General features: G+C 36.0%; 3 protein-coding genes and 1 pseudogene across 6 annotated transcripts; 1 reads left to right on the forward strand and 3 right to left on the reverse strand.

Annotated features, from left to right (window-relative positions):
* Positions 1–38,416: 38,416 nt before the first annotated feature.
* Positions 38,417–49,186, reverse strand: LOC149265266 (fasciclin-like arabinogalactan protein 21). Of its 4 annotated transcripts, none has more exons than XR_016260050.1 (2): positions 48,148–49,186; positions 38,417–38,735 (listed from the first exon to the last, which is right to left on the reverse strand). XR_016260050.1 is itself a non-coding variant. In XM_089429238.1 (2 exons), the coding sequence occupies exon 1, from the start codon at positions 49,002–49,004 to the stop codon at positions 48,564–48,566; it is 441 nt and encodes a 146-aa protein (XP_089285364.1). In that variant the 5' UTR covers positions 49,005–49,186; the 3' UTR covers positions 45,467–45,648; positions 48,562–48,563. The 4 variants fall into 4 exon arrangements, 1 of the variants encoding a protein (XP_089285364.1); XR_016260049.1 differs by lacking the exon at positions 38,417–38,735 and adding an exon at positions 45,467–45,648; XR_016260048.1 differs by lacking the exon at positions 38,417–38,735 and adding an exon at positions 45,467–45,648 and having other exon boundaries at positions 48,127–49,186.
* On the forward strand, positions 40,667–41,191 carry LOC149265267 (UDP-glycosyltransferase 72B1 pseudogene; annotated as a pseudogene).
* On the reverse strand, positions 42,485–42,985 carry LOC149265268 (fasciclin-like arabinogalactan protein 21). The gene has a single exon (XM_089402533.1). It carries the CDS (start codon positions 42,983–42,985, stop codon positions 42,485–42,487), a length of 501 nt encoding a protein of 166 aa, XP_089258659.1.
* On the reverse strand, positions 44,647–48,319 carry LOC149265269 (putative inactive purple acid phosphatase 2). Its single transcript, XM_089402542.1, has 2 exons — positions 48,314–48,319; positions 44,647–45,648 (listed from the first exon to the last, which is right to left on the reverse strand). Exons 1-2 carry the CDS (start codon positions 48,317–48,319, stop codon positions 44,647–44,649), a joined length of 1,008 nt encoding a protein of 335 aa, XP_089258668.1.
* Positions 49,187–72,089: the final 22,903 nt, after the last annotated feature.

Here is a 72,089-nt window from a genome sequence, read left to right on the forward strand (position 1 = left end):
TCCTTCTAGTCCTGATTCTTATGCCTTCTTCTTCATAATTTTCCAGTGAATTCTTGTTCAAATTTTGTGTCTCCAAATGAGGCCAAGTTGGGCTATATATACCTTTCTTCACTACCCTTTAGGGTGACTTGACAATTGGAGTGTAGGCTGACTTCATCTTGTAGCTTCCTCATAGTTTATAGGCCGACTTCAAGGGGTTTGGTGACACGTTCTTAGAGGATACTTTACATAGACAATATTGACCTTTTTCCAAGTGTACATGACTTCATTTACATGAAAATGACTCTTCTATGACTAGATGAATAAACCCTAAAGACTCTCAATGGGAGTCTTGACTCAAAAACAAAATTCCTTGCTCACGAAACCCATGAAGCAAGTTAATATAATAATTTCATTTTTATTTACATCTCTTTACATAAAATCATAATTGCATGTCATTATCAAGACCAACCCTAGTTAGACTTTTTCAACACTCCCTCTTAAATAGGGAGGCATTCATAATGGTGCCTTGGACTTTCTCAATCTGAACAATCTCTTAAGAAGAATTTGGATTTGTAACTCATTTGTATATCATCATACCAACCAAAATTTATATAGCAAGGCCTTGAATAACAACTCTATCTCTCCATAGAGAAAAATGTTGGTGAGACAAATGATTTATAGACATCCTCATCATTGTCACTCTTAGAACATACCACACTCGAGTTCTCTCCGAATATTCTCCATGAGGACTATTCTTTTCTTGGACTCCCCAACCCCCAAAAGAATATTTTTCCCCCACGACTACTCCTCCATGGGATTCCCTAACTTATCACACTAGAGTATCGGATGCCAAATGATTACACAATCCTCCATTATGTCTTCTCTGGTGAAGCATAGAACAACATGTCTATCGCTCCTTCTTATACTAGGAGGTCTTATTCCATTAATGTACTCATTCCTAAGATAGTGGAATGTACCTAAGTTTATGGCTTGGATGTTGGTGGCCACCCACCAACCCATTTGGACCCCCACAACTGTCTCTTTCAGTCTTTTCAGTTTCCTAAATTGCAGCACAGTTTACTATTTTTAGCAGTTTTTCGGGTCCTGAACTTCCGGAGCCGTTTTGAGGCCCTAAACGACGTTTTATTGGGAATCTGGGGCAACATTGGTCCATGGACCGATGTTGCCTCCCAAAGTGGTAGTACTCGGATAGATATCTCTAACGAGCTATCGTACGCGTCAAACGGAGATCGTATGCCAAAGTTACGACCCCGGGGAATTGATGTACCAATTTACCCAAACGGGGCCCACAATTTGGAGTTTCATCTTCTAGGGCTAGGTTTCGGGATGTGAAGGGTTTTCCATTGTTTCTCAACAATAAATAGGCCTTCGAGCCTCATTGTAACACAGTTCGGAACAGTTCAGAGGCATGTAGCCACACATCTCTTCTCAGAGATAAGCTACCATCGCCCTAGCTGGTTTATTTCCATTTCTGGTTGTAAGCATATTTCAGTATTTTACAGTAATGAAATGAAGCATTATTTCCGCTGCATCTCTGTGTTTATGGTTATTGCATCTCTGTATTTATGGTTATCTATGTAATCTATTGCGTTCCTGTTTAAATCCGGATCAGTGGTATCAGAGCGGTCTGCTTTTTTCTCTGTTTTTCTTTGCATGTCCCCAACGAGGTCGGGATATAAGGAGTTAGGGCTTGAAGTGGTCGAACCTTTGCAAGACCAGCCTTGCAAATCCCGATGGCCTCCCATGGCGGATGAGAAGAAAGGCGAGGGAGCAGGAGATCCTATCAAAATCTTGCTCGAAGAAGCGCTCGAGCGGCAAAGGAACGCGATGATGGATAGATTTGCGCAGATCCTTCAGCGGCTACCCAGAGGCGACGCATCGGCTTCCAACAGCGACTCTGGAAATGCCACACCGTTTAAGGTACAAGTTAATTTTAAAATCCCCATCTTCGAGGGTCAAATAGACGCAGATGCCGTAGATAAATGGTTAAATCTGCTAGATGGGTATTTTTCTGTTCATGAATTTTCAAGTCGGGAAAAGATTGTTTTTGCTCTTCTCAAAGCAGCCCCCCACGTCAAGGACTGGTGGGAAACCTACTGGGAGCAGAAGGATGAAAGTACAGGCTCACTATTTTCAGCCGCACCCACTTGGAATGACTTTCGGGATGCCATCAAGGAGCAGTACTACCCTGTCGGAAGCTATGAGGATAAATACATCAAATGGACCACACTGCGGCAGGGACGAGACCAAGATGTGCCAGAGTTCACAAACATTTTTCATACCCTTCGCACACAGTTGGGTATCAAAGATTCTGAGCTGCATCTGGTACTCAAATATCGTGGCTGCCTACACAGATACATCCAGGAAGAGATGGGGTTCTTGAACATCCCCTCACTCGGCACAGCATACCGATACGCTGTCAAAATCGAGCAAAAGTTCAAACAGAAGAAGCGAGACTTTGGATCTGCAAATCCGAAGCCCAAAGGACAAAGCCAAGGCGGGGTGACCCAAGACAACCCGTCGAAGCCGCAAGAAAAGAACAATACCACGAAGCTGAAGAAGGACACAGGAAAGTGGTGTGAGTTCCACAAGAGTCCCACTCATAACACAAGCGAGTGTCGGACCAAGCAGTCGCTGGTGGCCGAGTTGAAGGCTTCCAAATTAGATGCATGTTCTGACCCTGAGCCAGAACCCGACAAGGGGAATGGCAAAGGGAAGCAAATCATTGATGCGGATCCCAACGCCACTGTTGCCACCGCCAAGATCCAGAAAGATGAGCCCGAAAATCCAGAGGAAGGGGAGCGCATTTTCCACTCACAGATGTGGGTGAAGGGTTCGCCGCTGCAATTCATTGTCGACAGTGGCAGCCAAAAGAACCTCGTTTCAGAAGAGGTTGTGAAGCGGTTGGGCCTACCGACTACACCACACCCATAGCCGTACAGTATCGGGTGGCTTCATGAAGGAAGAGATCTAAAAGTTGGCCAGCAGTGCCGCCTTCCCTACAGCATCAAACCCTTCACAGACGAGGTATTGTGTGATGTTACACCTCTAGATGTTTGCGATGTATTATTAGGCCAACCATACTTGTGGAGGCGACATGCTGTGTATGAGTCAAGGCCTCGTGCTGTCATTATTTCTTTGAATAATTCATTATACAGGATACCGGAGGTAGCCCCACCTACCGCCACATCTTTGATCACTACCAAGAAAGGCAGCAAGCTCATATCACACACCAGGAAATTCATCTGTCTGGTCCACTCCCAAAGTAAGGGGAAGATTGTTGCTACATCCATGACCCCTGCAAAGGGTTCCTCTACGCAGCAGCAGCAGCAAAGGAATACGGTCATGATAGAACACAAGAACAACTTCTCACGCACAGGGGTACCACACAAGCTTCAAGTGGGCGACAAAGTCTGGTTGCATATGCAGAGAGAACACCTTACCAGAACCCATCAGAAACTCAGACCACTCTGACATGGTCCTTACATTAGTACCAAGGCTACGGGAAACAATGCTTTGAAGCACAACATTCCTCCATTCCTTCGCTTGCACCGAGTGTTCAATGTGGACCGTCGTCGACCATGCTTCCCACCATTTCTGGACACATCAGAGATTGCAGAACAGCTCACCAGAGAACCAGCTCAGCAGAAGCTTCCTCATCTCAGGGAGGAACTCAACGCAATGGGGACCATTGCTTCCTAAGGGGGGAGGAATGATCCAGGTGGATGTTGGTGGCCACCCACCAACCCATTTGGACCCCCACAACTGTCTCTTTCAGTCTTTTCAGTTTCCTAAATTGCAGCACAGTTTACTATTTTTAGCAGTTTTTCAGGTCCTGAACTTCCGGAGCCGTTTTGAGGCCCTAAACGACGTTTTTTTGGGAATCTGGGGCAACATGGGTCCATGGACTGATGTTGCCACCCAAAGTGGTAGTACTCGGATAGATATTTCTAACGAGCTATCGTACGCGTCAAACGGAGATCGTATGCCAAAGTTACGACCCCGAGGAATTGATGTACCAATTTACCCAAACGGGGCCCACAATTTGGCGTTTCATCTTCTAGGGCTAGGTTTCGGGATGTGAAGGGTTTTCCATTGTTTCTAAACAATAAATAGGCCTTCGAGCCTCATTGTAACACAGTTCGGAACAGTTCAGAGGCATGTAGCCACACATCTCTTCTCAGAGATAAGCTACCATCGCCCTAGCTAGTTTATTTCCATTTCTAGTTGTAAGCATATTTCAGTATTTTACAGTAATGAAATGAAGCATTATTTCCGCTGCACCTCTGTGTTTATGGTTATTGCATCTCTGTATTTATGGTTATCTATGTAATCTATTGCGTTCCTGTTTAAATCCGGATCAATCTAGATCATATTGTAACCATATGAATTTCATAATAATCCATGTGAGAATACCTCATTTTTCTATCAGTCATCTCCACTTCCTATAGAAGCTTCATCTGAAGGGACTTTATCCTTCAAACCTTCTTTCCTTATTGTGTCATCATATTTTTCCTAGAATCCCACAAGTTGGAATTCCTAATGAATTTTTTTTCTTCCTTTCTCTATTGGTTATCCTTTGATGAGAATTCTATCAGAGAAACTTGAGGATATTTTATGTCCTCGTCCGATAGATGTTTTCTTATATGATGATCCCAATTGATGATGATCTTTTGCTTCTTATTAAATACTCATGAGGTTTCCTAAAAGCTTAAGATTTGGACCAGACATACTTTCTTCCCATGTCATGAGCTCTTACTTCTAATGTTTCCATCACGATGCTTCCTTCTAATGTATGTTATATTATTTACATTTCTTCCTACCTATAACTTACAAGTGAAAGAAACATTTTAATGAAGAAGATAACCTTAGTCATACTTTAGCTTCTTCCTTCTTCTGCTTCTTTATCTCAGGTTCTTTTAATTCCTTAGTAGAAAAGTCTTCTTCCCTATCCCTCTTGGGATTAGGACAGTCTTTTTTGTAGTGTCCAAAGTTATGACAACCATAGCATCTTACTTTAGCCATGTTCTTACTTTTATTCTTTGGAATACCAAACCTTTCAAATATTTCTTTTCATTTTGACACTAATTGTTTCCTTCTTTCTTATCTTTCTTCACTTTCATTCTTCATTTTGTCTCCTTTTGCCTTGACAAGAGACCTAACCTAATGTATGGAATAAATTCCTCTTCTCTAGAGGAAATGAGGTTACCTTGTTCATAGCTTAATGCATTTTGAAATGCTGAGAGCATTTCATTATTGGATACTCTGTCTCTGATATCTTTTGGTTGTTTATTTATTTGAGATGCCTTAGAGGGGCATGATGATATCCCTTCATCTATTTTCAACTCATGAAGTTTAGATCTAAGAGTTAAGATCTTTTCTAATGTGCTTCTAAAGGAAAGTTCTTCCAACTTATCATATATTTCTTTAGATGTTACTAGCTTTGCTACATGGGAAATAAGTGAATCTTTGATGGATTCCTTGAGTATCTTTTGATCCTTAAGATCCTTTTTCATGTATTCTGATAATGCTCATTCTTCGTATGGCTTGGATACTTTCCCATGAACATAGTCAATAACTTCATTTACTTCAAGGACATTTTCTATCCTATTTTTCCAAGCAAGGAAGTTTGATGCCCGAACTAGCTTTTGATCTTCCTTAAAACATGACGTCATTTTCCTAGATTGTATTATAATAAGAGGAACCTACTTGAGAAGATCAAATCTTCAACTTTGATGATGAACTTGTTGCTTTTTGCTTCAAGACTTTTAGAGAGGGAGGAATTCCTTCTATAAGACATTTTCTTCAAGAGAGAGAGGGATGAATTTTAATTCAATCTTCCGTAGTGCCTTCACTTCCTTTGATGATGTGATGATATCTGGAATGCTTCTAGGGTTTTTGCTTCCTTATTGAAGATGATTTCAAGATTCTTGCTTTCGATCTAGGGATTTGGTTTAATGAGAATCTAGATTATGTTCTTGATAACCTTCAACTTACTTTGATTCCTCCTTTTGAAGATTGATTCTTGTGTGTCGGCTTGCTTTGTGTGCCCCTTCTTGTCTTCAACACCTTCACTCTGATACCATGTTGAGAAATCTAGGGCATTTAATGTTAACAATTTATTTTCTTGATAATTTCTTGTGATATGCTTGTTCTTCTTTTATTATGATATTTTCACTTTGTTATCTTATTATTGTGTTCTTTTCATCAATACAATTATCAAGGTAAATAAATACAAGTGACACAAAATATAGGCTTCTCCAACTAGGGACAAAACCTCTCACCTCTAGAGAGGAAAACTAGATAAAATTATTCTTCTAGATCTTCAATTGATAAGCACCAAGACCATGCCACTAACCCCTTGACTATAGTATCCTTCCAAGACACTTCTCGCCCACCTTGATTTGCTTTTCCCTTCTTCATCCTTCCTCCCAGAGAAACTTGATCGCTATTTCGTTGTACTACCTCCACTGCTTCCTTAGAGAATCTCGATCGATAGTTCTTCTAGGGAGAACCTCTATCTCTTACTTTAATCACTTAGTAGAGTCTCTCTCTTGCTGCCCCAGAAGAATCTGTTGCCCAAACTTCACACTTCCTAGAAGAATCTATTGCTCAGACTTCACATTGCCCAGATTTTGCACTTCTAGTTCTTAGAAGAATCTTGTACCCATTAGACGATGACCCAGAAGAATCTTCATCCTTCACTTTTGCCTCTCCTTCGCCCTCCTTCTAGTCCTCTTTCTTTGCGTTCTTCTCCACACTTTTCCAGTGAATGCTTGTTTGAATTGTCTGTCTCCAAATGAGGCTGATTAGGGCTATATAAACCCTTCTTCACTGCCCTTTAGGCCAACTTGATAGCTGGAATTTAGGCTGACTACATCTTGCAACTTCCTCATAGTTTGTAGGTCGACTTCAAGGGGTTTAGTAACAAGTTCTTGGAGGATACTTTACATAGACAATATTAACCTTTTTCCAAGTGTAACATGACTTTGTTTACATGACAATGACTCTTTTATGACTAGATGAATAAACCCTAAAGACTCTCAATGAGAGTCTTGACTCAAAAATAAAATTCCTTGCTCATGAAACCCATGAAGAAAGCTAATATAATAATTTTATTTTTATTTACATCTCTTTACATAAAATCATAATTACATGTCATTATGAATACTGAACCTAGTTACTCCTTTTCAACATGATTGACCATGGTTGATTTCCATATCGAGACAATCTTTGTCACAGTGCGACATTCGACCATGGTTGACCATGATTGATATTATAAACCCAAGGGACTACTAAACCTAAGGGATTGATATTATAAACCCAAGGAAATAATAAACCCAAGAGGTTAATACTAAAACCCAAGTGATTATCAATCCAAGGGAATAATATTAAAGCAAAGGGACTAATTTTAGAAACCCAAGGTATATAAACCCTATGATAAATACTATGAATACTAAAATAAACATGGTTGACAATGGTTGATTTTCATATTGAGATAATCCTTATCATAAGGAGTTGTCTATAATGCAACTTTTTGGAGATTCCGGTGATGGAATCCAGCGGAAGAAATTGAGGTTAAATATTGATTTATTGCAGTTAAAATGGTTTTTTAACTGCATATTTGGATTCAGCACCCTGGAAAACCCCTGGGATGCTTTGATTGTGTAGAAACTAGCTATCAAACTTGGGATTCCAATAAATTGCTGCCGATTTTGACTGGAAAAACCCACCGGAAAAGCTTTCAAAAAGTCGCATTATAGACAACTGCCTTATCATAAGGCAACATTGGACCATGGTTTACCATGGTCAATTTTTATATGGAGACAATCTTTGTAACAAATTTGACGTTGGACCATAGTTGACCATGGTTGATTTTGATATCGAGACAATATTTGTTACAATGTGCCATTCAACCATGGTTGACCATGATTGACCATGGTTAACCATGTTTGATTCTATAAAACATGGCCGACCATGATCAACGATGGTTGACCATGGTTAACCATGATTGACCATGATTATCCATGATTTTCATATGGAGACAATATTTATCTTAAAATTTATATACCTTGGGTTTATAATATTAATTCCTTGGGTTTAATTTTATTCCCCTGGGTTTATACCTTTGGTTTTTAGTATTAATATGTTAGGTCTTTTATTCCCTAGAGTTTATAATATTGATCCCTTAGGTTTTTGAATCTAAGGGTTCATATTCCTAGGGTATAATATTATTCAATGGGTTTATTACTCAAAACGTTTATCCCTTGTGATTATTGCTAAAAAAATTCTCAATAATTCAAGTATGGATCACAAAAGCCTGAAAATTATAAATCTATATAAACAATCAAATATTTTTCATTTTATATAGTTAATTATAAATAATATTTTTCATTTTATATAATAATAATTAAATTATTTTAAATAATTTTTATTTTTTTAATTAAATATATTTTTAATTAAATAAATTTTTAATTAAATAATCATAAATAAATAAAATAATCTAATGATAATTAAAAAATAATTAAAATTAGTTCTAATTAAAAAATATCTGCACAGGATCTCAATAAGGAATATGGTTGAAGGAGCTTCACACAAAGGAACCACGCTATGGAAATTGTGTAGCCAAGGCTGGAAATTCTTCAAAGAACAGCTCTATGGAATTCTAGGAAATGGGAAAAGAATCAGACTATGGGTGGACAAGATCATGGGTCTCCAACCCCTCAGTCTTGCACCAGACATAGAAAACTTGCATAATTAGCTCATCCAAAAATGTATCCATAAACTTGCTAACATTTTCACATGGGATTTAGAAGGGAACTGGAGAACTAGGGCCTACATCACCCCCTGATTGGATGCTCCCTCAACACCATCAATTATTGGATAAACTCACTGGACTGGCTCTTGTGCACCTGCATTCGAGTGACAAGTGGGGCTAGGGGAAGTCCAGAACTTACTCAGCCAGGTTGGGTTTTGCAACCCTCCAAGAACAACAACATCAGATCCATACTACAAAATCTTTGGCACCATGTATGGGACCCATTTGGACTCCCAAAAATCAACTTCTTTTGCTGGAGACTCATGCACAGAAGGATCCTCACTAGGAAACACTTAGAGAAAATAGGAAACATTGGTCCACACAGATGCCCTCTTTGCTGCAAGGACCAGGAAATAATTGATCGCCTATTCATAGACTACCCCTTTTCTCAAGAGGTCTGGTTGCAAGAAATCATGGAGCTCAACGTCCAAATCCCTCAGCAGTCTTTAGTGGTTAGTCTTTTCGCAACTTGGAAAGATCACTATCCAAACTCTTTGAACAACAAATCAACTTGGACTAAAATCTGGAATGCAATCAACAAAATATATCTGCTGGGGAATCTGGTTGGCTAGGAATAAAGCCATCTTCAACAACAAACTTCATTCCACCAACACAGTCACTGCCAAGGCCAAATCCTTGCCACTGGAAACTTTTAAAAATAGACCTCATAAGTCAGACAACTCCCTACTCTCTGAAGAGCTCAACTGGCTAGGTGAGTCCCTGAGATGGGCAAGCATCAAGAAGAATATCTCCTTGACTAGCCATAATCCAAAGTGGTGTCTCTGGATCTTTGAGGCGGAATTCCAAAAATGGTGGAAAAATTAAGGAAAAGTCATGCTTTTCTTCGATGGAGCCTCCAAAGGAAAACTGGGGATATCTGGGCCGGGAGGAATAATTTACTCCATAGATGGACAAAAACAGGATAGCTACAGTTGGGGTCTAAGACAGAGCACTAACAACCAAGCTGAGATCCTAGGTCTGCTCAAAGCTTGTCAGCTAGCTCAAAGGAACATAAGGGAAAACCTTCAAATCTTCGGGGGCTCTCAAATCCTGATCAAAACCCTTAATAAGGGTGACCAACTCAATAGCCCTGCTCTAAATAAGACCCTATAAAGAATAAGAAAGTTGACTCATAGCTTCACATCCTGCTCACTCTATCATGTCTTGAGAGCTCAGAACAAGGAAGATGACATAATGGCTAACAAAGGATGTCTTCTAGCTCAAGGTATGCAGGTGAATAATGATGAAGATGTAGAAAGGCACCCAATCCCATAATAGGCAAGGAGAGTCGATCAAGGATAGAACCCCATAGAACAAAGGCTAGGTCACCTTGACCGGTTTTTGGCTTTCCACATAGGCCAACTATGATGGGACTAATAACAGGCACAGATTGGATTTCATTCAAAGGACGATTTTGATGGATGAGATGTGAAGGCACAAGGTGGGAGATGATCTGACGGTCATCGCGAGCTGGGAAAGATGGTGGGTTAAAGAAGCAGGGAGTCGTAAGTGATTTTCATTGCACCGCTTGTGGTTGCTTGGCAGTATTTCATGAATCAGACACAATATGCCTCGTGGCCTGATGCGTGGTAGGACAAAATCACCCATTTCACATGCTCCTGAGGTGATAAAGGCCGGACAGCAATTGGACGCGATAAGCATCGGATCTGGGTAGGGGAAGATCTGATGGATAGCACGCAAGGACTTATCCATGCAATGGGGCCAGGTACAGAGATGGGTTCTGGTTAATACTCAGATAGCAAGGGACGCGATAAGCATCAGATTTGGGTGGAGACGATCTAACAGCCATCGTGCATTGTAAAAGAAGGGGAGTTATTTTTCTAGGAGTGGTAAGCAAGTTTCATCGCGCCACTCTTGGCTTCTCAGTAGTATTTTATGAAATGGATGCAATTCCACTTAGGGGCCAATGTGTGGCAATAAAAAACCTCCCATATCGTGTGCTCTTGAGGAATTAAGGTTCGAAAAGCAATGGATGCGATATGTGTCGGATTTGGGCAAGAGAAGATCTGACGGCTGTCGCGTGTTGACAACGGTGGGGTTTAACCCTGTAGTGGGGCCAGGTGCAGTGGATAAGTCAGGTTTTAAATAAATTCACTTTAATTATGCGGGTTTGTATTTTGGCCCGTGAAAAATAGTTTATGTGGGTTTTAACTTAATCCAGGAAAGTACCAAAGTATCAAAGAAAAGAGGAAATGAAACAAAAGCCATAATAGGACTCTTTGGAGCCAGAATTCTTGTATTTGTCTATATCTGAGGTTTTTTGGCATGCCAAACCTCTTCTTGTTAATAAAACTCAATCGTTTCTGTTAAAAAAAAAGTAAAAAAAATTAAACTATTTTTTTATTATTATTAAACTAATTATTTATTATTATTATTATTATTATTATTATTATTATTTAAATTATTTTTACTCGTATTATTTTATATTAAAAATATAATTCAAAAATATAAATAATTATATTTTATAATTATGAAAAGATAATTATTATTATTATTATTTTAAGTATTATTATATTTATTTTTAATTATTTAATTAAAAATATATTTAATTATATACTTATTTATAAATTAGTTAATTATATTTTATTTATTTCATTTTACCTAGTTAATTTTAAATTATAACTCACATCAAAAAAATTTTGAAACTCAAATATGTGAAAATTACAAGAAAATCAATTCAACTTCTATAAGATATTATATCAAATTGTTGTTCATAATCATGATTATGATATTATGTTGTTATTATTTATTTTTAAAAATTGTGTATGACAAATTTGAATCAATATTTTATGTATAGTAAAATTTAATTCATTATATTTAAAATATATTTTTAAATATATAAACAAATCCCATATATTTCTAATCAAATTAAACCACAAAATATGCCAAAAAAAAATTCATGCAAAACAAATAGAGTAAAGTTATTAAAAAGAACCATTTAATTAGATCATTCACCTTCTTTCCATTATTGTAGCTGTCAATTCTTTCATCATCTAACGTGTACGTTATACAAATTTCTCTCTCGCCTCTATATATAGGATATTGGATTGCAATTCGCATGGATATCGCAGTATGGTTAACTTGAATTGCTTTTCTTTCGGGAAGTCAAGTTTTACAAAAATTGGTACAAAAGGGATTCCTCAATGGTACAACGGTTGGTAAACAATAAGATATAGATTTAAACAAGTACTGTGCCTAAGATTTGAATGACAGAAAATAAAACATTTTATTTTATTAAAAAATTCATCAAAATTGGAAGGAAATTGCACAACAAAAACCAAACGCTTTTATTCTTATAAAGGCACAAGTGGTTAATAATAATATTCATCTGCCATCTTTCTGTGCTAGTGTCATTTCCAACGTGATGTCTAGTTTGCTTCCTAAATTTCAGGTTGTTCATTTTCATTTTTGCGCCTTATCTGTGCCCTTCGTGGCCACCCAGACCATCATGCCCTCTGGGGCCTCCAAGGTCTCAATCCACATAGAGTCCCCGCTGCATTTGATAGTCTTTCAGGTTTCGACGTAGTTTAAGGTCAATCCACATAGAGTCCCAACTACATTTGAAACTGATGTAGCAATGTGAAACCCTTTGTCATGATGCGCCGAGTTTCCACTTTGCCTCCTCTATTGTTGGTGGTGGATCACTATGCCGAAGGATCCAATGTAAAAAATGGACAAAACATTTGAAATCTCTGGAGCTGAAATCCAAAATTAAGAAGAATTATTGAAATAAGGTCTTACCATTTCAAAAAAAATATTTTATAATAATAATTTCTTCTTTGTATTTTAGAAGATTCCATTCATGAGACTTGCACAAAATCAATGTGATGGGCTTCATAGTAGAGAAAATCAAACCCTAGAACTAATAATCCCCATTCTGAAAATCTCTATTTATTGAATCCAACTCGAAGTTCGAAAGCCCAATATTGTGAACATTAGGGGAATTTTGAGGTCTAAAATAGGCCTCCTAAGAAAAATGTACAACCAAAATAAACTTTATAAGAACCAAGTGGATTCAAGATGATGATGTCAACCATGGGGGATGGTTCACTATTTTTGAAAGAAAAAAAAAGTATTAAAAAATAATAAAATAATAAAACTATTTTTTCAGCTCATATTTTCAACTTATCTCCCTAAGTTTTTACTCAAATTTCGAGAGGGAATACTCATTGGATGCAAAATTTAATTCCTCATCCAAGTGGTATCCATGTTGCATACTTTCGATGGACCTTGGTACATGAAAAATAAGAAATATATGGAAAAATGTGATTGCAATCGTTGGAGTAACATTATAATCATTAAAAAAATTCTATAACTAATAGTGAGGGTGCAAGTTCATACTAATTTATCATTCATGCACCAACCTTAGGTTTGGCAATAGACAAAATGTCTCCTCGGAAGTTCTCAAGGCTTACAACTGGCTCCCACTACACTATTGGAATTAGTGTCTAAATCAATCGTTATGATATCAGGATTTCAATTCCATGGTGGTGAAGAGATCTAGGAGGTTTCGGTAACTACCTTCCCTATCATCACGTGAACAATCTCAATTTCACCTTTGATCGACAAGGGTTTGGCTCTACAGCTACAAAGTCACATGGCTCTACTCCACTCCTTTGCTAACCAATTGTAGGAAAATAAGTTTAAAAAGTCATCCTTGACTCTCCTAATAGTCATTTTGTTACTTTCCTTTCTATTAACCATCACTTATTTCTGTGTTGTAATGGTAAGAAATATATGGTTGTAGAGATGGGTGTGCTACCCAGGTTATGAGTGTCGACTACACTGCTATGGATGCATTATAGAGGTTGCTTCACCCTTCCATTCGGAAGGGGGGTAAGTCAGTTTTTCGTTGTAACTTGAAAATAATGGGGGTTCTCTTTTAAAACCCTATTGTTGTTTCATAGTGGCAACCTTCCTTAATTAATATCTCAGCCCCACCTTCTTCTATAGTTGTGGAATGATGACCATGTGACTATAATTCTGGGTAATTCTCTCAATATCTACTCTAAATTTCCTCTGGATTAGAATTGGGTCTTATCGCTATAAAATTTTTACTAACTACATGTTATCTGGGACATTTCTAGGTTTTCCCCTATCACATTCTTCCATGCTTGTTATTTTTTCAACTTCAAATAATTTCCTCGTGGTTCCCTGGTTCCATCCATGATATTTTTTTTTTCATTTCCCAGCTTCTAGAGTCTATAATCATGACAGGCCTAGCATTGCTTAATGAAAATATCAGTATCGAGTTTCAATGCTCTGTCAAAATGGTAACATGACTTCTTTTTGGACAAGTGGCATTGTGTGGATGGCTAGTGCCACTAAGTGTGTTGGCATTTATATCAACATTCATGCTGGGAGATGAGTTGGGAAATTTGAATTATCTAATAGGTGGCAAGAGAATTGGCATTGATGTCGACTATACTAATGGATGTTTGTGGAAGGAGATGTTGGCATAAGCTCAGGGGAAGTCTCATGGTTATTGCGATCTATTGTAGATAATCATCATAGTAGCAATCTTGTTGGAGAAGTCATAATATGATGAGTATGATGGTTGGGAGTCCCATATTTTGAAGGTATTTCTTACTCAATATATTAGCTCAGATACTCCTGGAAGTGGTAAAGTTGGATAGTGGATAGAAAAAACTTTTCAACAGTATGTGGAAGTCTATAAATGGCCTCCTGGATCAGATATTATTTCCAGTCAAAGTTAAGGTGCACAAAGTCAAAGTGGGAGAGATAAACGTGGTTGGAGGACCCCTTTGAGCACGTTATTTTGGTGTTTTTCCAAAAGCAGTAGTGGAAAGTTTAGCAAAGCTGCCAAAAATGAGGACCAGGTTGACTTGGTCTAATGGTGGAGCAACGGAGAGGCTTCCCATTAGCTATAGGAGAAGCCCACATTACAACCTAGCCTAACGAAGGTAGCTCAACAAAATAGCCCCAGAAAAGCCTTAAGGCTTACAAAGTGAAAGCACCGAGAGATAAGGTGTCAGGACATGGAGGCAAAGTTCAAAACAATGAGAATCAAGTGGGAGGTACCCACTTGACATCTCATCGCGGTGGAGTTACCCCAATGGGTTCATGCTGGAGGATTACAAAGGGGAAACAAATGGAAGTGTCAGGAGATAAGCGTCGAACCACGCGACATCATTCCAACATCACTTGATATCGAAATCTCATCAGGCTTGGTGGTCACAAGAAATGGTTTCCCAACCTTCCGATCATGCAGATCAATAATGGAGAACCATTTCGGGACCACTCCCCCTAATACTACAAACCAAAATGGAGTGGTGTCAAGGTTGGTTTCTTGATCCCTGTGGTTATTTTATTAACAAAGGAAATTGGTGCAAAACAAAGGCTTCGGGGACCCTTTCTCTCCCTCTCCGACAGGACACATGGTAGCATTTGATTGGCTCTCAAGGGTTGATGGTGGAAGAAGACGTGAGCATGACATGGTTGTATGGGGGACATGTGGTAGGCATATTTGACATTTTTTGGTGGCCCAATGGGTCAAATCCAAGTGACACGTCTCACCACTCAAAAGCCACCATGCGAGATTGATGACATAACCATGACATCATCTTGGAAGAGATACCCCGGAAAGTTTGAGTGGTGTGCGCTGATGAACTAGAAGGTTGACTGGTACTCAAGCATACATGGTTGTTTCAGAGCACAAGCCAATGGAAAGTTTGATGGGCGGATCCCACCAAGACAACTCATCTCATAGGGAAGACCACAGTGGTTTATGAAGGGGCACAGGTGGAATGTGTTGGGAAGTAAGTGTCGGGATACATTGGTTAGAAAACTCATCACAGCAGGGCCTTTGATTGACAAGTAAAAATGCAGGACAAACCCCACGTGACAACTAAGCCCACCAAGAGGAGTCCAAAGGTTTGTAAACAGGCACAAGTCTAGAAGCGTCGAGCTTGGGAGATCTAGCCTTAGTTCTATGACTTGGTCGTTTCACATAGAAATGAGACCAATCACGTGGAGCCGTTAACAAAGGGAATTCGTCCCATGAAGGGCGTAGAGAATATTATCACCTAAAGTATTAGCCGATGGTCATATAAAGTGGCCTTATGGTGGATAAGAGACTAAGTGCCGACATGAGAGGGCCTATAATAAAAAAATGTCATTGAATTATATTTTGCAGCGCCTTGATGCCTTAGGCCAATCTTAGCACTTGTGCCATATTTTGAGGACCTCTACAAGTTGGTTAGTAGGCATGGATGACTTAGTAGCTAGTGAAGAGCTTAATGCGTGTGAGTATGAAAATGAGTTGGTATCTAGAATCAAGAATTGAAGTAAAAAAGAATTACCAAGAAAGTATTGATGCAAGGATACAAGGGCCACGATGCATAGAATGATATAATGGAGCATGGCCTAAATAGAATTTTCCATCCCTGATATTGCTTACAGACCATGAATAATTAAATGGAAAATATGGTTATAGGCAGGAGCTTCGGTCATAGTCCAAGAGAGCCATGCCTGAAGTACAATTTTAACTCTGTAGGAAATAAATAACAAATGGATAGCGATGTTATGTCTACAATTTGACTCATATTTACTTCTGAGTATGGGAGATCACATTGGTTCCCATTCTTATGTTTAATGCAGTTGCAGTCACTATAAAATTTGATGCATCAAAAAAATGGAGAGCCATGCTAAGAGTACACTCTCGAGCAATGTGGATGGCAAGAGAGATAACATCGATCACTGTGTGACAATGGAGCAAAACTCAGGATTCTGATTGCGATTGAGAAATGGTGGAAATGAAACATTGTTGTGAGAGAGTTGTGTGAAAGATCTCTGTGTGAGCACTGATGAGAAGAGGCCAAGTGTGCCTTACTGTAGAGAAGAGGCTGAGAGTGCCTATGCAGAGGAAAGGGGTCGATAGTGCTTGAGCAAAAGAAGAAGGTTGAGAGCAAAAAGCCCTGTTTAGATGTATGTTGTTGTAGAGTGGGGATAATGCAAAGAGGGCTGTGTATGAGTGACCACTATTGAGAAGAACAGAAGGTCGAATGTTGAAGGCTTCCAAGGAGATCATAGTTGATACCAAGAAGAATGCCTACCATCTACAATGAACATTAGTTCCTTATTGAGTGTGGGTTGGAGCCTGCATACAAGAAGTTGATGCTTCCATATCTAGTGTGTGGCTGAGAAGGCTTGGGGGTTGGTGCCTCCTGCAAGTTGGTGCTTGTATAAATTGAAGGAGTTGCAAGTTTATGCTTGCAAAAAACCCGTGCAGTTGGTGCTTCACATGGTGTTTCTAGTAAGATGATCAGGTGTCTACAAAAGGAGGTAGTTGGTGCTTTCTACTAGTGGGTGCTAGCAAACAATCAAGGGGATTTGGTGCTTCATATGAGTGGTGGCTCACAAACACATTGATCTAACAAAGTAGGTGTTCTTATATCTACATCAATAACAAAACAATCTTTGGTGGTTTTTCTCCTGGAAGGGTTTCCACATTAAAGATTTTTGTCATATGTGTACTTATCATGATGTGTGTGCTTGTGTTGATTCATATGGTCATTATTATGGCTTGTTAATGGTTTTTCTCATATAGTGGATGCCAAGTTTTAATGAGTAGAGATAAATTCACATAAAAAGTTAAAATTAGCCTTAATACTGATTCACCCCCGCAGAATTAATGTTGTTTCAAAAATTGGTGTTAGAGCCAGGATCCTTTGAGAATAACTTAATCACTAGAAGGTATATTAAAGGGAAGAAATGGCTAATCAAACCTAGCTTACATCAGAAGGAGTTCCATTTTTAAATGGATAAAAGTATGTACTCTATAATGTTATAATGGAATCATAATTAATTTCTTTGGATGTTGATGTATGGTGCTCCTTATTGAATGGAGAAAGGAGTCAGCGAAATGAAGAAGCCAAGGAAATCATCATGAAAGGGATTTCTAAGCTAGATACTGAGAAATTAAGGCATTTGGTGTAGTATGATATGTATTATCTACATGCTAACTCATACCATCATCCATCACAATAACTTGGGCGTCTTAAACACTCTAGCTGTTAGAGCTCTCGGAATTTCTGACCCTGATCACCTAAATGAAGAAATTAAACACTTAACCTTTGTTTTCAAAAGCATAGGATACAAGGAGTTTAGTATTAAGAAATCTATAAAAAGAGCTCAGGATAAAGTCCTCTCTAGGGATGCTAGGGAAAACAGAAAAGAAAATTGTGGGAAAGTTTACCTCCCATTCATTCAGGGGATTAAAGATAAGATCATAAAATTTTTTTAAAAGAAGGACATAAACACTCAGTTTACAACATGTAGAACAATTAGGCAAATGATGAGATCAGTCAAAGATAACGTAGATCATCAAAACCTCAAGGGTGTGTACAAGATTTATTGCTCATGTCGCAGGAGTTATATTGGGGAAATAGGATGATCTCTGAAAACAAGACTTAAAGAGCATGGAGCTGATATTAAGAATGGGAGATCCCGTACATCAGCCCTTGCAGAACACTCATCCAAAACCAAACATCATGTATGTTTAGAAGACGCCAAAATCATTGCAAGAGAGGATCATTATCAAAAGAGGAAAATCAGAGAGGCCATTGAAATCATGAAATTTCCTCAAAACCTCAACAGGGACAATGGGAGCGAGATTAGTGGAAACTGGCTTCCCCTCATTAGACAAATAAATCCCTCCAAATCTTTTGTAGCTTAGTATCACTGGTTTCTCCCCAAAATAAAAATAAAATAAAATTAATTAATTAATTAATTAATAATAACCAATATAACAAAATAAATTTATTCTAATGACCATAGATTATAGTAACAATTAGTTTTATAAATTAACATTTGGAGAATTATAAAAATTATAAATCAATTAAATTTATTTATTTATTAATTAAATAGGTTTCTTGTTTATAAAATAGATACTTAGGGTTTAATTAATTAAAAATAAAATTAAGATAAAAATAAAAAGAAATATAAAATCATTAAAACTAATTAAAAACTAATTAAATTAATTAATTGATTGATTAACTAAACTAATTAATAATTAATTTAATTATAATAATTAAATTAAAATAAATTATAAGCTGATTAGATTAATTAATTAATTAAATTAAAAGAAATATAAAATCATCAAAACAAAAATTATAAAATAAATAAATTTAATTTAATTAATTAATTAATCAATTAAATGAATTAATTAACTAATTAACTAAACTAATTAATAATTAGTTTATTCAAAATAATTATAATAATTAAATTAAAAATAAATAATTAAAACAAAAATAAATTAAAATTGAAATAAATAAATAAAATAAGAATAAAAATTAAACTAATATACATAGGTTAGGTCGGCTTTCACTATTTAGGATTAATTAGGTTTATATACGTTGGTCGAAGGATTCTTCTCTCAAAGAATAATCATTCATAATCTACCATTTTTTGGTCTTGATGATGGACCACCTTTGGTGTTCAAAACATCGACATGATGAATATAATGCTGTGGATAATCTGGATCATACTACACCAAATAACAACCACAGAAGTTTAAAGTCTAAGTAAGGCATTGTGAGATAGAAAAGGAAATGCTAGACAGAATTCAATGTATGTATGGAGAAGATTGCAATGCTGCTAAAGAGAAGTATGAAGAACCTTGTTTTTCAAGTAGTTAACAAGAAAATGTAGTTTCTGGTGATAAGAAGAAAAAGGTTAAGGCATCAAAATGGAAATATGTTCAAAAGATTGAAGATATTTCTTCCTATCATAAAATTGTTGATTTTCACTCCAAATATGGTGAATAAGAAGACCTAGATGAGAGGCCATGCTGCTCAGAAGGTAAGTTATTTCTTTGTGGTAAATGTAAATAAATAGGTCATTCATTATCTAGATGTTCATGTGAATCACTTTAAGGTAGAGATAACCATGCATCTAGTAGTAGTAATTAAGATAGACCCACTTTAGTAGAAATAATAAATAAAGGATCCTATAACAGTGAAGAAAATGATCTCGGTGTAGTTCATCTAACGCCCCTGACAATGAAGAAAAGGATATAGATGAAAGATCTAATTTAGAAATAAGTTGATCTCTACTGTAAATGACATCAAGGATCTCTCAAAGGCTAATCTCAAGTAGAAGAAGCAATTGCATGAGTATGAGATTGAGAATGAGAAGTTAAGAAAAACAATACTTGATCTAAATTCTCAACAAGAAGAGGTTGGCATATTGAATGGGAGGTTAACCATTCAACTAGATGAAAATAAGCTCACTATGATAGAAGAAAAGCTAAATTAGTCTCATTTAGACATGATCTATAAAATAAAAATAAAGAATTGTCTCAACATATGAAGCTTGGGGTGATTAGGAAAGCCTTGGATGATATGCTTGCTAAGAAAATATCCCCTCTCATCAAGGTTGGTTTGAGTTTTGAAGAAGAATCAAGATCCAAGAAGGAAAAGGTTGAAGGGTCAACTATCGAAGTAAGGGTAGTTGGAGATTCCAATAACAAGAATGGAAAAGAGGTTGTTGGATAGTAGCAACATCAAGAGAATAAGAGGCAACAATGGAATGTTAAGCAACAATGAGAAGAGCGGTAAAAGAGAGATGGCTAGCTGCAAGGAAGAATGCAAGGTAGCAATCTAGACAACCATGGAAGGCACATGAAGAACCAATAGAGGTCCTTTCCCCCTCAAACATAAATCCTTCAAAGAAAAGGTATCTTTAGTTGTCAAAAGGATTTTCATGGGTATTGTTTTTCTTGCTGAAATTTTGGGCATAAAGCCATGGATTGAAGATGGCATGCAAGAAAATAGAGTGTGTGGAGTAGCAGTAGGAGAAAGCATGTGGACAATAATAGGGGCCTTGATAGGAATGCTACTAAGTATAGAAATAATTTCCCCCATTATTAAGTGATTTCAAATGCTACAATTGTGGAAATTTTGTGCATAATTCATAAAATTTTAGGTATAGCAGCGTGAAGCATGCCTCCTAGAATATGCATGAAAATATAGAAATTCAAGCTTTGAAGACAAAAAGGAACAATTGAACGAATCAATGCAAGCCTGTCTTTAGCATTATGTGTCAAAGGATAAAGTTGAAAAGAGGAGAAATAATTCAAAATAAAATCAAGAATATGTGGAGAAAGAAAATAGAAAGTAAAGAGGAGTGTCCTCTAGCCATGCCCAGCTAAGAAAAGGCCCAAATATGGGCAAAGGAAAATATGGGAAGAAATGATGCTGCTAGGATTTGGCTAATGAAGGTTTGGATAAAGAAAGAGGAAAATTTTCTCAAGGGGTGCAAAACCTCTATTTCTCTTCGGTAAAGGAAGAGAATGGCCTCAATGGAGGCTAAATAAGTTAGATGCAGACTTAACAAAGCTTATATAGAGAGATGCATCTAAACATTGAAGGTATGACCGACTCCCTTGCTAATTATAGTAATAAGTTGGTTTATTTAAAATGTATCAACATAGTAAGAGAAAGGAGAGAGCATCCAACATAATCTCAATGGGAGTACACAATAATATTCTATGCTCTGAGAAGAAGATGAGCTAGAACAAAATTGTGGAATGAAAAGAAGCTCACGGTCAAGTCAGGTCAACAGGATCTGTCCCCACGCAGATGAAACAGATCATAGAGCATTAGCTCAAGGGGAGTTACTACATTTAGCAGTAGAAGGCATTGAGGCAACATTTTTTAGCCTTGGGAAGAAATATTGCATAGGAAATGAAAGGCTTTCATCTTGGTTGAAATACCCTCATTTCATTTAAGTTGTGAATTTGATTTTTCCTAGCAATCTTGTGTTCATGAACACAATTGGTACAAACATTGAATGTCCCTTAGCTCTCAATTGGTATCGCTATGTCAATTGGTGGTCTGGGTTCATATGGTGTAGCCTTTTTTGCAAATGGGCATTTATTTTTTTGAGATGGAGCTACTAGAGTATGCTTGGTATTTTGTCCATTTTGTATAAACTTGTTGGTGCAGCCACTGTCATTTAAGAATAAGTCTCCTTTTGGAGAGGTATGATCTTAGGGGGAGTACTGTTGAATATCAATATGTTAAGGAGAAGTGAGCACAATTCTTGAAGCAGCAAGTAGCCATAGCAGTGAAGAGCAAGCCAAAATGCATCACTACTTGCCGGTATTTGCAACAACAATAATTTCATGAGAAATTTTAATTCATATCAAATCATTTTAATTGATACAAAACATGTGTTAGTGGAGAGAGTATAGATCCAACAACCATAAGTTGTCCAAAGCCGGAGGATTATTAAGGAGGAGGAAGAATATGTTCAGGGGGAGCATATCACGTATGTCCAATTTATAGAGAAGCAATAACTATCAGCCCTTGAAGAGAAGTCTACAGAGAAGAATGCACATCAACAACTAGATCTTATATCATTGACATTCAATGATTGCATGGGGGAGAAAAGATAGCTTGTATTCCTTCTCCATTGATGTCAAAGGGGGATAAAATCTTATTGGATAAGTTGTGATGGCCCATGAAGAGGAGAGAAAGACATTGGTGGCTCATGCTAGGAGAAGTGTGGAAGTAGAATGAGGATTGGTCATAAAAATGGAGATGTGATGAAGTGTTTCTATCAATGCCAAAGGGGGATATTTTTGGATAGTTGGCATTGTCTGGATGAATAGTGCCAACAAGTGCGTTGGAATTGATGTCAATAGTCATGCTGGGAGATATGTTGGGCAGTTGGAATTGTCTAACAATTGGAAAGAGCGTTGGAATTGATGTCAATCAGATTAGCATGGATGTTTGTGGTACCAGAGGTTGACATAAGCTCAGGGGGAGTCTCATGGTTGTTGTAGTCTCTTATAGAGAATCATCATAGTAAAAAGGTTGTTGGAGAAGCCATAATATGATGACTATGATGGTTTGGCGTCTCATTCTTTGAAGGACTTTATGCCTATGGAGATCAACTCAGATGCTCCTGGAAGTGGTACATTTGGATAATGATCTGAAAAATATTTCCAACAACATGTGGATGTCTGGAAATGGCCTCCTAGATCAAAATTTATTGCTAGTCAAAGTTGAGGTGCTCAAAGTAAAAGTGGCAAAGCTAAAAGTGGTTGGAGGACATGGGTGATTCACTCAATGAACCTATGACATATCATGTGCATTTGTGGCATATTAAACCATACCCTTAATTTGACCATGTATTGGAAAATATCTCTAAAAATCATATTATTTAACCCCCTACCAATACAAATCCAATACGACTTCCCAATTTAAAAAACCCCTACTTTCACTATATATTGTAGGTATCCATTTTTTTATTAGCATTTTTTGTACCCGGATTTATTTTTCATTAACTTTGAGCTCAATTTTGTATACCTACCAATATAAAAACCATTTATCCCCTATATATTTGTCAATACGTTATATCATTTTTTCCTCAATATAAATCCCCCAATATGAATGCATGTGGTATGGTATTGCTTCCCTAGTGAGGCCGCCATGTTGGAGGGCCCCTTGGAGCATGTTATTTTGGTGTTTTGCCAAGAGTGACAACGCCAAAGTTAGTGGAGCATCCAAAAAATGAGGATCGGGTTGACTTGGTCTAACAACAAAGCAGTGGAGAGGCTTCCCATTGGCCATAAGTAGAGCCCACATTATAGCTCAACCCAATGGATGTATCTTTGAATAATATATTATTAATAACATTTTATACTAAAAATTGAATGAGTTACACACATTTTCCTCTTATTAAGAAGTAACTAAATTATTTAAACTTATTTACTTTTTCCTTTTGAGCGTTAAAATATTTTACTAAAGTAAACACACACATATATCGATGTATGTCAATATGCATATTCAAACAATGTATTATATAAAATTCTATTATTTAACAAACACCAAAATATTTTATTCATTACTTGAAGAATGAAAGTCAAATATCAACAAATCTATTAAGCACGATGAGAATTTGATTATTAATGTTGTATAATGATTTTAGTTAAAAATAACCAAATATGTATAATCATTTTTGTTTTTACTATCGCTGACAATGTTTCTTCATTTTAAACTATTTTTTAAGGGACACATGTCACAGATTAAATTACACATATCCCTCATACTGAATTGTAGAATGAGCCTCTTGGCTCAATCGAAATTCTGAAAGTCCTATAGCAAAATAAACATGTCCGGATTAATGAATAAAAATAAATCCATTGTTAGGAATGTAATATGTAGTGGAGATGAGAAGAATTCAAAAAAAACAATTTATTTAAATTATATAGAGAACCACTAAGATATATTAATTTCTAAATATAATTGTGGAAATTGTCATCCTCCCCTCAATGACATTGATTGATAATAGAATGTGAAATAAGGGTAGAAACATCACAATAAGTCACTATGTAGAGGGTGATTTTTCAATTGTAAAATAAATACAAATATATTTAATTTAAGCTTTGATTTTTCACTTAAAAAAGATATCATTTGACGAAAAATTATTAAAAAAAGTCAAAAGGATTAAAATAAAAAACAAAAACAAAATTCAAAATTCTTATCATTAAATAGATTAGTAGTTAAGGTGATTCTATCTTGATTTATATATTTTATTTTGGAAGAATGCTTTTTTCTTGAATGCATCAATTAGAGGCACATAGGCTATTACTAATGCTTAGCAACTTGATGGAAATATATAAATCACCAACCATAGAGACTTTTCCTAACCACAAAGAACTAATGATAATGGATCGTTCAATAACTACAAAGGCCATTTCTAAACCTTAGGGATCATCTAAATGGATAAACTACCATACATAAAGACCACTTGTATTCCTAAAATACATGATGAGAATAGATCAACTACCAGCAATAGACTATTATCCCTTAAATATTTATGGGAATGGATCAACCATAAATCACACAAGCCACTCATAACACCCTGAGACTTAACGGAAATGGATCAATTGCCACTATAATGGTCATTCATAACTACAAAGGACTCTATGGGAATGGATGAGCTAGCAATAGTGGAGACCATTATTAACACCTAACAAATCAATGGGAATCGATTAACCTGTGGTCGTAGAGATAATCTGTAACTTGAATGGACTCAATGTAAGTGGATGAACTTTCAACCACAAAGGCCATCTAACCTATAAGGACTCAATGTGAATGGATTAGCGACCAATTGTAGAGGCTAGATATAACCCCAATGAGCTTAATGGGAATAGATCAATGCTAACCATTGCCAAGCTAGGAGTAACTCCATGAATGTGATTGTGTATTTTCATTAAGAGGTCGTTGTTAAATACATTAAAGGGATACTCCTGGAATTCAAATTCCATCGTCTCTTCACCTTCCTTATTTTTTTTATTTACAATATTTACATGGAACTCCTAATCCCAAAGATTAGGTGTCAACATTCCCCCCTTAATCTGAAGGGATGTTGGTGAGTAAAATAATCATTATGAATATTTAAGACTTTTCCCTTCCAAGTGCTTTGGTAAATATGTCTATAATTTTCTCATTTGTGGAATAACGTCGTAGGTGGATTATTTTTCCCTGAACATGATGTTGAATCATATGGTATTTTATAATGATGTGATTCATTCGATCATGGAACTTTTGGTTCTTGGCCAAATTTATTGTAGAAGTGTTGTCAGCAAAAGAGGAATTAAATGCACTTTTTTCTCTTTCAAATCTGCTAGAATTTTCCTGAGCCACACAATTTCCTTTGTTGCTTCAGCTGCTGCCACGTATTCTACCTCAGTTGTGGAATCTACTCAAACTGATCATTTGTGCACCCTCTAGGAGATAGCTCCCAGTCCAAGTCTCATAACATAACCTGGAGTAGATACTCTAGTTTCTTTATCTCCATTGAAATCTGAATCAGGGTATCAAATCAAAGTGGACCCATCCACCTGTGTATATTTGATTCCAAAGTCTTTGGCCCCCTTCAAATACTTTAGAACTCTTTTTGTAGCAGTCAAATCACCCTCACAATGCTTTTGCATAAAACTGGAGAGGAACCCAACAACAAACGAAATGTCTAGTCTAAAAGTAGTTAGGTAGTTGAGACTTCCTATGAGTTGTATGTACTTTGTTGCATCCTCGCATTCTTTTCCTTCGGTGGATGTGAGCTTTAAGTTCTATTCCATTGGAGTAGTCAAAGGATTGCACACATTCATGCCAAACCTATTCAACAGATCTCCAATGTACTTCTTCTGAGAGAGGAATATAAACTTCAGATGTTGGGTTACTTCAATACCAAGGTAGTATTGAATAGAGCCCAAATCTGTCATTTCAAAACCTTTTCTTAGTTATTTCTTTATGGATGCAATGTAGTTCTCATTGTTCCTTGTCATCAAAAGACCATCTACACACACCACAATATATACAACTATTTTTCCAACTTTATTGATAAAAAAAGTTGCAACATCAAAATCATAATGTTTGAAATTGATTTTCAAAATATGCTCAGTCAATTTCTCATACTAGGCTCATGGTGCTTGATTGAGGCCATAAAATGATTTTACAAGCTTGCATACTTTGTATTCCTGACCCTCCCTAACAAATCCTTTCGGTTCGGACATAAAAACATTCTCTTTCATATATCCATTCAAGAAAGTAGTGTTTACATCCATTTGATGGAATTTATAGCTATTCTGAGCTGCCAAAGAAAAGATTTTTCGGATGGTATCCCTTTTTGCTATCAAGGAAATGTTTTCCTCATAATCAACCCCTTCCTTTATGCTTTTCAAGTAAGCCATTTGCTTTATACATGTTCTTGAAGACCCACTTGCAGCCTATTATTTTGGTTCCTAATGGAGGATCAACCAACATTCAAGTGCCATTCTTTATCAAATCATCATATTGTTTATGCATCGCTTCTTTCCATTCATCATGAGAAGTGGATTCTTTGAAGGAAGTTGGTTCAAAATATGTAGACAAATTCAGTTTACAATCATAAGAAACACCCATATCAATAGGTGAATTAGGATCGTCTAAATCACGTCTAACTTGTCTTGTTGAGGTTGTGATTATTGTCTTTCCAACCTCATTAGGACGAAAACTTTTAGGTGTCTTTGTCAGCCATTTTGGAGGACCTTTCTATGATGGCCCAGGCTATTCAGTTTGTTGAGATGGGTCTGAATCAAGATTTAGTATCCCAATTATATCAATCACATCACTCAAAGTGTCATCATTGGTTAGAGCTTCATGTGGGGAGAGAGTGCTTCAGAAGAATATTCCATGGATTGATCCAATATACAGATCCCCCCTTCAAGATGTGGAATCTCATTATCAAACTATTGAAAGGACTTCGCATGTCTGAATCTATCCAAGTGATCAATTTGCCGCTAAACAAGTTTATCAGTCTTGGAAGATTCAATAAAGATAACATATCTATGTATTATAAACTTCTTATTCACTTCATCAGAGAGATGTTATGCTTTGGATGTATTTAACTACCCCAAGAAAATACATTTGTGACTCCTTACACTAAGTTTGTTTCTCTGTTCCTTGGGTATCAAGGCATAACAGGTGGAACCAAAAACATGAGATGCCTCAGTGAAGGAATGTGGCCATACCACATTTCATAAGGAGTCTTATTTTTGATAGCATGAGATGGACACCTATTCTTTATAAACACAACACATAGAACTACATCAGCCTAAAACATCAGCTTAACATTCTTGAAAAACATCATCGAACGTAGCATTTTTAAGATTGTCATATTCATTCTTTTAGCTATTATGTTTTGTTGGGGATTATAAGGCATGATGGTGAAGATAGTTTTCAAATTCGTTTGAAGTATATTCTTTTCCATTATTAGTACGAATAGAGCCAATATGAGATTGTGCATCATTTTCAATCCATGCATGAATGCTTTTGAATATTTCAAGTGCTTCAAATTTCTTGTTCAGTAAATAAACCCAACACGTTCTAGTGTAGTCACCAATAAATGTCATCATATATTTATTACCATTTGCAAAAGGAATATGCATTGGTCCACATAAATCAGAATAAATGAGTTCAAGCTTCCTATGTGTTTTGGAATGATAATCATGAAAACATTGTTTGTTGTGCTTTCCTAATATACAAGAATCACATTGCTTAAGTATCCTAGGAATAGATGGAAAACTAGTATCACCATTTTTCTTCAACAAACAAAGGTTATCATAGTTCATATGTCCAAATATAGCATGCCATAAAGGCTTGATGGCTGTGTACCTTCATCATATTGATAATTGTATGAAAAATTTTGTGCACGAGTAGAGGTTCCTCGCAGCATCAGAAATATTTCTTCTTCTATCCGAGACATGACAAGTGAGTGATCTAATGTTTTTTTGACCTCAACATTTTCATCAAATATGTGAATGGAGTTTCCTTGTTGGCGGATGTGGACCAAATACAACAAGTTTCTTCTCAGCTCCTCGACATATAAAACATCATGTAGAAGAAAGTCTAGAAGACAGTTTGAGCCTGATGGTGCCAAGCCTTGATGGATTGAGTTTTTACTTGTCTGCAAAGTATAATACTCCATCAACATTTTCAGTGAATTATTCAAAGAAACCACTTCTGAAAGTCATGTGGAAAGTTGCTCCTAAATCAAGCATCCAATCATATTTCCATGAAGCAAGTGAAGCATTGAATAAGTCTTCGATTACTCCAATGTTGCAATGTGCCACAACATAATGAGTGGACTTGGGCACTTTTCCTTTCCCTTTACCATGTGTTTGATACTTTTCTTCATTACATTGCAATGTCCCACAACATAATGAGTGGATTCAGGTGCTTTCATTTCCATTTACCATGTGTTTTACCCTTTTCTTCATTTATTTCTTGCTTAATTTTGTCCCAAGGCATCTTACATGTGGAAGCATCATGTCCATCTCTATTGCATCATATGCAATGAAGATCAGACCTTTTTCCTTGGAAATGTATGCCCCCCACCTCTAAATTTTTTCCTTCTTCTTCCTCTTCGACCACCTCTTCCTCTAAAATAATCTTGTGCATCATTCTCTTTCTATGCAAGACACACAACTTCTTCAAAAGACTGAGTGGTTGCTTTCTTCCCAAAAGCCTTCTATCTTTTAGGAAACTTCTTCACAAGGGAGTCAAAGGAAATCTCCTCAAGTTTTCCACTTCCTTGCAATGACTCAAGATAATGTGAATAGGTGGTATATAGTGCCTTGACATAGGTTGTGAGAGGAAAATATAATTCAACATCGGTGAGCTTTATGTCATGCATAATGGATCTTATTTATTATGCCAAGGCAGGAGGGTCATCATTTTTCAACTCAAGATTGAACAACTTCAAGTTCAAAATGTGGGTAATACAATCTCTTCAACTTCTTTAAGGCTTCAAAGGAATTTGAAAATAGAAAAATATGTTGACTCGCCTCTTCATTTATGGACATTGCAATCAAGACATAGGCCTTGTTGTTCTTGTTTTCCCAAATGACAAGCTCCTTATCTGAAGTAGGTTTTTCAGGTGCATTGCTAGCTTCTCCTTCACAAACCCGTTTCCACAACTCATTAAAAATCAAGGTGTGCTTTATCTTCCTAAACTAATCATGGTAGTTGTATTTTCCAATGAGAACTATTCCCATGATAAAGATGAGTGAGTGCATCATAAAATTTGATCTAACCTCAAACTAATTGCAAAACAAATTGATATATCATCAAGAAATCTTCAACTAAAAATATAGGCTCTCAATATATCTTCATACCATATGACATAATTCTCACATACTATACTACATACCACATGTATGATCTTCATAAAGTAAAAAATGCATGAATATATATATATATATATATATTTGAGCACTCCCCATAACATATCATAATACATCCCTTGTTAAAATAAGATTATTACCCCTACATGAGGAGTTAGCTAAAAATAGAGAGTTAGTTAACTAAGTGATTGCATGATTGAGTGTTTGGGTGTTGAGTCAAGTCAAGTTAAGTGATAAACGACTTTGAGTGTGTGATTGCATGTGGTTGCATGTCAAGATATTTTAGGTAGTTAACTAGTGGAAAAGGTTTAAATAACCTTCACGAGGGTCATTGTAATCATCATGTTTTGTATGATCAATAGAAGAGCAACAACTCGTGTTTTATGTGTGAATTGGTTGTGCTTTGTCTCCTCTGCCTTTCTAATAAATTGGTATCAGAGCGAGATTACAAAGAGACATGGAGAACAGATTTGCAGTAAACTGTGTGAGAAGAGTAAAAAAGCCCACAACCGTAGCTTGAAGAGACTTAATGTGTGACTAATTCTTTTTAATAGAATGAGGGCCGAATGTCCAACAAATTGGTAACAGGTATTGACTTAAAGCATTTTTCCGAGTACGCGGTTCAAACTTGTTTTCGTGGCGTTAACGGCCTAACGTCAAACCAACGTCGGCGTTGGAAGTTCAGGTGAAACGAGTTAAAACGTTAAAATTCAACAAAGGTTTGAAAATTAGTGGTACGTATTTTGTTTGGAGCACGAAAAACTCACGTCAAGATTTAACATAAGGTTTTATTATTCTTATATATAAAGATTTTCAACAAAGATTATACAAAGAAGTTTTTAAATTGGTGGAAGGCTTTCACAGATTATAAAGTTTTTTGGTTTTTTTTTATATAAAGATTTATATATATTGGTGAAAGGCTTTCACAGATTATAAAGTTTTTTGGTTTTTTTTTTTATATAAAGATTTATATATATATATATAAAACTAAGAGTTTTTCAAAAGAGTTTTTTGAAAGAAAAAAAGTGAAGTTTTTTTTTAAATAAAAAATTTAGGGTTTTATTGAAAGGGGTATTATTTCTTTTTGAAAAAGAGCTTTACAAAGGATAAATTTAGGGTTTTTTCAAAAGTGGATTTTTGGAAAAAGGTGACTTTCTCAAATTTCCAACCCCAATTCCCACCATTTATAGGGAAAGATTATGATGTGTGGGCCACTAAGATGGCGACCACGTTGCAAGAACATGATGTTTTGGATTATGTCAAGTTTTGGTTTTTAAAACCTAAAGAAAAAGAAGAAGAACAAACTCTCAGTAATACAGAGAGGGAATAATGGAAGAAAGACAAGAAGAAGAATGCACATGTGTTGTAGCTTATTTAGCAGGGATTGGACCTAACAGTTTTCTAGAATATTATGACCATGTCTTCAACAAAAGTAGCATGGGATGCTTTGGCGACAAACTATAAAGGTATGGCCAAAGTCAATATTGTTAAGTTGCAGAATATTAGGAGATATTTTGAAAGTCTGCAGATGAAGAAGACAGAGGACATTGATTCTTCGATGAATCGAGTCATAAATGTCATAAATTAGTTAAATATTTATGGTGAAGATATAAATGATCAAAGAGTGGTTGAGAAGGTCCTCTAATCCTTTTCTACCAAATTTGGTGTTGTGGTAGCAGCCATAAAAGAAGCCAAGGGTTTGGCATCATTGACAGTTGATGAGGTGATGGGATCACTTTTATCACATGAGGCAAGGATAGACAAAAATACGGATTCCACTTTAGAGACCGCTTTCAAAAGTCAGGTTTCTATTTCAAAGATAGAGGTCGAGGCAAAAGTAGAACGAGAGCTAGAGGATGAAGCAGAAGATATGGTAGTCAGAGAGATGACTGAGAAGAGCATGAACATGCAAGTGGAAGCAACTACAAAATATTCAACAATAATCAAAGAGTTGACCAATCAAAGGTGAGATGTTATTACTGTAATAAATTTGGTCATTATGCCCGTGATTACAGAAAGAAAATAGCTGATCAAGGGAATCAGAGAGCTAATGTTACTACATAGAGTTCTAATTCCATGTTCCTAGCTTTCCATACCATGCGTGAACCTTCTATTAGTGTGTGGCTATTAGACAGTGGTTGTAGTAACCACATGACAGGAAATAAGGATTTGGTTGCAAATTTCTATCAATCTATGAAAACAGAGGCAAAGTTGGGGACCGAAAAAAATGTGGAAGTAGATGGCAAAGGAGTGGTCAACATTCTAACCAAACAGGGGGAGTTGAAGAGAATATCATAGATATATTATGTTTCTAGTCTCAAACATAATTTGTTAAGTGTTGGTCAATTGACACACAAAGGATACAGAGTTAGCTTTCAAGGTAAAGAAGTTGTTATATATGACAAGCCCCCAAGCAAGCAACTAATAGCAAAGGTTCAGATGACGAGGAATAGACTCCTTCCTCTCATTTTGAATTACAATAGTCACGTGAGTTCTTTTACAATTGCACATTCTGATGATTATCGGTTATGACACTTTTGATTTGGACACTTGCACTTTTCTGGTTTAAGATTGTTGCAGCAAAAACAAATGGTCAGAGGATTACCTCCCATCAAAGAACCTGCTAGTACTTGTGATTGTTTCATCTTGGGAAAAAGACACCATGAAATTTTTCCAAAGGGAGTTGCATACATAGTAAAGCAACCTCTTGAGCTAGTGCATACAGATTTGTGTGGACCTATGAGGACACAATTGATTGGTGAAAGTTTCTACTTCCTCACTTTCATTGATGACTACAACAGAAAGACTTGGGTTTACTTCTTGAAGCAGAAGTCTGAAATTTTTGTGAAGTTCAAAGAATTCAAAGCCTTAGTAGAGAACCAAAGTGACTAAAAAATCAAGGTATTGAGGTTAGATCATGGTGGAGAATATAACTCAAAGGGATTCCATTATTACTGCAAACAACATTGGATCAGAAAACAGTTTACAACTAGGTACACACCGCAACAGAATGGCGTAGCAGATAGAAAGAATGGGACAATTATGAACATGGTAAGAAGCATGTTGAAAGGCAGAAACTTGTCTAATGATTATTGGGCAGAATTAGTTGCATGTGCTATCTATGTGATCAACATATCTCCTACAAAAAGTGTGATGAACAGAGTACCAGAGTAAGCACGGTCAGGTATGTATTGCAGCATATCTCATCTCAGAGTGTTTGGATGTGTAGCTTATGCACATGTGCCTAAGGAACGAAGAGGCAAATTGGATGATAAAAATGGAAAGTGAATATTCATTGGTTATAGTGAGAAATCAAAAGCTTATAAATTGTATAACCCTGTCACAAAGAAAACCATAATTAGTAGAGATGTTGTGTTCAAGGAACAAGAGTGTGGAATGGAACTGTAGAGAAAATAGTCGATGAACAAGTGCAACTGATGGAAGAAAATGATGTAGCAGAAAAGGAGCAGCAAGAATCACCGTAAAGACACCAAACAGAGACACACCAACAAGGACTCCAAGTTTTTGAAAGCAGCATGGATCCTCAAGCACATCAACTGATCAAGATTCTCCTAGCAATCAATCAGGTGATGAATCAAGCAATGGTAAGAGAAAGATGAAAAGTTTGAATGATATTTATGATGATTTGGATGTTAGTTCAAATTTTGCATTGTTTTCATTCCAACCTTCTTCGTTTGAAGAAGAAACCAAAGATGAAAATTGGGTGCAAGCCATGGATGAAGAAATTGAAGCTATTTAAAAGAATGATACATGGGATTTAGTTGATTTATCAAAGGACAAAAATTTCATTAGTGTGAAGTGTGTGTACAAGACAAAGTTGAATGAGAAAGGTGAAATTGACATATTTAAAGCAAGACTTGTAGCAAAAGGATTCTCGCAGCAACGAGGAATAGACTTTGGAGAAACATTTGCTCCGGTAGCTAGATTGGACACTGTAAGATCAGTTCTAGCCACATCAACTCAGAACAAGTAGAAAGAATACCAGATGGATGTGAAATCAACCTTCTTGAATGGAATTCTAGAAGAAAAAATTTATGTGCAGTAGCCTCCAGGATATGAAGTTGAAAGTAACGAAGACAAAGTTTACAGGTTGAAGAAAGCGCTCTATGGACTGAAGCAAGCGCCTAGAGCTTGGTATAGCAGAATTGAAAATTACATGATCAAGAATGGATTTTGCAGAATGAACATTGATCCTACCTTGTACACAAAGGTAAATGAGCATAGACAAAGTTTGATTATTTGCTTATGTTATGAAACCAGCTCAAGAAAAGATAGAAAAGATAGATCAACGCCTTAGAATTCAGCCTCTTCGAGGGGGCAACCTCCTTTACATTACATAAATGAACAATTCTTCGATGATTCAAATGACAAAACCTCCTTTCTATATATAGGAGTCTAAGGAGTCACAATATAACCCAGCGGACCTAACAATAATAATATAAAGCCACAAAAATAACAATAGAGGGATTCTATGGGACACAAAAATAACAATATGGGGGTAATAGGGGCACAACAATATAAATAAGGGGTATAACTACAATAGTAATGGGGTAATCACTAGTATTATAGGGACCCAACAACTTATATGTTGATGACATGATTTTTACAGGTGATTTTGACATAGTTGAATTTAAAGCAACCATGATAAAAGAATTTGGGATGACAAATCTTGGTCTCATGAAATATTTTCTTGGCATAGAAGTTGAGAAATATAAAAAAAAAAGAATTTTTATTTGTCAAAATAAATATTTCAAATATTTGTTGAAAAGATTCAGGATGGAAAATTGCAAACCTGTCCCTACACCAGTTGCAACAAGTACAAAGTTAAGCAAGGATGATGAAAGATTAGAGGTCAATCCAACTTTATTCAAAAGATTGGTTGGTAGCCTAATGTATCTCACAGCTACAAGACCGGATATCATGCAAGGAGTGAGTTTGATTTCCAGATTTATGGAGACTCCAAAAGACACACATTGGAGTGTAGGAAAACAAATTCTGAGATACATAGCAAGAACTAGAGATTGTGGCATTATGTATGAAAGTACAAAAAAGAAAGATTTGATTGGATACACAGATAGTGATTTTGCATGAAGTTTGGATGATAGGAAGAGCACTTTTGGTTTTGTGTTCCACCTGATTCAGGTGTGATTTCATGGGCATCTAAAAAGCAACCCATTGTGACACTTCCGTCAGCAAGAGTAGAATATGTAGCAACAACATCAACAGCATGTTACGCCGTGTGGTTAAGAATAGTACTTGATGGACTCAAGCAGAAACAACAAAGATCAACAACAATATATTGTGAAAACACCTCAGCAATTGCACTATCCAAGAATAGTGTGTTTCATCATAATAGCAAGCATATTGATACTAGATATCACTTTATCAGAGAACTTATGAGCAATGGAGAAGTTCACTTAAAGCCTTGTAAATCTAGTGATCAATTGGCTGATATATTTACTAAGTCATTAGCACAAGATGTGTTTGAGTTTCATAGAAGAAATTTGGGTGTTGTAAGCCTAGGTGAGAAATAGATGAGCAGGCATGTTTGAGTTTTCATGAGTCATGTTTTAGTTTAGCAGTCGTAATTAAGGGGGAGTGTTAAAATAAGATAATTAGTACCCCTGCACTAGGAGTTAGCTAAAAATAGAGAGTCAGTTAATTGAGTGATTGCATGATTGAGTGTTTGATTGTTGAGTCAATTCGAGTTAAGTGATAAAAGACTTTGAGTGTGCGATTGCATTTCAAGATATTTTAGGCAATTAGCTAGTCGAAAAGGTTTAAATACCCTTCACGGGTGTCATTGTAATCATCATGTTTTGTGTGATCAATTAACTAGTCGAAAAGATTTAAATACCTTTCACCGAGTTCATTGTAATTATCATGTTTTGTATGATCAATAGAAGAACAACCACTCGTGTTCTATGCGTGAATTATTTGTACTTTATCTCCTATTCCTTTCCAACATCCCTCACAACACTTTAAAAAAAAAACTCTACAATAAAAATTCAATGCATTTCCCACCATATATATATTTTCATATGTCGTGATACGATATACCATACTCCTTAAGGTCTTCATAAACTTTAACGCAAAAACGAATATATAAAATGTACCATAGTTATGGGTCCACCAAGATTCATCCACACTATCACCCAACGCTTTTTCAATGCAACGACTTTTCTATGCAACGTTCAACACACTTTTTTTAACACTTCAATCACCAGCGTATAATATGACGCACTGTGTACATACCAGGATTGTTCACAGCAAAGCATATGAACAACTGAGGCTCCAACCAGATTCACGGTCTCAGCATTCAACGAACTTAGATGAACTAATAAACTGGCTTCAACGCATACGAACCAGCACCATTCCACGCGCAGGATGGCATAAACCAGCATATAATTTCAATGCTTCAACAACATTCGGCTCTCATAACAACGTTCAACGTTCAAGCATTCACTGTAAATGCATCAAAGGCGTCATACGAACAGCACACCACACCATAACTTTCATAGCGGCTCGAATTAATGCACCACGGTCTCCCACAGAACAACGGTCAACACACATGTATATCAACATCAACGTTACGGAGGCAGAATTCACTATGGCAGGGGTTTCCACCTCCAGAAAATTCGACGCAACGTTCAATTAATTGGGACATAGGATAATGACAGATTTGACAGAGAATAATAGCAGTGGATAGAAACTAGCATTTGCACAAGATGTTGCAAAGAAAACGCCGTAAGGCATAAAGTGCGGAAATCCATTATCTATGTAGTGTGTGCATTATTCAACAAGGTGGATCTCTCTAAATTTGTTGCAAACATTTATGTTGTTGCATTGCTAATTTATTTAGAATCTACTACTACCTCCTCTTCTTGGAATATTAAATTTCTTATCACCCCATAATGACAATCCCTCTAATTATTGGCATCGCAATTTTTGCACTTTAGTGGCTTTACCTTCAACCTAAAAAAACATGAATTTAAGTCACTCAATTAAAAAGAAATTGCTAAATTGCTATTTATCAGATTTTGAGTAAAAACAATTAATAACTCATATTTACAACACTTTAAATATTTACAACCTATTAAGTCTTGTATTTATAACTCATATTTATAACCCTTTAAAATGAAACTAACTATCTATATTTTTATTAATAATAAAAAGAATCTTCTTTATAAATCTAACACTCACATGCTACTCCTATATATTTATCTTATATTTAATATTGAGTGTCCATCAATTGAATGACAAGATGAAAGCTCAACTTAATTGCACATTTTTGAACTGCTTTGTGGGAATTCATGTCCCATTAATTTAATGGCAAATTGAAGTTTCAAATACAGCACACATTTTATACCAGATTCAGAGAGTTCATGAACAAACTTTCAAGGTTTTAATGGATCTAGGTCATTTGTATTTTCTCTCATATTCTGGGTCGTTTGTATTTTCTCTGATGTTGACTATACTAGCAATTGTCCGAAAAGGTACAAACCTTAATGTCCTTTTAATGATCAAGCCTTATGTGAAAACAATCATGTTGATGCACTAGTGTACATTGATTTGTTACATTTGTCTTGGTCTATAATAGAGGTGTAACAAATATGCATTGCAAGGTATGTTGAGAATTTGGTTATCTAGTAAGCTTAGAGTCATTCTTGAGTCATTATCTTTACCATGTCAGGAAGAAGAAGAAGAAGAAGAAAAGCCTATTGAATTGAAAAAGAGCCCTAAAAAGTATTAGGATCCATGGGTCATTTTTTTGCATCATGTAGCAAGATAACATGGCTAACTGATTATGCCACATGAAGAATTAGCCTTTGCCAATATTTAGGCTTATAACTCAGTGATTTTTTATACTAATATTCTTATACCAATTTACCATGATACTTCTATTCTAAATTAAAACATTGTTTGCAGGCTATCGCGGGAGCTGAGCGTTTGCTCCCTGAAAATATACCTTCAAGGTTCCTCAGGGGGATAGCAGAGCTACTATACTTGACATTGGCAGTTTCTAATGCCGGGCTCTGTAAGGCCAGGATGCCCTTTTTGCTTCTTTTTTTTTTTTTTTGGGTAAAACAAGAGACACATTGTACCAGAAGACATATAGGGATTCCACAGAGGATTCTGTTAAGGTTAAAGTCAAATAACTATGAGTAAAATTCATAGGTACTTTTTTGAAGTACTTATTCTATTTCAAGAAAGATCATTCTATTGTACTAAGCAGTGTGAAATGACCCCGCTTAAGTAAATACTGTGTTAGTTCGAATAAGTTTGATAGAATTTAAAATAGGCCATGAACTACTAAGATTTGGCAGAGCTTTATGAATGTTCAGTTAAGTTAGCAGGTTGTTGTCCAGAGGCACAGTTTCAAAGAGAAAATTCCATCTGAAATGAACATTGTTTATTTACTTGTGGAAAATAACCATTAAATAGTCCAATTGAGAGGCAAATGCCAGTATGCAGCCTGCATTTTTTATTATCAAAAGAAGTTAAAGCTTGTTATGCATACCAAATGACAAACACTAATCATTCACATTGCAATAAGGGTTAGAAATTAATAATTCTAGAGGCACCAAATACAAGAGTTCAATACAACGATAAAGCTTATTAATAAACGCAGGGTAGCATTGTCATGCAGGGCACACCAATCACCCATTTGATACATGAGTTTCCAAAGCATCACTGGACTCTGGCATGATTAGCATTCAACTTGCATTTTACGAGATAGTAAAACTCATCACTGGACTCTGGCATGATTAGCATTCAACTTGCATTTTACGAGATAGTAAAGATACATGGACAGGGTATCTCTAGAACATGACATCATGCTCCTGAGTAACAAATCTAAAAGAAATCTGTATAAACAAAACAAATACATTTCCAACTGGCTTATCACATATTTCCTTAAAATTTGTGATAGATAACCTACCATAAACAATCCAAAACTCAAACTGGACTGGACGATCTCTTATATCTAAACAAGACTAGGGACTTGAGGCTGTTGTGCAAATTACTGCATACACATTCCATGACAACCTGTACTACAAACTTTCAAATATAATCTGAGCTCCCATATCCCTCTCAAGGAATTATAAGTTTTTCTCCAGCATAGATGGTGTCATCAGTGTACTTATTTGCAGATTTTATTTGATCAACTGAAACCTGCACTCAACCAAGGAAACAGAACCAGTTACACAAGACTTATACAATGGATAGAAGGGAACAAGATGGCAACTTTAGTTTCACATGCATTCAAAAAGCTGAACAGCAACTACGCTAAGAAATGCTCTACAATAAGGTGGAACAAAGAATAAAGATACTTGATAAATAGAGTCAGACCACTCACCAAAAGAAGTTAGTTAAAGCTTGTTATGCATACCAAATGACAAATACTAATCATTCACATCGCAATATGGGTTGGAAATTAATAATTCTGGAGGCACCAAATACAAGAGTTCAATACAACGATAAAGCTTATTAATAAACGCAGGGTAGCATTGTCATGCAGGGCACACCAATCACCCATTTGCTACATGAGTTTCCAAAGCATCACTGGACTCTGGCATGATTAGCATTCAACTTGCATTTTACGAGATAGTAAAGATACATGGACAGGGTATCTCTAGAACATGACAACGTGCCCCTGAGTAACAAATCTAAAAGAAATCTGTATAAACAAAACAAATACATTTCCAACTGGCTTATCACATATTTCCTTAAAATTTGTGATAGATAACCTACCATAAACAATCCAAAACTCAAACTGGACTCGACGATCTCTTATATCTAAATAAGACTGGGGACTTGAGGCTGTTGTGCAAATTACTGCATACACATTCCATGACAACCTGTACTACAAACTTTCAAATATAATCTGAGCTCCCATATCCATCTCAAGGAATTATAAGTTTTTCTCCAGCATAGATGGTGTCATCAGTGTACTTATTTGCAGATTTTATTTGAGCAACTGAAACCTACACTCAACCAAGGAAACATAACCAATTACACAAGTCTTATACAATGGATAGAAGGGAACAAGATGGCAACTTTAGTTTCACATGCATTCAAAAAGCTGAACAACAACTACGCTAAGAAATGCTCTACAATAAGGTGGAACAAAGAATAAAGATACTTGATAAATAGAGTCAGACCACTCACCAAAATACAAGAGTTCAATACAACAATAAAGTTTATTAATAAACGCAGGGTAGCATTGTCATGCAGGGCACACCAATCACCCATTTGCTACATGAGTTTCCAAAGAATCACTGGACTCTGGCATGATTAGCATTCAACTTGCATTTTACGAGATAGTAAAGATACATGGACAGGGTATCTCTAGAACATGACATCATGCCCCTGAGTAACAAATCTAAAAAAAGCCTGTATAAACAAAACAAATACATTTCCAACTGGCTTATCATATATTTACTTAAAATTTGTGATAGATAACCTACCATAAACAATCCAAAACTCAAACTGGACTGGACGACCTCTTATATCTAATCAAGACTGGGGACTTGAGGCTGTTGTGCAAATTACTGCATACACATTCCATGACAACCTGTACTACAAACTTTCAAATATAATCTGAGCTCCCATATCCCGCTCAAGGAATTATAAGTTTTTCTCCAGCATAGATGGTGTCATCAGTGTACTTATTTGCAGTTTTTATTTGATCAACTAAAACCTGCACTTAACCAAGGAAACAGAACCAGTTACACAAGTCTAGAAGACTACAACATGGCAACTTAGTTTCACATGCATTCAAAAAGCTGGAACACATATCCCCATATTAAACCACGTCCTAATCAGAGAGTTGCTCTGATTGACAATCTAGGCCATGACATTGCCACATCACATATACACTACATCCACTTTAATTATAATTTCTTTCTGACGGGCCTTCCGCCGATTCTCGGAATAGATTTGCTAGACCCTCTTCTAGACAGATCTGATATTTCATTCAACTGGTTCATTCAACATTCCCTTCGGCTTCAGGAAACTCATGGAATTCCGATAAATACATGCCAAGAAATGGAACCAGCACAAATAAAAGCTCTCAAGGAAGGAAGGTTTTGAGCGTTGTTGAAATGACCCCTTGTATTTATCCCGTTGGGCTGCTAATAGCTTTGTCTCTTTCAGAATCTGAAGAGAAGTTTGAGAAGGAGGGCTGCCTCAAATGGCTGGACCGCCAGCCCACCTCGACAGTTCTGTTCGTTTCTTTTGGGAGCCGTGGCACCCTGCCGGAGAATCAGATTCATGAACTAGCTTTGGGGCTAGAAGCAAGTGTGCAGCGGTTCCTTTGGGTGTTGCGTAAGGAGCCTCCTCCTCCAACTGAATCCACGATGACTACCGAAGCAGATATGAGGGAGGTTCTACCTGAGGGTTTCGAGACTCGAATCCAGGACCGTGGATTTGTGGTGGATTCATGGGCGCCTCAGATTGCTGTCCTCTCTCATCCATCCACAGACGGTTTCCTTTTTCATTGTGGTTGGAATTCAACGATCGAAAGCATCTTACATGGAGTGTCGATGATCGCTTGGCCTCTCTTTGCTGAACAGAGAATGAATGCCTTCCTTCTAGTGAAGGAGATGAAGGTGGGCATTGAAGCGTAGAAGGGCGCAGATGCATTGGTGAAGAGAGAGGAAGTGGAAAGAGCAGCGAGGGAATTAATGGAAGGAGAGGGGGAATGGAAATGAAGAAGGGGATGGCAAAATTGAGGGGAAGGCCCATCATTGAGTGACAACTGTCTTAAGGATGGAAAACATCACGAAAATGGTTTCTAAAAAGCGCAATATTCTCAACTGCCTACGACATTCCAATAATCTGAACCGCCTACAACATTTTTCACCGACGATCTAATGGCTGGAGTTTATTCCATCGTCTAACAATCGATCTAAAGGGCCATAACGAGACAACGCGACATGGAGGGGAGTTCCTTTCAGAGGGAACGCCTTACAGCGTAAATATTTTTGAACTCCTGAAAGGGTATACCTATCCACTCTTAAAACTATTTTGCAGATGGTGCAAGGCTTTATGAACCACAACCCCATGCCAGAATTCAGAGAGTTCACTCACGCAGTTGCATAAGCATTCGTGCCATAATCCTAGATTTACTTCTCTGAGCCCATTAGACTTGAATGCTATTCTTCGACACAAAAAATTGCAGACTTCTTCATGCATGGCAAATATCAGTGCTAAATGGTGTTCAGCATCCTTGTAATTATGATAAATTTCAGGTGATTGAATTACGATATAACTTTCAAGAAATTTAATTTGATTTGCAGATTCCAAAACATTTTAGTAATCAAATTTCCTTAATATTCTGCAATCTTGAATTTCATTACGTGTGCTCTTAACAACGCTCAACAGACTTTGCTAGTTTCGATCAGAAGATTGCACCCTCACATTTCTTTGAAGGGTCTGGATGAAATGGCATGTTTATTATTATTACTGGCAACGCAGTATCTATGGCGATCTGGCCTCTTCTGTGAATTCTACTCGTTTACTGGCATTCCATTTTAATTTCTCTTTGAACCATCTCAGCTCTATGGTTGTTTCCCATCGATAAAGAAAATCCATGGCTTAAGGAGATTCTCATGACAGAGAAAAGAAATGAAAGCGCGAAGTCATACTTGACATACAGAAAATTAAGAAACCATGAAAGAAAAGAATTAAAGGAATCCGAACCATTATATAAATTGCCATTGTTCCATTACAGTTTAAGCAAAATGTGGCTTCTTGATAGAGGAACATAACATGCTGCATTCATAGACATTTAATTGCTTGCTTCCTGGACATGATTTCTCATGGATACCACTGTACTCAAATTGCAAAGGCAAAATACATCACAAATACACAGACAACAACTAAAATAAAAGAATCTTTAGCTCCTTATTGACCTACTACTACTCATGATGATCACCAGTGCTGCTGTTTCTGTAAAACCCCATCTGATCCTCTGAGCTCATCAAGAGGGACCGAAGAATCTCGCTGCTGTCGCTGGAAGCCCACTCCATCGGATCCACAGAGCTTATGAGCGGCCGAAGAATCTCATGCACGACTATCCATCTGTTGCTGAAAACATCCGCAATCTTTATACCCACATAATTGACAGAGAAGGGTTTGTTGTCGCTCACAACCAGCGATTGCCCGTGGAGGAGAGTCTTCAGTCTTGTGCCCGCCGGAAGCTGCACCAGATCTGCCAAAGGCAGCCTCATGTTGGGAACCACATGGTACCTCACATTGTTCGAAAATTCTTGGCCTTCGCTTGAGAAAACGGAATCGTCGTTGAGAGTAAAGATGGTGAGGTTTTGCATGCGCAGAAGCTCAAGGGACTTGATGCGCATGGCCAAGGCGAGGATGCTATAACCGCGATCTCTAAGATTGAGCGCTGCATCTTGCAGCATGAAGGGCGTTATGACATTCAGGGGATGATCAGGACCAGGACTAGCTGATGATGATGGTGACAACCAGCGATTGCCCGTGGAGGAGAGTCTTCAGTCTTGTGCCCGCCGGAAGCTGCACCAGATCTGCCAAAGGCAGCCTCATGTTGGGAACCACATGGTACCTCACATTGTTCGAAAATTCTTGGCCTTCGCTTGAGAAAACGAAATCGTCGCTGAGTAAAGATGGTGAGGTTTTGCAGGCGCAGAAGCTCAGGGGACTTGATGCGCATGGCCAAGGCGAGGATGCTGTAACCGCGATCTCTAAGACTGAGCACTGCATCTTGCAGCATGAAGGGCGTTATGACATTCAGGGGATGATCAGGACCAGGACTAGCTGATGATGATGGTGATGGTGACATCATTGCAGGAACAGGGGCTCCCGCAGTTGTGTCATAATTACTGTGATCAAGATCAAGATCAAGAAGCAGCTTGTCGACGCCATGGATCGCTAACAGCCCGTCATTGAGAATGTCAGGATGCGAGACAAGAACTCCATTAATGTACACTGGATGATACTCGGCCGGCATCTGAGTGGAGGGAGAGATGGAATCTTGGCGGCCACCTCCGTGAGAATTACCTGTGATGACGAGGCTGCAGTGGGCAACAATGGCTTCCAGGTTTGTTCCGTTGGGCAGCTTTTGCAGATCGGCGTAGGTGAAGAGGCCCTTGGCGATGTGGTGGGAGAAGGCCCATCATTGAGTGACAACTGTCTTAAGGATGGAAGGACGATCTAATGGCTGGAGTTTATTCCATCGTCTAACAATCGATCTAAGGGCCCATAACGAGACAGCGCGGCATGGAGGGGAGTTCCTCTCAGAGGGAACGCCTTACGGCGTAAATATATGCAGAGTGGGGGCAAAAGCTCAAGAGTAAGTGGGTAGAGTCTATACACTGTTGTTGCTACACATTATTTACATCACACCCATTCAAAAGAAGAGAGCCCCAACAAAATTTCAATGTCTCATGTAGATATGGCTAAGAGAATTCTATAGCTATTAGAGGAATTATTTGATAAAAATGCTTCAGCGTGGCCAACTGACTTGCTTTTCTCTGCTACATTATAAGTTATAACCATAGTATTTGCAGTCTATTAATTGCTTCTGATGGCTTTTGGATAGTAATATAGTTTACTTTATCTTCCATGCTCTCATGGCATGATATGCATTAGGATTCATAAGCATTAAGCCCTGTCCACTGATCATGTTTCTTTTCTAGATTATAAATAGGTACCCATCCAGAAAACCTGTTTTGGTAGGGTTTTTTTATGCTAGCATGGTATCTTCGTCTTCTATGCTATCTATAAATGCTCAACGCTCTCCAGCCCTGTCCGTTGAACACGTCTCTTTTGGAGTAGAATTGGTATCCACCAATAAAACCGAGTAAAGCTCCAACCAGGAATAAGCTGCCCGCCTTCATAAACTAAATCCAGTTAGAAGATTTCTAAATACCTTTCAAACGTATTTCTAAAACATCATGGACCTGTCCGTCATGGTTCCCAATATAGGAAAGTGTCAATGTTTTCCTAGTTGCATATAACACATATTTCATTAAAATTGGAAATATTTTATTACAAGGACATCACTAGAATTGATCCTTTTGGTTATTTTGAAATTCTAGATCCACTATTTACTTCCAAATTTAATGAAATATGTGTTATATAGTCTTGTATAACCAAGCTCGTTGCTTCGGTAAAGAGATCTAACAGGTTGTGGAAAGATAGGATCTGTTGGGTGATCAGGCCTAGGTTCCCAAATTGGTTGCCAGTCTTGTCCACCCATTCCAATTACAACATGTATGGGAAGATCAGCTTCACTGTCCATGCTTCCACATGAAAAGTTTTTCATTGGACAAAACTTCTCATACTTGTGAACATGGCCCCATAAGACCAGGTTGACTCTATACTTAACTAGCAGAGGCTCCAAGTGTTCAATCATTTTTTCTCGTAGGGGCCGTTCACTGACTGCATTGTCAGTGGTATACATTGGACGGTGACCTTGAAATACTACAAATGGCGTCTTGTTTCTATCAACCTTTTTCAGGTCTTGCTCTATGAAAGCATATTGATCACTTCCTCGTAAAAAATTAGTTTCAGTGGACATATACAAGAAATGTACAACTCCCAAGTCAAATGAATAGTAGAGATTTTTTGTTGATGGGGCAGCATTTCCAGTTGGAAAAGAAGAATCACCGGGCATCTGAAACTTTAAGCTGTAAGGGACCCCACATTCACCACCTCCGTCAGTTCCATACACTTTGGTTGACCATTCAGGTTTCCACGGCTGTAATGGCCAGTCATACTCATGATTTCCCATGCATACATGATAAGGAACCTTGGATGCAAGAGGCTCAATCTGAGTAAAGAATGCATCCCATAGCCATGCATAGCCTCTGGCATAGCTGATGTCACCAATATGAGAAATAAATGTAGGTTTATCCCCAAGCTCTTCAAGGTCGCGCTTTAGCCATTTGACTGTACGCTTGCTCTCTTCCTGGGTCCAGAGAAAAGTTTTGTAAGGTACAGAGACTCCCAAATCACCAAAGAGGAATGCAATAGTTTCGTCTGAATCTTTATCTAAAGAAACAAAACTCTGAATTGAACTCCAGCCACCCTCATCGCTTCCGACCTGTCATATAAATGGTGCGCACACATTCTGTTACATAACTTTTTTATCTTTGAGCTCAACATGAGAGACTTAGGTCTAAAACACAACATAAAATAAAAAATAGTAGTAATTAGCAGAAAACGCATTTACTGATCGACGCTCACTTCATTTACAAATACATAACCACATGACTTCCGAAATATTTGTTTTTATACAATACTGAAAGGATTATTGAAACCATAATCACAAAAAATGGGAAATATTGTCCACGAAACAGAAAATTCCGTAAGCTGTGTTTCTAAACTTGTTCAAAACAAATGGAGTTATTTAGGATTTATGGCCTAATTTAGGGGTTTTCAAATCAGACACGTACAATCTTCAAATTTTCATGCCAAATACAAAAGAGAAAAAAGTGAAGAAAACCAGTGAATAGAGGAGTCAAACCATTTCATGTGGACATTTTTCTTGCATATCTATAGAAAATCCGGGCCAATATATTCTCAAAAGAGAGAAGTAAAAGAATCAAGTAATCACGTTGTCAGCGGTTTTCTTTGTTTCTCATATTCATCATCAGAAAAGTATAACAAAGCCTGCTGATAGAAAACTGTGTAAATTGGCTACGAGGTATCTCTGCATTAGTCTGTAAGACTCGTTTCTTTTAACTCCAATGCTTATGATCCTCTTTGAAATTGGGAAATCCCTCCTGTTCTTCCCCACTTGTTTTGTGATGAACTTTTGATTGCAACTAAAGGGGTGGGGAAATATCTCTTGTTTATTCCTATTTCCTTCCATATTGGAATATTCTGAAATAAAATCCGTTGAAACTAAGGTTATCAGAACCAGAATCCCAATATTACAAACCAGAAACAGAATTTCCAATATTATCAACCAAAACCAGAGTTGGACTGGAAGCAACATGCTATAAAAGGAGTGCTTGAGAGAGTTTCATAAAGCAAGTTTTTTTGTTCAAAGGATCTCCCCTCAACGAGTGGTTGATATGTATATCGATGGATTAAAGGAGTCCATTAGGGGTTATGTCAAGGCTTTGAAGCCCAGTACCTTGGAGGCGCCTATTCAAAAGTTGTTATGAGTCAAATTGCAACTAGTTCAGCTTCCAAACTTCCCATAGCATCAAAAGTAGACTCTTAGGGTAATGAAAAATCCAACTTCTCTTTTGTCTTGAATATTAGCCCATCAAAAGCTAGATTTTTGGACCCTAAGAATCTTTGATCTGCGTTCAAAGGGGCTTTGCTACACTTGGAAAGAAACCTGGTCCAAGGGACACAAAAGCAAGGCTTCTGGAAAGATTCATATGACTGAGATTGTAGATATTTATACTGAAACAACTGATAGCAACCAAGACGAACAAACAGCCACAGGAGCACACAATGGATAAAGAAGACCAAGAACCACAAAACAAACTGCCTCCCTTGTTGTCATGTAGGGAATTACTCAATACCAGACTTACGAGGATAAAATGGAAACTAAGGACAGAAATGTGGCAGCCTCAAAGATTCTAATAATACTTTTCAATTTATAGATGAAAAGCTGAAGGACATCCATGAGCATAAAAGATGTCTGATCACAAAACTTCCAAATAATGGTCGTCAATGATACTATGATGGAGTGCAGGGTGATGATCAAGGGAATGGAATTGCAGTTGCACGTCTATGAATTAAACTCTAATTTTTATGTTGTGACACTAGCAGGGTTGATGAGGTCATAGGCATTCAATGGTTGAAGACTCTGGGCCAAGTCCACATGAAACTGGAGGTCATATGTAAAAATTAAGGATAATAGCTGACTATTGTTGAAGGACTGCAATTGAGTGCAACAGACTGATTTCAGCAAATAAAGTCCAAACACTTGCTACAATTGAACTATGTCCCATTTTCCTATGTACTTCAATGAAGGGTTGGCATGGTAGGGTTAAGACTCTTGAAACAACAATGCAAAAAGATGTACAGCCACTGAATGAATTTGCAAATGTATTCCAAGAACTGCCCTGTGGATTGCAATGAGATAGAAGAAAGAAATCTATTTATGTAGTGATTGGTCAGTTGATTAAGTATGCCTATTTTATTTCTGTAGGCACTGTAGGTGCTAACAGAATTCCTCCTTCAATGAAAGATCTACCAGTAGAAAAGGTGACATGGGAATGCCCAGATATTCTACAACACCCAACACTACAATTGCTTTGGGGCAAAGTAATTCAAGGAGAGGGGACTGTTACAACACTCTAGGATAATCAGCTTCAACATTAGTTGATCAATAACTCAGTCTACTTTTGTTGGTCAGACTAATTAACAAAAAAAGTGGGAGTTAAAAGAAAAATAATCAGTAAATTAGTCAAATTATGTTAATAGGCAGTCAATTTAATTAACGCAAAAGGTGAAATTTTGTTATAAAAAGAACTTTAAGCCTAAGAATAAGACATGAATGGAATATTTGTTATGGATAGTGGAAAAGTAGCTCTTTAACCAAGTGCAACAGTCATACTTCTATTGAAGGTTACTCAACCTGAGTTGGGCATTCACACAGCCTTCTCAAGAAAGTTTCTTGTCATCTGTCACAAATCCCAGCCTCTAAATTCAGCCTTCACATCCAAGATTCTGAATGTTTTCAGAAATAGTTTTGTTTAGTCCCAATCCAGCCTGTATATCAGCAGAAAGCATATGGCCAGTACAGCCATGTACGTCTTGTGGGAAACATCAACCATCCCTAGCAAATAAGAAATCGACCATTACAGTTCAAGCAAAATGTGGCTTCTTGATAGAGGAACATAACATGCTGCATTCATAGACATTTAATTGCTTGCTTCCTGGACATGATTTCTCATGGATACCACTGTACTCAAATTGCAAAGGCAAAATACATCACAAATACACAGACAACAACTAAAATAAAAGAATCTTTAGCTCCTTATTGACCTACTACTACTCATGATGATCACCAGTGCTGTTGTTTCTGTAAAACCCCATCTGATCCTCTGAGCTCATCAAGAGGGACCGAAGAATCTCGCTGCTGTCACTGGAAGCCCACTCCATCGGATCCATAGAGCTTATGAGCGGCCGAAGAATCTCATGCACGACTATCCATCTGTTGCTGAAAACATCCACAATCTTTATACCCACATAATTGACAGAGAAGGGTTTGCTGTCGCTCACAACCAGCGATTGCCCGTGGAGGAGAGTCTTCAGTCTTGTGCCCGCCGGAAGCTGCACCAGATCTGCCAAAGGCAGCCTCATGTTGGGAACCACATGGTACCTCACATTGTTCGAAAATTCTTGGCCTTCGCTTGAGAAAACGGAATCGTCGCTGAGAGTAAAGATGGTGAGGTTTTGCAGGCGCAGAAGCTCAGGGGACTTGATGCGCATGGCGATGTGGCCCTTGGCGATGTGGTGGGAGAAGGCCCATCATTGAGTGACAACTGTCTTAAGGATGGAAGGATGATCTAATGGCTGGAGTTTATTCCATCGTCTAACAATCGATCTAAAGGCCCATAACGAGACAGCGCAGCATGGAGGGGAGTTCCTCTCAGAGGGAACGCTTTACGGCGTAATTACTGGGCAGAAAATGTAAAAAAGTGGGGTTGCCTCTGATATCATGTGAGGTTAACTAGGTTAAGCTCCACCAATATAATTGTGTATTTGCATTAAGAGATTATTGATAAATATATTAAAGCGAAACATTTGGAATTCAAATTTAAATATCTCTTTATTTTTCTTATTTTTTTTATTTAAAATATTTACATAATTTTCCTTATCCTAAAGATTAAAAGTAATTTTCCTTATCCTAAAGATTAAAAGTTTAAAATCATAAAAGCCACTACGAACCCTTAATGACTCAATAATAATGGATCAACTTCCAATAACAAAAGTCACTCATAACCTCAAAAGACTAGAGGAAAATGGATCAACCATCAACCATAAAAGCCCCTACTCAGCCCAAAAAAACTCCTTGAAATATAATAATCTCTAGTAGTAAAGTCCACATATAATACCAAAAAAAATGATATATACATCAATTATCAAGCATACATAATATTACTATCCTAATAAAAAAACTAAATAAAAAATAATCAATTACTAGCAATGAATGGTATTGAATGATTAAACCATAAATAATTTTGAAAAAACCATCTAAAATTAGACTCTTAATATCTATGTGCTTTACACAAAAATATATATTATTTTATAATTATTTCTATATTTGTATATATTTTTTTAATTTGTAAAATAAATATTTTACATTTTATCATTTTAAAATTTAACCAATAATAACATGTATCCCACTTTATAAAACGTCAGAATTTTCCAATAAATTATTTGCAACCCTGAATAACATCCACATTCTTTATTCATGAGTAGCACAACATTTCCAGAATATTGCCTTACAAACGAAAGCTCCCCAAATTAAAATTCATTAATCCAACCTGTTCAATGAAAGACCAACCACTCTTCTATTTTAATATACCCGTTCCAATCTGCCTAATACCAATAGAAAAAAACAGAATTTATTATTAATTTGCTTTCGTGATTCAAAAATCCATTCAACATCTAACGCTTACACAGCGAGGTCACTTCATTTTCCACGAAATCATTTCAGTGAAATAATAAAGCAATCATTCGACGACTGCGTACATTAATTTTATCAAACACTGATTTTTGGGACGACATTCAGTGATTTCCTTCCGAATTAAAATTTTAGTTGACCCTCGTAAGGGGGACGATCTTACCATAACTTGATGTCTTCCCATCAGCCCTTCAAATCCCACTCTATGGTATTACAAATAAAATTAAATAATTTTAATTTACTATTTTCACATAAATATATGTAAATAATTGATAAATGTGATTAGTTATCGAAATAATTTTAAGTGACATATAATTGATCAGTTATTTAAGTTATTTAATTGATATAATTTTCAGAATTTGTAATTTTAAAATAAGAATATAAATAAATATCATAAATATTGAAATAAAAAAAAAAATATTTAGAAACCTTAAATTTCATTTATTAAATTTGTTTTTTATTATTTGAAAAAATTTAATTCAAAATAAATAACTCTTATCAACATAATTTCGTGAGAAATCCAATTTAATATCACAACACTCATCCAATAACGTATAACGTGCAATCTAAACGAGCATGGCCAAAGTTTTACTAACTTCATACTCATAAATGAAATTTCAATCAATGTCTATTGGCATCAATCTGGCCTCCAAGGAAAAAGTACATTTCATAAATTTCAATGCTTTATAGTTATGTTTCGATTTAACTCCTCAACGATGAATTTATATTATTTTAAGTAAATGTAAAATTTGAATATGGAAATTTAAATGGTTCATTTTTATATTTCTATTTCACTTTTGATTAATTTTCATAAATGGTCATCAATTAATTGAAAATAAATTTATATTTTTGTTATCTAATTATAAATATCGAAGTAAAAATTTCAAAAATAAATTCTTCAAAAATAAAATATAATATTTAAAAAAATATCATTGTAATTACTTTTTTGTTAAAAGAACAGATTATCAAATGATTATAAAAATGAATATCATTGTAATTACTTTTTGTTAAAAGAACAAATTATCGAATGATTATAAAAATTGTAATTTATTTGTTACATATTTTGAATTTTTTTTTTTGAGATATTTTCTTGATAAAATTTCTGCCATGTTGAAATCCTAAAAATAAAATATAAACTCTCCCCAATTTGCACATTTCTTTGAGCAAAATACATCACTTCAGTTTCATTCATCTCCAAGACCAATGTAGCTCGTTCCCTCCAGAACACTTTAGATCTAGAATCTGACGTGTACGGGAGCAGATTACGTATTTCTGCTGTTTCCATTTTCATGGGTGTTGGTTTAATATAAAAATTTTAAGGGGAGCATATTTTTTTTTGGAATTTTTGTGTTTGTTGGAAAGGTAAAGGAGACAAAACACAAATTCACACACACACAAATACTTGATTCTTACAATGAATCTGGTGAAAGATATTTAAATCTTCAACTAGGGACTCACCTAAAATACCTTGACATGCACACTCACTTAGCTCACATTCTAAAGATAGATTATACTTAATTCTTATACTTAATTCTTCATCCATCACAACTCAACATTCACTTAACTAACACTCTAATTTTAGCTAACTCCACATGCGGGAGTAATTACAATTTCTAACATTCCCCCTTAATTATGAATGTATGACTCAACATGAATCAACATGACTCAACTATGTCTCCTAGGCTTACAATAGAAATTGACTCAATTATAACTGAAACATGCCTACTGATCTCTGTCTCAGCTAGGTTTACAATGACTAAGACATTCACAATTTTGCATTTTCTTTTTCTTTTCTTTCAAATTTTAAATCCTCGAAATTGCTTCATTCAATTTCATTCTCCGTTGCGAGTTCTTGTTGTAGGCTCCATATTCCTCTATTTGACGCTGCTGCAATTTTTCTTTGACTTTTCTAGAATTTGTGCTGAAACACAATCTAATCTTGTATACTACAGCTTCCTCTTCAAATATTTGTCAGACTGCTGCCAAAACATTGCATCTTCAAACTGTCTTCTTTGCTTGACTTCTTGTATCTTTGACTTTTCTAGAATTTGTGCTGAAACACAATCTAATCTTGTATACTACAGCTTCCTCTTCAAATATTCGTTGGAATGCTGCCAAAACATTGCATCTTCAAACTGTCTTCTTTGCTTGACTTCTTGTATTTCATATTCCTGACTTTCTTTCTGCCATATTTCTGAATAGCAGAATCTTATATCTTCTTGACTCCATTGCTGAAAAATGGTTTCAGTGCATTCATCTTTGACTTCAAAAACATCCATATCATTCTTTTCACTTTTATCATCAGGTAGTGCTATTCTTTTCCGGTGATCTGCACACTCAAGATAATTATTCACCATTTCGTTCAATTCTTTTATTCCAGTTCTTGCTTTAAGACTCACATCAATTTGTTTTATTGGTTTCTGAATCCATTCTTCAATGAATTTCAAATCTACATCAAATTTATTAACAATCTTGCTTTCAACTTCTTCTCTCATGTTATTTTGAACACCTACATATTAAAAAACAATCTTAAAAACATTTTTAACATGACTCTCTTCAGTGAGAGCTTCTTGCTCTACATCTGCCTTCTTTTCATCTGCATGGAGGTTGTCTTCTACTATTATGATGTTAGTGGATATTTTCATCAAAATCTCTTCAATCACTTTATCATGTTCTTGATCATCAATTGCTGCTAGATGACATACTACTTCATGAATAGTTCCAACTACTTTGTATCTTACTGTTAGAGTGGCAGCGTCAACCTTCAATGTTTCATCAAACATTGCATTTACCATATTTCGACAATCAATATCTGTTTCAAAAAAGAAAGCACACATATCATCAACATAATTTTCATCCACACTATGATTGGATATTCGAGCATGATTGTGCTCATTGTCAATTTCATTGACAATTTCAACTTCACCAAATCCATCAACTGCAGTTGGTTGCACCAATTCACATATAACTTTGCAATCATCATCCACATGTGTCTCATCACAGTGGGATTCACCATCATCTGTATCATCCACATTACAGTGGAGTCCTTGAGCATTTATTTGTTCTTGTTATGTTTCACACACAGAGGCTTCAACTTTTGTCTTTGCAATCTTTGCTGCATCTTTTTCATCCATATGCATGCTTGCATAATGGGTTTCAATTTTATGGTCTTGACAACCATCATCCACTTTTGAGTGGGGTTCTCCAAGTTCTATTTTCCTCTCAGAGTCTTGCTCATATACTCTCAAATCTGCGGCTGACTTCTTTTCTTGTGACATAACTTGATGTTGCATGTCGCTCCCCCTTTCACCAAACTCTTCTTCTAGGAACTTTCATGCTTCCTTGGAAGTTGTAGCTTTTGCTACCTTACACAAACACTTATCATCCAATGCTTGTTTTATAAAATTCAATGCTAAAGCATCACATACTTCATCATATGGGTTATTAGATTCGTACTTAATTAACTCTTTAGCTTTAAGAAAAGTTAGCATCTTGATAACCCATTGATCAAAATATTTACCTGTAAACATAGGAGGTGGTAGCAGATTAAAGCTACATCAATCACCCTTGATTTCTTCTTTGTCTTCTACTAGATTTCTTAGTTCCTCATTGTGGTTTGAACCTCTATAACTATGGCAATGATCTTTGCCTCTTCTTTTAGATTTCTTTTCTTATATGTCTGCGGTCTTTCCTAATTGCATGAGACTATCTTCCATATGGCCTCTGAAAGAAATTATAATTTTCAAGATACGCCCACACTGTCATGTTGGACAAAAAACCAATTTTTTTGCATGCTTGATGGTCAGAGTTTTGCAAAGCCCTAATTTCTCTTGCCAATAAAAAAACCTTTCCATTTTCTATTCTCTTCACACAAAAAAATTTAATTTTCTTTAATAGAAAAATAAAAAATCACTTTTTTTTTTTTTTTAATCACTTTAAAAAAAAATCTCCAAAAAACTCTTTCTCTATACCATGCACCTTTTAATAAAAATATTTTATCACCCAAATATTCACTCCAAATAAATCTTTCTGGAAATAAGCCAACTTTAAACAAAGTCTTCTAAATTTTTTTATAAGCCTTCTAAACTTTTCATAAGCTCTTTTTCACACATGCTTTTCACTTTTTAATAAATATTTTCAAAACCGTTTAAGAAAAACGCTTTAATATGCCTTCATCATAACACTTTCGAATCATCTTGACATTTACCTTTTCACGTGTCAGTTCTCACAACCATGCCATGCCAAGGTTGTTCATGGCGGTTGTACATTCAACTCTCATGACTTATGCTCTGCGGCAGCCACTAGACTTTATATCCGCGGCTCTTGTGATGAGACGGCTGCGTGTGAACGCCCTGTACATGAAGGTCGGTCGCGTTAGTGAGATAACGCTGCCCCCATTTTTTGCGGTTTTTACTGGCACTGGTCTGCTTTATAACGTCTTGTATACAATTTACAATGTGCGTTATAGTGTTAACCATTTACAATGTGCGTTATAGTGTTAACCATTAAAAAAATCATAGATTGTTGTTAATTTGTTTTTCTTGATTTTTTTAACTTCGCTCTAATACTATTTTGTTGAAAAGATAGACAAAACACAAATTCACACACAAAATATCATTCAAAAAATAAGAAGAGACAAAATACAAATTCACATACAAAACACCATTAAAATTTTTTTTTCTCTTCTCAGACAGACTATTGTTAATCTGTTTTTCTTGACTTTTTGTAACCTCGCTTTCATACCATTTTATTGGAAAAACAGAAGAAACAAAACACAAATTCACACACAAAACACAAGAGTTGGGGCTCTTTTATTGATGACACAAAAATTTAATAATTACAATGAACCATTAACAACTTGCCAAAAATATCTTGACATGTACACTCACTTAACTCACACTCTAAACATGGACTCCACTTAAGTATTCATCCATCACTCCGACTTGACTCAATGCTCACTTAACTTACTCTAATTTTAACCATCTCCACATGCTAAAATAATTACAATTTCTAACCAACATTAAAAGTGAATAATAACATTCCCGTAGTTCTTTATTTCTGTTCACCTAAACAGCCACCTTGCTATCAACAATATGGATTCATAAAATTAACACTTTATATTTATCACAAAACATATTAACCATAGTTACCCAATTCTACCATACTGGTCGAAAAAATCCAAAAATTTGTTAATATGTTCATTTTAATACGGTACGTAATTTTTGGTTTAATGAATCAATTTAAGGTGACAGGCGCGTGGTTCTCCGGTGCTTATTATTTAAGCAGCCGAATTTTGAAACGCCATGATCAACGAGGCTTGAGAACAGTTGCCCTTTGGAACAGTTTATGAATAATGGTAGCAGAAGGCACTAAGCTTGGGAATCGTTTATGAATCTCCTCTGACCAATTAGCGAAAAAACAGGGTAGAATAGATACATAGGAACATAGACCAAAAAAAATAATATTGGAAATAAGTAAGCAGGTATCGTAGAGAAAGATTGGTTTTCATAAGATGAAAATTGAAATAAGCAACCCGGTATCGTAGTTAGGAAAGATTGGTTTTAATTTTTAAAATGGTGAAAGAAATAATAATACGTTAATGATTATAAGATGTGTATTTTTAAATTTTGCTTCTATTGAATTTTATAAAATTTAAATTTAAATTTAGTAACTATGATATTAACATATTACATTTATTATAAAAACATTTATATTTATATAATATTTAATTAATTATTACACTAAATTAATTACAAATTTTGTAAATATTTTAAAATCTAACCAAATTTAACTACAAACTGTATATCAAATTTCTGAATATTTTAAGATAAAGAATACGCCTGGATGAACAGTGCAGAGTAGAGTGAATAATCGTTCAGATCATTTCCACATACCGGTTGCCAAGAAGACGATGAAGGTGAATAATAAGCTTCTACTCGTCGGCGTAAATATTTCCGCGTATAATGTTCGAACAAAGATAGTTTACCCAACGTAGTCTGCAACTCTTTCCACACCGCATCAGACCTGCAACACAAAATCTCTCAGCTAATTTATCTAACCTCTCACTACAAATTTTCATCTGCATTGATAAATCAGTACTATTAGAGATTTGCTGAGATTCACCTGTTTTTTTGCATTGATAAATCAGTACTATTAGAGATTTGCTGAGATTCACCTGTTTTTTTTTTTTTTTTTGAGATTTGTCTACTTATTATGGTTAAGAATTTAAATATAGTTTAAATTATAGTTGTAAATTCAAGTTATAGTCGTTAAATTTTAAAATTTTGGGTGTAATAAAAGTTTTTAAATTTTGGTCACAACAAAATCTTTTAATACTATTAAATCTATTTCCACCATCAAAAACATTATTCAAATAATATTAATACATATTATTTTTAATTTTTTTACCCAAATTCAAATCACTTTTAACCTTCTTAAACAATTAAACACATAGGCACTTCCCTTCTCCACTTCCCTTGTTGCTGCACTTAGGCACTTCCCTTCTTCGGCAACAAGGACCTACCCATCCTGGATGCTCTTCGTCACTATATAGAAAAATATAAACTTCTCCCTGCCTAAAATCGTTACTATAGCAAATATTTGCCTATTAATGTACAACCTGTGACCTCATGATTATTTTAGCAGAATTTCAATGGTCAGAATCTAAGGGCTGTCAGAATTTGTTTCACTATTCTCGTGGTAGCTGCCCAGAGATGGGCAGAATCATGAATGGGGGAATTGAATTTTAAAACAATTGCCCTTTTAGCGCATGTATGATTGCACGCATTTTCTAGCATCAATCATTGAGTGTTGGAATGATGATATGACCGATCATAAAATGCTGTATATAAAAACTATCAAAAATGGTTTCTTTCAAAGGTTTAATAGAAGTGCTTACAAATTGAGATGTATGTTAAATTTTAAATGGTTTATTATTATTTTCTCCCCATTTTATGATTAGAAATCTAAGATGTTAATATATTTTAGTTTTCTCTTCTATGATAATAAAGTCGATTGTTTAATTATTGGGCTGGGATTTAGTTAAATAATATTTAAATAAATTTGTTATTTTTGTTTTGGTTTAAAATTTATTTTCAAATGTATCAATAATTTAGTATTTTAAATTTTCATTTGAAATATTTAGATGGTCTATAGTTTATAAATTAAATTTATAATTCAAACAAATTCTTACCCAAATTAGATTAAGACATTTTTATATTATTCAAATTTGTAGTAGCTTTGTGGGTGGCTCAAACAGCAGCCGATGCCTATCGATGTTCAGCGACGAATTAACAACTACGATATTACGTAATAGTTTTGAGTATCTTAAACGTCATTTGAAACTTGCTCCTGAAAATTTTGGTTCCCCGAATTTCAGGGAAAATAACGTTTTCTCAACCGTCTTAAATAAATGGCTTTCCGAAACGCCCAGTTACCTCCAGAAAACTGGGCCGAATCAATTAATCTGGTTTGAATAAACGATGCACGCATCCAGATTCTGGAGTTTCCACGGAGTTTGAAGTAGCAAACATATTGAATGTCAATGGTGAACAGTGTTTGGCCTGGCGTTAATGGTACATGTTAGCAGTAGGGACAAGGAAGCAATAGTTGCAACACCGGGGTCCGCCACCATTACGTTTTCAAATGATCAAAAAGAAATGAATACATTGGAAGAAAAGACATCAATATTGGTGCGAGAAAGAAACTACAGAAACGTTATGCACAATGTGGACGGGAAATTATCATGCAGTATACCAATGATTATAATATCTGCTTCATATTACACTGTTAATCAAAAGATGACAGATCAAACAACGGCGGTGGATATCTCGCAGCAAATTCTGGGAGAAATCATTAATTTAAATGAAGAACATTATCGTGAGTCGTGATCATTGAACAACTAACATTGAAGAAGATACCATTAGGCACTTGTTTTAATATGTGTGACAATCACTATATACGAGGTTCGTGTCTACGCCAAGTTTGCTTTCATTGGATGATGGTTGTTCTCATCGCGAAGCTTATTCTGTCCAGAGATGCCTCCGGAGATACCTAATTTTCTCGAGTCCGCATGTAATGTTAAAAACACAATTAACTTTATATATATATATATATATATATATATATATATATATTTGGTATATTTAATATAAATGGGAAAGGTGTGTAATTTTTTTAATATTTAATATTTAGATGAAATGTAATATAATTGATTCAACTGTGATATAAGTAGCATTTGCACTAAAAGGTATAAAGATATGCAGATATTTTGTTTGTTTGTTTGTTTTTATTTTTTTAATAAAATTAATATTTAATGTAGAAACCTACTAACATGTTTCAAGAAGGTAAACTCACCCTTCAAAGTTTTGGGTTGAAGATGGGATTTGGAATCATTGATTGCACATTTACCTCGAGAGCCAATTAATCTTTTAAAACATGTGAAGTTTACTCTCTTATCAGTGGGGAGACCTTGATCATGCATTTACATACTCATGGACATTCAGATCATATTTCGATGGTTGTGTTGCATTCAAGATTCCAAAAGTGGGGAGACCTTGGCCATGCATTTTCATACTTGTGGACGTTGAGATCATATTTTAATGGTTGTGTTGCATTCAAAATTCCAAAAAACCTGCAGATAGCTTGTTGCAAAAGTCAAAAAATCATCTTAGCTAGCACTGAAATTATTGCAAAAGACTTGTTTTTGTGAAAGTTTAGGCCTTGTTCAACATGATGCTTTGTTAGAATGGAATCCTGTCAATGTGTATAATATATGTGTTATATAGGTTTTCAAGATGCTAACTGAAACTGACATGATCCATAAGTAGTTAAGAGATTTTAATTCATAAAAACAACCAACTAATGTCTACAACACCTGACACCCAACACCCAACACTTGAAAGTGTTGATTCTTCATGAAACATGATTATGAGCTAGCCAATGATGTGTGAATGCTTCAATGGCTGAGCTAGCTAATGATGTGTGAATGCTTCAATGAACCTGGATGAAGTTACTAACACTTTTATATGGAACAATTATTATAGTTCTGTTCTTGGTTAGGGGAATAGTGCCAAGGCACCCTCTAGATGTTTGAAAGAGAACCTCCCTGCTTTAAGCCTTAAGATGGATTTTGAGCCAGAAAGGTTAAACATCAGATATCTTATGAGCCTAGTGCCACTTTAATGATATTTGTATAGTAATTGGTTGTTCTGTAGATGTTTCAAAGAGAACCTCCCTACTTTAAGCCTTAAGATGGACTTTGAGCCAGAAAGGTTAAACATCAAATATCTTATGAGCCTGAGTTCGCTGAGGGAAAGATCCATGAGACAACGATCGTGAATGAGAGGATCGTTTAAGACGGGAAAATAAAATGGATTCGCATTCACAGACATAATAATTCAACAGGAACAGGAAGAATCTCGTATTTACTCTTGGGACGACAATAATTGATCTTTGTAAACTCTCTGGACTATTTCTATAGTCATAGAGAACAGATCGTAATGGGTGCAAGGAGGGAGCATCTCGGATCCAGCGACGAAAGGTTCGAACCAAAATTTCCGGATCAATAGAATAGGGTATTCGTGCATCTAATATAGAATTTGAATGCGGGAATTTATCCTCTAAGAAGGGAAATATCGAATGGATCGACCGGAAACTCTTACATTCATTCATCCCTTCCACAGAAGATTTTGACCATATAGAGAACGGAACTTCCAGGACCAATGTAAGTGCTTCTAGTACCGATTCAGAATAGAAACTCTTCTTGCGATCAGCTAATGGATTTGGATCGCAATTCACGAATAAAACAATTGAATGATTTTGTTGACGTATTTGACCAATCAAACGTTTTACAGTTAGGAAACTTAATTGATCATTGGAACTTAAATGTTCCATCGGTCTGGAGGAACTTGATACATCCAAATAATGATCATGAGAAATTGCGTAAAGATCTTCCTGAAAAAAAAGTGGATATAAAAAGCATTGTTGCCAAAAGCTATCTTCCTTTCCGCATCTATGGAACTCATCCATTTTCAACCCTCAGCTATGGCCCTCGTTCATGAGAATAACCTCTTTATTTCTGAGAAAATACATGGTGCGATCTATTCGGAACAAGATAGGAAAAAAGAGATATATCCGGATATCAATATTCTATCTTCTATAGATTTACTACCCAAGGATCTCATTCGTCATGAGGAAGAACGAAAATCTTTTATCCTACTAGGAGAATTGATCCTAATGGAATTGTTTTCCTCTACCTGCTATATCAAACAGCAAATCACAAGCTTCTGATAAAGAACGAGCAGTTTTAGCCAGATTTATAATATGAGTATCTTTACGCTCTGTAAAAATGTAAGGTGCCATCTTAGGGTTCCATTTCCTAGTTTTATGCCCTAAATGAACTCTTGCTTCCATCATCTCTTCCAAATCAATGTTCCAATATCTTCTGCTCATTCTCGTTCGCTTTCCTCCCCAAAATAGCGAAATAAAATGTATCGTAATATCTAATTATTCCAACGGAATCAATTACATCTCAAAGATTGCCTGTCTGTCTAGTACGTGATAGAAACGTTCTCACTCATAGAATATTTGATATTCTTCCTATTATAGAAGAGATATTCATGAACATAACAAGAAATCTATTTCTCAAGACTATTTCTCAAGACTATTTTAATGGCTGTTTTAATGGTTGTTTTAATATATTGTGATATTTGTAAGAATTGCCTTTAAAGGAAAAAAAATCTACTTTGTCATGATGAAAGGTTAAACATCAGATATATTATGAGCCTAGTGCCACTTTAATGATATTTGTATAGTAATTGGTTGTTCGCAAGATAAAATGATGTTGGGCCAAATCAAGCTGTTGGAAGTTTGACAACGAATTATGTAAATTTGGGTAAAAATGTAACTAGTTAGTTTTATACCAAAATAGCAATTATGTAACGAATGAGGCTTGTATAAAACTAGTGAATGCGCAAGAAATGTAATCGTGGAGAATCATTGTTGAATTAATAGAGATTCCAATCCCTTGCCTCGTGGATGTTTCCTTGACACTCTCTCAGGGTTTTACCGCATAAATCCTGTGTTGTTTCTTGTGTGTGCATTCAGTTCTACTATTAGTTATATTCTTTTCTTGGTCAATGTATAATTGTATAATATTCATTCTTTATTCATTCACCTATTAGAACTAAAAATGCTATCACAAAGAGGTTACTTGAGTTGCTGTGTGCTGGGAAGAAAGAGCGTGGAACGAGGAGTCTAGAACACCTATGCATGCAAGAAAAAAATATGTTGGGAGGACTGTGACCTCTGGGTGCAAGAATAATATGCTGCCAGACCTACGTGAAGACTAACCTTTGCGTGTAAGAAAATTAGTCTGAAGAAAAAAAATTTGTCAGACCTGCATGAATAGTTTGAGGAAAAGACTAGCGTGAGGCCATTGTTGTGCGTCAAAAATATCCGTTGTAGAGGAAGACGGTTGCTGGAGAAAAGCCCATTGCTGCCAGAACTCTATTGTTGCATGGAAGGCGTGAATTTGCTGCCAGAACTCCATTGCTACATGGAAGGAGTGAAGCGTGGTTTTTCTGTGTGTTAGTCTAGAACGGTGAAAGCCAGAGCCTGATTAGCAAACATGGATCCGTGAGGTGTGTGCTGAATAAGACCCTATGCTCAGCACGATCAGTAAATGTAGATCCAAGTATTTTCTAAAAGAAATTTTTTGTCTCAGAAATTTTCTTTTTCTCAAAAAGTTGTGAAAATAAAAGGGTGGATGTGTGTAAATTGAAGAAATTCTGAAAATAAAGGGGTGGATGTGTGTAAATTGAAGAAGAAAAAAAGACAGTTTTTTTTAATTGAAGGAAAGGAAAAAAAAAAATCAAAGGGTTTTTTCTATTTAAATTGAAAATTTCTTGGAGAAATAAGGAAATAGAAACCCTAGCTGAAATACTGAAACTCTAGGAGAAGAAAAAAATGGCCAAGATGTCGAATGCGGAATTCGACGTGGAGAAATTCGCCGGAAAGAGCAATTTTGCTCTTTGGAAACTGAAGGTTAGGGATCTGCTTGTGCAACAAGGGTTGCAAAAGGCATTGGATGGGGCAACTAAGAAACCTACAACTATGACTGATTTTGATTGGGAGGACTTGGATGCCCGAGCTCTCAGTACCATTAGGTTATGCCTGGTAGATGAGGTTCTCTTCAACATTGTTAAAGAGACTACAGCTTCAGGATTGTGGGAAAAGCTGGAAAAAACTATATGACAAAGTCATTAACCAATAGAATTTATCTGAAAAGGCAGTTGTATAGTCTTCGAATGAAAGAAGGTTCAAAAGTTACAGAACATTTGAAAGTTTTTAATACACTTATATGCCAATTAAAAGATATGGAAATTAAAATTTAGGAAGAGGATAAAGCCATAACCTTGTTGTGTTCTCTGCCTGAATCATGGGATCACTTCGTAACTTCAATCAGCTTGAGAACTGCTGATTCTTTGAAGTTTGAATCAGTCGTGGGAGCTCTCCTGTCTGAATAAGTAAGAAGGAAATCCAGTACTGAAACAGCTGCATCAGAAGCCATGGTAGCTAGAGGATGCTCAAAGGAAAGAGGAGAAAAACCAAGGGGGTCTTCCAGATCTAAATTGAAGGGAAAGAAGTGTAAGGCAAAATGTTGGCACTGCAATAAAATTGGACACATGAAGAAATACTGTTGGAAGCGAAAAGAATCAGATAACCCGAAGAAAGAAGTGAATCAGGTCGATTCAGGTATGATAGACGAAGTTTTATCTACTAAAGAATTATGTATGATAGATGAAACTTCACCTGAATGTAATGTCTTTCAGGGTTTAGAAAGCTGGCTATTAGACTCTGGTGCTTCTCATGGGAATATCAGGATTAAGATGTATGATAACACAGTTAGAAAATTAACTAGTGTTAGACATGTACTTGATTTGAATAAAAATTTGATTTCTTTGGGAGTGCTAGATTCAGATGGTTATAAGTTTACAGGTGAGGATGGCATCTTGAAAGTCTCTAAAGGAGCCCGAGTGGTTATGAAAGCAGAAAAGGTCGGAAATCTTTACAAGTTAAAAGGAAGTACTTAGGTCAGTGAAGCAATGGTTGCGTCAGAAAAGGAAGAAGCAGGAACTCGCCTATGGCATCAGCGATTAGGTCATATGAGCGAGAAAGGTCTTCAGATACTAATGAAACATAAATCTCTTCCCGATCTGAAATCCTTGACATTAGATTTCTGTAAACATTATGTGTATGGAAAACAATGTAAACAGAGATTTAAAGTTGGAAATCATAATAGTAAAGATATTTTAGACTATATTCATTCTGATCTGTGGGGACCATCCCCTATTGTGTCATATGGAGGTGCTCTATATTTTTTAATGTTTATTAATGATTTCTCTCGTAAATTTTGGGTCTTTATGCTAAAAAATAAAGCTGATGTATTCAATGTCTTTAAACAATTTAAAGCAATGGTAGAGAAAAGAACAGGAAAATCTATTAAATGTTTAAGAACTGAAAATGGTGGTGAGTTCACTTCAATTGAATTTGAACAATACTGTAAGGATGAGGGAATTATTAGACACAAAACTACTATTTATACTCCTCAGCAAAATGGTGTTGCTGAGCGTATGAATGACTCTTATGGAAAGAGCCAGAAGCATGATCATCAGTGCTAACTTGCAGAAGGAGTTGTGAGCAGAAGCAGTATCTACTGCTTGTTATTTAGTTAACAAATCACCTTCAGTAGCAATTAATTGTAAAATTCCTGAAGAAGTTTGGACAGGTCATTCTTGTGATTATTCACATTTGAGGATATTTGGCTGTGATTCTTATTCTCTTATTCCTAAAAATCAGCGTTCAAAATTAGATCCAAAATTGAAGTGTTATGTATTTCTTGGGTATGACTATGCAGTGAAAGGATACAGGTTGTGGAATCCTACATTGCGGAAGATAGTCATTAGTTGACATGTAACATTTGATGAATCTTCTCTTTTAAAATCAAATGTTGAAAGAATTGAACAGGAACAGGTATCACCAAATCAATTAGTTAAGTTGGAGGATAGACCTTTTAGTGACAGTCAAAAGGAAGGAGAGACTTCTGGAGAAAAAGGTGTTGAAGACACAAAGGAAGCTGTTGAAGCTTCTGAACTAGTTCAGCAACTAGTCACTCTAAGAAGGTCTACAAGGGAAAGAAAAACTCCCAAAAGGTATGAAGATTCTGCTTCATATTTTGCTTTGATTACTGAAGATGGGGAACCCTCTTGTTATTAGGAAGCAGTAGATGATACAGATAGCCAAAAATGGAAAACGGTTCTGGAAGAAGAAATGAATTCCTTAACCAAGAACAATACCTGGGATCTTGTAGAGCTTCTTGAAGGGAGATGTGTTGTTGGATACAAGTGGGTCTTCAAACTGAAACAGAAAGTTGGTGGAAGTATCGAAAGGTATAAGGCGAGATTGGTAGCAAAAGGGTATTCTCAGGTTGAATGTATAGACTTTCATGAGATGTTTTCTCCAGTTGTAAAACTTGTTTCTATTCGTACTGTGTTGGCACTAACTGCATTACTTAATCTTGAGTTAGAATAGTTAGACGTTAAAACAACTTTTCTACATGGTGATTTGAATGAAGAGATATATATGGAACAGCCAGAAGGTTTTGTACAAAGTCGCAACAGAAGATTACTTTGCAAGCTCAAGAAATCATTTTATGGTTTGAAGCAATCTCCCAGACAATGGTACAAGAATTTTGATTCCTTCATGGTGAGCCAGAACTTTATACGAAGTGAGTAAGATCATTGTGTATACTTCAAAAGTTTCAATGGCATATTCATTATCTTAGCTTTGTATGTTGACAATATGCTTATTGTAAGCAAAAGCATGGAAGAGATCAATAGGTTAAAGGCTCAACTCTCTAGGACATTTGATATGAAGGATCTTGGAGTAGCAAAATATATCTTGGGCATGGAGATACATAGATACAGGAAAAATGGTAAGCTTTGGTTATCACAACAAAAGTATGTGGAGAAAGTACTTGAAAAGTTCTCTATGAACAATGTGAAACCTGTTAATGTTCCACTAGCTTCCCATTTTAAGCTTTCTCCATTTTAGAGTCCTAGAACTGATGAAGAAAAGCAGTATATGTCTCATGTACCATATGCAAATTCTATAGGCAACTTAATGTATGCAATGGTATCTACAAGACCTGACATTTCACATGCAGTTGGAGTTGTCAGCAGGTTCATGGCAAATCCAGGTAAAGAACATTGGCAAGCAGTGAAATGGGTGCTTCGATATCTAAGAGGCACAAGTGACCATTGCATCGTCTTTAATGGTAGTGAAGGATTAGTCTGCGGATATGTAGATGCTGATTATACAGGTGATTTGGACAAAAGAAGATCTACTACAAGTTATGTCTTTACTCTTGCAGGTGGAGCAATTAGTTGGATGTCAAAGCTTCAATAAACAGTTGCATTGTCCACTACTGAAGCAGAATATATAGTTGCTTCAGATGCCAGTAAAGAAGCAATCCAGTAAAAGGATCTGCTCGATGAGATTGGAAGGACGCAGGAGAAAGTGAATGTACTTTGTGACAATCAAAGTGCTATTCACTTGGCTACAAATCCTGCTTATCACAGCAGAACCAAGCACATTAATGTAAGGTATCATTTTCTGAGACAAGTGATCGATGGCGGAAAAGTAGCTCTTCAAAAGATCCATACGCGGGAGAATTGTGAAGACATATTCACAAAGCCAGTTACAGTAGAGAAGCTATGATGGTGTTTAACTTCTCTTGGCTTGCATAAAAGATGATGAATGGGCATGGGTAAGGGATTAGGAAAATTGTTTTCAAGGTGGAGTTTGTTGGAAGTTTGACAACGAATTATGTAAATTTGGGTAAAAATGTAACTAGTTAGTTTTATACCGAAATAGCAGTTATGTAACGAAGGAGGCTTGTATAAAACTAGTGAATGCCCGAGAAATGTAATCATGGAGAATCATTGTTGAATTAATAGAGATTCCAATCCCTTGCCCCGTGGATGTTTCCTTGACACTCTGTCAGGGTTTTACCACGTAAATCCTGTGTTGTTTCTTGTGTGTTCATTCAGTTCTAATGTTAGTTATATTCTTTTCTTGGTCAATGTATAACTGTATAATCTTCATTCTTTATTCATTCACCTATTAGAACTACACAAGCTAGGCACATACTTTCAGATTTAGATCTTAAGATTAAGACCTTCTCCATAGATCACCTTTACAACATAATGCAAAAACATATTCGTATACCATGAAAATTGTAGAGGAAGTTTAAAGGAGGACATATAATTTCAAATAATAATAAGAGAATGGAAATCACTAGTATTTGAGGATAAACACAAATATCATATACACCTAAGAGGTGTGGAGGTCTTTAGCCATTTAATGATAGGACAGATAATGTGTTGGGCATTAGTAAATGAATCCAACAAGTTAACTTCATTAAGACGTTTCTAGAGCATCTCCTACGATATTCAAGGCAAGGAAAATAATTAATTTCATAACACGATGATACTAAATATCGTAGAATCATCTTTGCTTGGAATTCTTTATTCATGCTCAGATCATTATACAAGTATTTATCTCATAAGTGTAGAATCATATTAGATATGAGGGACTACATTAAAATATTTTGAATCTTAGATGAAATTTTAAATCAAAGAAGGCAACTTGTACCATAAACCAGCTTTCAAATGTTTGTAAATATATAAAAGTTTACCTCAGAAGCTGCATAACTGAACAACAAGAAAGGAGTTGTGAAAAACTCAAAGATAAATACAATAACAAACATTTGATTTTACAATAGGTGTGGTGAGTCCAACAGTCTAGCCACTTAATCTTGAAAAATAAATTGACCCCAAAGGGCTCCTTCAAATCCCTTGACTTTAGTTGCTAAAAATTCCAAGCCTTGTACCCTTCACTGCCTTTTTATCCATTTTTTTATGCTTAAGTCATGCCTCCTTTTGTGCCATACACTAGTGTGATGTGAATTCTACGTTGTGATCATATTCTTCCAATTTTTCCTCTTCTCCTGATCGTTCAGTGTTTTCTATATTGAACGAACCTTCTCTGAAAAATTACACGAGATGATTTTTTCATCACTCTGAAAAATTTCCTTTCTCTGTTAACAATGCATTACACATATAGCCAAGCATCTTTGAAAGATTTCATTAGACTTGCAATTATAAGTAGGCCTGAATATTCCACAATCAGTGTAAATAATGGCTAGTAGAACTTATCTTCCTTACTCTCCTTACTCTCCAACATATCAAACAAATCAAATTTATAAGAGCAACTTATGCATTGCCTAATGAACTCAGAGGCAGAGAAGCCTATGGAATATAAGTGGAATAAATGCATTGTCTAGGTGTGTTATATAAGCCTCCAACAAACCATCTAAGATTACTGCAAGAACCAATGATAACACATCTTGAGATGAAGTAAACTCTCCGCGTAGAGTTGCATAGAGCTATTGTCCTTTATATTATTTTCTTTTCACTATTATCGCATATCAAAGAAACATATTCATATCCAACCAGAGATGCCAATTTGATATTGTGTTGAAATGGACTACTGCTAGGCCTGCATATCCATACACATATAAAGCAATTTATTCGAGGAGTTTTTCATCTCGTGCTATGAACAAACATGAAACCTTAAAATGGGACAACAAACAGATCTAGCATAAATGGCTCACGGGAATGCATTACCAACCAGGTGAATTAATAGTATCACTTAATTGATCATCACTAGAAACCACCTCTACTTCCCCTGGAAACTAGATATCGTAAATCTAGTGGACTAGATTTTTTGAGTTGTACTTGAACAGAGTTATAAGACTGCAACTCCTCTTCATCCTGTGGTGATTTACCTTTGACCAAGTCTTCAGGATACATTCTAGTGTTTCAATGACACATAAATATGACTGAGGTGCCTTTTGATTTACTCATAGAAGCTTCCTTTAGTTGATTTACCATGTGTTTTGAAGACAAAATTTCATTAGCCAACTCTTACCCAGTAGGGTAGTAGGATTGTAGTTTGACAAGATAGCATGAATAAGATGCAATATGGTATTATGGTCTTCTTAAATTAATTATAAGTAAGAATAATACCAAATGTAAGTTAAAAACTGAATAAAACATTCCAAAAAATTCCTAAGCTTTAAAAGATGTGAGGTCTCTATACCACTGGAAAGCTTTATCTTGCCACACATAGGCAAATGGATACCATACACAAAATGGTCAGATCGTCTTACGAAAGGAGTGTTGTACAAAGTTTTTAATCACCCAGAGTAGAAATAGGGAGATGTTAATCACCCCAATTATAAACAAAAACAATTATGTCTTTCTATCAAGTAATTGTACCTGCCAACACAGAAAAAAAAAATTCTTTTTGGTCCTCTCAACAAGTAATTCATATCTAAGTGATATATGCTACAACCAAAATCTATATGAAAAAAATTTGTAAGATAAAGGAAACATATTTCAGAGTAGAACAAGTTGGTGTGAGCAACACGCAAACCAATAACAAGCTGACATATTTCATTAACAAACCTTCTCATGAGCCAAGGCAACATTCATCTTCCTATGAAGGATCTAGATTAAAAAATGAGGAAAACATTCTCTTGAAATGAGAAGGATCTTCCATGTCATGTAAATATGAAAATCCAGACATGTGCCCAAAAGAATGGATAGAAATATGCTACAACCAAAGAGATGCCCCAAACTCAATCATATAAATACACAAACATTGAATGCATGCACAAGACAGATACATGTCTTTGTAATCATATCGCTGACCACTGTAGAAAAATACATCCAGATTTAAGTTGAGAAACTAATGAATTGAAAATGGAAACACAATTATTGGTGTTGTTTTTACATTCCAGAATAATTGTTGTCAAAATGCCACATTTGAACTTGTTAAATAAAAAAAGACCATGAAAACACAGAAGCACAATAAAATCCAACCATATTGAGAAACTACACACACCTACTATTATGCATGATGTATGTGATCTTTAGTGCAACTTTTATGAACAAACTCTCGACCTTCAAATTTCTCAAACCTAACTGAAGCTAGAAGAATGCTACAACAATATTGGAAAGTTAGAAGTTATACATATTCATCTAACAAAAAACATAACTGGTAGATTCACCTTCTATGTGTATGGTTGAAAATATCAACTACCTTGATGCATTTATCAAAATTTTGCCACCAAGTCGTAGATTATTCTTATTGTCTTATAAAACCATTGTTTTCAAATAAATCCCGGTTATATTAACAAAAGCACAAAAAGATATTTTGGCAATTAGAGTGTTGTCAAAGACTGCAAAATTAAGTACTTATAGTAATCTTTGCAGCATATCCATGAAACAATATTTTTTCAAGAAAGAGTGCACATGTACAGAAAACCCTCTAAATTACCATTTAGAGTGAAATGTATAATAAAAGAGGCTCACTGGAGATGCATTCAGATTAATGGGTGGATATGAAAATTGTTGGTTAGTATGCTCTGTTCCAAATCAACTTCCACACTATAATCATTGGATATATTTCACATGAAAAAAAATACACACATATCCTCATCAATTCTGCAAGAAAATTTGGCAAATAGACAAGGAACCAGGGATAGTAGGATAGTACGAATGTCCATGCAAGTATGGAAGTTTTCTATATAAGTTACTGTAAAGAGAGAAAACTTTGATGAAATAACATGTATTATTTTCTATAAAAGTAGAAGCATGTAGTGGACTGGAAAACGAAATTGTTTGAAGTCCTTAAACCAAAGTGCATGTTTTTTTCCCTGTAGGAGAATTCCTAGTCGTAAATATAAGATGGTGTGTGTCATATACAACACCAATTGATATCTAGATTTGCGACGCGATCAAGATAATATGCTCGAAGTTGCCTGTTTTCATCCCTTTCATGTACATGGATGAGGACATGCATGCAAGATTTAATCTTTTTAAGCAGTTGGAGAGTTGGACGCATCTACTTTAGAGGAAAAGTATGAGAGCATAGGAATTGTGCTTGTATATTCAAAAGAGAATCCTCTTGTTCATGTATTTGATCGAAAAACGTGTAGAGATGGAAAACATATTGTGCATCCATCTATTTGTGCAAGCAAAAGGAAAATGTGTAAGCGAACATGTCTAAATTCATTAATTAAAAGGGAAAGCTTAGAAGAAAAATAGTAGCAACCTTCTGAAAGTGAAAGTATATTATAAATGGAATAGGTAACAAACAGAGATTTTAAGGTGTTAAAAGGAGAGAGAATATGAAACATGTTCAAGTGAAATGAAAAGGAAGGAAATCTACAAAAGGGAGAAGGTCTTCAAGTAGTTTGATTCAAATATTTGGAGATAAGGTATGTTTCTTATATTTTTCTCTGAAGCACATAAGGATTTTCTTACATGCGTGCATAGCGTGTGAAGGAGAAATTTGGAGAGATGTAATTATCATTCAATGATATTACTCTAGATATGGTTGTGATTGTTAGGCCCTCACGATCAATGTTGCCAATATCGATTAATTCCTTTTGTAGTGTCATGCCTTGTGATTTATGGATTGTTAGGCCCCATGCCATGCAAAGCGGCATTTGTGTACAAGAACCCCTTGTTAGGGGGCGATTGGAACATATTTTGGATTTGAGGCATCCCATGGTGGAAATTTGTAGTGCATGGAATCAACAAAAACAAATGATGGGAGTTCCAGAGGCTGAGAACTAGGTGTGTAGAAAATAGAAGCAACATTCCCTATCAAACCATTAACAAGGCCTGCTTCAACCCACAAGTTGCTTGTTAAAATCACATGTTGACCAATATAGAGAAGCACTTATGTAGCCAGTTTCTCATATTCCTAGTTAGCGGAGAGAATTTATGTCCTTTTCTCAGCATAGTAGCATGAAATTGGTAGGTTCAATTTGTTTAGAATGGTTTTATTATGTAGTGTAATAGACCCATTTGTTGCATAGAGGTGCATAGAATTAGAGAATGTTTGCAGCTCGTCTTGTGGAAGATTGGATTTTGAATGCATCATGAGAAGTTTCTAATCATCCACTGTGGGGGTTGCATTACAAAGGTTGGAGAGGAGTTGGTAAAATGAAATCTTCTTAGGGCTTGTTACTTGCTGGCGAAATATTGTTGAAAGCGTGACAATAGTATCGAAGCTCCACCAAAGAGAATTTCCATGAGACATGCCTACATACATTGGTGTATCTTTAACAAGTGGAAATTTCCTAAGGTCCCCCACAAGGATTATATATCATCCACCAAATGGGTTGTTTCTATTGGATGGGAATGCCTCTCACAAACGTTCATCAATCTGAGCAAGCATTTTCGGACCATTGAGGCTCATTTCATCAATGAGAATGTATTTGACATGCTAGAGGTGTTATTGAAGGTTTAGTAGGGATTGACCTTCAAAAGGTTGCATACAGGAGACAAGGATGCAAAGATCATAATGTATGGTTAGGGAATTTATGTTGAATGTTGCGACACCATTTGGAGTAAGCAAGAATAGTGGGTTTTATCCATTGGTAGAGCTGGTTATAAAGGCATTTTTGAGGCAATCAATTAGGAAAGACTTGCCAGTTCTAGTAGTGTCTTGGATGAGAATCCTTAACGGTGCAGTGGAGGCACTCTTGGAGAAGTGGGAAAAAATGATATTGAATGTCATGGTGTGGCTTGGGGACAAGGACGAAAGGGAATGTTGATTTGGAGAGGGAATTTGGTAGAGTGTTGTGGAGGAGCGGTTGAATTCTATGAAGTGAATGGTCATCTCTTGCAAGTGTGAAGGGATAAGAGAGTGGTCCCAATTATGGTTTGCATCAAAGTCATGATGGC

The sequence above is a fragment of the Pinus tabuliformis genome, chromosome 6 (assembly GCF_031772625.1).
Source record: "Pinus tabuliformis cultivar Carrire ecotype Pingquan chromosome 6, CPIR1, whole genome shotgun sequence".
Lineage (NCBI taxonomy): Eukaryota > Viridiplantae > Streptophyta > Pinopsida > Pinales > Pinaceae > Pinus > Pinus tabuliformis.

What these genes read in the sequence shown, in the direction of transcription:
- LOC149265268 (XM_089402533.1), bottom strand. Translation starts at nt 42,985, where the DNA reads ATGCTGCAAGATGCAGCGCTCAATCTTAGAGATCGCGGTTATAGCATC.
- LOC149265266 (XM_089429238.1), bottom strand. Translation starts at nt 49,004, where the DNA reads ATGCGCATCAAGTCCCCTGAGCTTCTGCGCCTGCAAAACCTCACCATC.